The sequence below is a fragment of the Dermacentor andersoni genome, chromosome 1, assembly GCF_023375885.2.
Source record: "Dermacentor andersoni chromosome 1, qqDerAnde1_hic_scaffold, whole genome shotgun sequence".
Lineage (NCBI taxonomy): Eukaryota > Metazoa > Arthropoda > Arachnida > Ixodida > Ixodidae > Dermacentor > Dermacentor andersoni.
Genome location: NC_092814.1, coordinates 139,971,625 through 140,043,713, shown reverse-complemented (window position 1 = coordinate 140,043,713; position 72,089 = coordinate 139,971,625). Strand labels below are relative to the sequence as shown.

At 45.4% G+C, this 72,089-nt stretch overlaps 1 long non-coding RNA gene across 1 annotated transcript; it reads right to left on the bottom strand.

Moving 5' to 3' along the window:
• Positions 1-26,506: 26,506 nt before the first annotated feature.
• On the bottom strand, positions 26,507-46,562 carry LOC129388236 (uncharacterized). Its single transcript, XR_008615260.2, has 2 exons — positions 46,345-46,562; positions 26,507-26,811 (listed from the first exon to the last, which is right to left on the bottom strand). It is a non-coding gene; the product is annotated as an uncharacterized lncRNA (long non-coding RNA).
• Between the last annotated feature and the right edge of the window lie 25,527 nt (positions 46,563-72,089).

Here is a 72,089-nt window from a genome sequence, read left to right as displayed (position 1 = left end):
GACGATGCAGATCACGACTCCGCCCCTCGAGCGTCTGAGCCTGCTCGAGCTGCTGCCGCCGCACGATTCCATTCCTTGCCGCATCGCGATGCAATACGTTCCGAGTTTTGCACTAAGTGTGAAACAGACTGTACAGTGCTCACGGATTGAAATAGGACACGGAGCATTTAGTACAACCCTACATATGTGCAAAGTACGCGAGAGCACAATGTCATATCGCTAGGAATTTGCTCACCAAAGGTGACGAGGGCTCCGATGTAAGTGTACGCGCCAGAATTACGTCGATGTGACACGAACTGCAGCCGGTTGAAGCGAAAGTATGCGCATTACTTAGCCCTAAATTGACGCGTTTCATTCCGTGAGCACTGTACACGCTTCTATTTGCCTTTAAGAAGATCGGTACGCTTGACGATTATTTTTATCGCTGCAATGCCGCAAAAGGGTAGCTTCTGCTTAGCCATGTAAGTGACACTGCGCAGGTAATTGGAAAGGACATCGTATGTGCCGCCGGAAAAATCGTCGGCACATGCGATGCCTGTTAGCTAAAATAATTTTTGCAGTTTCCTGCAAAATGTTTGCTACAAATTCGTGTTGTCCCTGATGGCGACAACGGACTTCCATTGACACTGTGCGGAAATAAACAAAATATGTCGCCGCATAGCACAAGTACGACATCCACACACAACTTTAACTAGTACGTCCCCTACAATATAGAATGGATGCAGCAATGTAAATGCCTTGGCCATTTTTTAATAGTGCTCAACAGACGGAAGTTCAAAGTATAAGTAATCATTTATACTTCAGTAATGCCGGCGCGACCAAGACGCGGGTGTATATCGTCCAGTAATCGATCGATCGGTGCAGTGGTGATGCAGGAATGAACTCCGGTCATGTTCAATGCAGCGCGCACATATTCGATTTCTCGGCACGCGTGAACTTCGGCTACTCCTACCGCATACATCAGACATCGTTTCCATTCTTGGGCAGCGCACACACAAACGAAACACGAGAAAGAAGACGGGACAAGCGCTGGTCGAAAAACTGAAAGCTTTTATATGAATAAAAGGATTATATACCGAGTAATTATGAAATTCGTGTGGGTTACATATAAAAACCGTCATACACTCTCGAGTGATCAATGAACGAGCTCGCTTCGTTTGGCAGCTGTTTACTTCGCTCGGCGCACTGCAGTAATACATGTCTGTAGTCTGCTTTTTTCGTACCATTTTCTTGTAAATCGGCAGAATTTGACTGGTGGCATCAACCCTTTTGTGTTTACATTGCTGTCGTGACAGTTAACAACACCATACTAATTTCCGGTCATCCGAAGAGGGGCCGTCGCAAACAAGAGACGTTTCGCGCGCAGCTCGATCTGAAGGCGGGCGCGACCGTGAAGGGAAGCGTCGGCGGAAACCTACACCCATTGGAGGTGAAATCGTTCCGCCAGGGGAGAAAGGAGCGCTGGCGTCTAGGATGAAACTTGGCGTGCGGACGTCTATACGTTTACGAATAGACACGAGGAGCTAAAGACGAAGGTAGAATGTTTACAGAACGCGATGAAGAGCTATGTACACAACATCGATGCTAAAAACAAAAATATAATGACTCCCTTGTCGTCAGGCTCGTTTCTTTTTGTTTGTTTTTTTCACAGCAGTGACTAATGCTTTTCATGCATGACAGCGCTCTTAGGCTATACGCATGTCCATTGATTGCCGATAAAATTTTTTTTATCTTCAGTACGGCTTACCGATCTTATTCGTTTATCCGTAAAACAAAATTTCTGACAATATTGCTCACAAAATTATAGTTTGTGTTGAGTCATCTGATACATCATCATGATAATCGCGTCATCCATGAAGTCACGCATCATCCCATGACTCGTATAAGGACCTAAACATTGACTTAATACAGCTGCAGAAATTTTTGAGTGTGGCGCGCCTGGAATAGAGCCTATATAAAGGGAAATCTTGTGCCGGTGATAGCCACGGATGAAATTTTGTAAGAATATTAAGCTTAGTAAAAATATATTTCTGACGTTTTACACAACGAAACAGGCTGGTGTGGTAGTTCTTACAGCATGTGAATAGTATTTGAGACAGCTAATAGAGCCCGAAGAACTAGAAACAGATTCATATTTATACTTTTTGTGCGCAAACAAACAGGGACGAAGAATAGGGGCAACACAAGGACGAGCGCTCGTCCTTGTGTTGCCCCTATTCTTCGTCCCTGTTTGTTTGCGCACAAAAAGTATAAATATGAATATGTTCCAACTAGGCCGACTCGCAGTTATGCTAGAAACAGAGTTCAACAAAAGAGTTCAACAAAACACTCAAACAAAACGCGCTGTGTCCTGTGTGCCTTCTCTCGTGTCGTGCATTTCTTTGCGCTAAAAGGTATTAGGTTTTAGGCAACATCCAACTATAGGTATTTGTATTGCTTTCCTTGGCATGGCAAAAAGGACCGGACACTGGGTGCAGTACAGAAGCCTGCCGTAATATTCTCAATCCATTAGTGGCAGCGAAGGTGGATGGGGGAAATGGCGCACATCATTCTGTGTTGCTTTTTCTGGGCTATACTGAAGTGTCAGTTGTTGATGTCATTCAAGAAATGTTTGCGCGTCCTGTCTTGCGGAGATAAGTGCTTTAATCGAAGCAACATTGGGCAGCTTGGCCACAAATTCTGTTCGTCGGCTGGCTTCGCTTGCTCACGCCACTACGGTTGGCTTCACCGGCGTTCAGCGTATGTTTTTCCTTTGCCCCGTAAGTCGCAAAGTCAACAAATAAGCGTTCGCGCGGTCGCCGCAGTCTCCTAAAATCACGATAACAATATTTTTTCTTCAGTAAAGCTTACCTTTTCTTTTTGTCCGACCACGCAGCAGAAACATTGACGTTTTGCGCAATGACTTACAGCTACATAGAAGTAGATGTGGCGACACCTTGAAGGCGCCGGGTGCATTCGGGTTCGAAAATGGACTGGTGCAGAAGCAGCGCTACACACAAAAAGAGCACGACGAGTGTTGTGCTCCGTGTATGGCAAATACTCGCTCATGAGCAAATACCCCTTTAGTAATCTCGCACACTTTACGGTTGTACCGACACGTTTCTTTTCTTTTTCTAGAAAGCTACAGCAACGAAGCAATCCGCCGCTAATTTCCGTTATGCGACTTGCATTGTGAGGATTAGTAGTGACATTTCAGTTGCACCGCTGCATATTAGCCACTGGTAAACTGCGGCTCCATTCTTGTACGTACAGCAGTATTCGGGGAACTGTGAAACGAACGTCGTCGTTTTGCAGGACCCATAAAAGACTGGATATGCTTATTAATAATGACAAAGGAAATACGAGGGCAGTGTTGCTTTTCTGAGTGAAGCGTGACATTGAACGGGATGTGGCCCCACAGATTCTACGTTATCCTGAGTGTGGGAGCAATGAAAAAATTAAATTTTATCGCAGATAGCATGCACTCCCCCCAAGGGAAAATGTTTGTGTCGACTTCACAGCGTGCTCCCTCCCCTCCCTGCCCATTGCAGCGCATCTTTCCAAGTTCAGAGGTCAAGATGCAATAAAATTGAGCTTTGTCTCAACTTTCTTACTCTGAAAATATTTTTCGTCCGCTTTCTCACGCAAGTGTCACCGAAAAAATGAAAGGAAATAAATGTGGAGCACATGACTGCAACTCGGAACAGGGACGTCTTTAGCACATGCTTTAGAAAATTATACGCTGTGCTCGAACTTTCTTTCGTTGTTAACTGTTGTTGCGTTCCTGCTGGCAGGCCTCTGACGAGCCGCTAATATGCTTATTGGGCCTTTGCGAAAATCAGACAGCCCCCCCCCGTGCTACGAGCGAAACAAACAAACACAATCTTTCTTCATTACGCCATTGGCATAGCACTAACTGTTGCGACGATTAGAACTACATAGATGGGCGGGAATAGAAAATAAAAAAGCGCTTGCTATGCTTGTGGTAAAACACTCTCGATGAATTAATTAAAACTGTGTGTTAACGATGCAGGACATGCGACGAAACTGAGATTGATAACGCTTCACGAGTGCAGACGCAGTTGTGCGATCCACCGACTGCGGTGTGCACGTCGTAAATTGGCATTGTAGTTGGATATGTGCATAGCTACGGCTAATTAATATTTATTTAATCGCTGGATGACCAAAGGTGACACCAGTGAATAGTAGAAAACGCTGAGAAACACTAGAGGTGTATGCTTCCTGCAAGTGAACTTGTGTGGAGCCCTTCCTTTTAAGCTAGGAACGTACGCTACTGAAATCAAGGTAATTGAACACTGTGACCTGCTCTTCATTCAGTTTTTTGTTCTAGGATCGATAAACAAAGCGATCGATAAAAAAAGAGCTTTTCAGGAAAAAACAAATTACAAATTATTCTAATACGGCTAATCACTTTTAGTTTGCTGTAATAATTATGCCAGATTCCGGTACCAGATCAATCTTCAGGATCGACGCATCACCGGTGTCACTGGTACTACCGGTACCGATATTACCGGGGGCACCGTACCGCCGGTACCAGGGCCGGTATATTGTAGCGATGCCATTTCCCGGTGTTAATGGCATTCGGCGCTTTCCTCGTTCGAAATTGGTAAAGCGACGCGAAAAGCGCGAAAAGGCATTAGCATCGACAAACGTATCGCTACAAAATACCGACTCAGATCTATCTTCGGGATATGCGTATTGGTAGCCATATCACCAGTATTGATAGCGCCGGCAGCACCGTTCGACAGGTACCAAATGGAACTTCGGGATAGGAGTACCGGTACCGATAGCACCAGTACCAGATCTATTTTCAGGATCGGCGCACCAAGTGCCAATACGACCGCTACCAATATGTCATCGATACCATTGGTACGACCATCGGTACCGATACCATCAGCAGCGGACAGCCAGCGCGCTGCTGCAGCAAGAAGCCCGGAGCCGCAGCGCGTTGCCTGGCCGCTGCTGGTTGACGTCAGCAGAACGCCACTTAAGGACGCACATTTGCGCTCGCTGCAGCCTCCCAGTTTCAGTTTCGCGCGCTGTGAAAGCCGAAATTCTTTGTGCCGCAGTTCTGCAATTAATCGCGTTTTGCAAGATCCAAAAGTTCATATGGCTTGTACGGATAGCTCGCTTCAATTTCCGAAATATCATAAGCCTTCTGAAACTAAAAGGTTAAAAGTTAATGTGTTTTTGTTAATTAACAACTCATCACCCCGTATCACCCGTCAACCCGTGGTCACTAGCACTGACGGCATGCTACACACGAGGCTTGGAAAGTCGATTTTCTGTATTTTGTAATAGTTTTTAGCAAAAACGTATTATTGCTAGTCACTCGCTTGCTTTATGAACCGTCACAAGACGTTGAACATTGAACATTTTGTGCTGTCACTATATAGGCGTGGTCAGCCATGCTTCGGCGCATTCAAAAGACAATGAAAACACCGAACGAGCGTTAAGCGGTCACGTTTTCATGGAAGTAATCAAACCAACTAAAAAAATCTGCGATACCACGAACAGGAGAAACCACCGATGGCTTTTGTCTAACAAAAGTACCTAAAACTTAAACGTTGCAAAAAAATTATGTCGTCGAAGAAATCAAAGCTCATGAACGCAATCTACAAAACGTGTCTCCAAAAGTACTCCTGCCAGATATAACACGACTTGTTATGAACTCCCGCAAAACATAACGTATCCACTTGCGCAACTTGCGCGTGACCTTTCAAACTGTATGCAACCCTGACCCTCTTTGCCTAACAGTTCTACACGTGTCGTCACCTAAACGTTCCACTTCAAACGGGATCTAGACTGAATCGAAAATGCTAACAACCTAACAATAAAAAGCTTGTGGTATTCCTTACGCTTGTCAAATGTTCAGTGCGTCACTGATCTTCTATAAAATGGATACAAAAGAACAAAACAGTTCGCAATGCTTATTCCTGATTTCTCTTTCGGGCCATAAACAAATCCTTTCCGACGAGCTCGAGAGGGTCGTGCACTCCGGTTTCTCACAAAGTGCGGTCGCGAATATAGCAAAAGTCGCTAATTTGCCTGACGCACCTCGTAGCTGCAACTTTAGAACAAAAGCCTCCGCGCACTAGGAGAGGCGTACATTCACAGATCCGCGCGCGCACTGTTCCCTTAGGTGTCAGGCAATTGCCGTTCTTTGGCCCCCCGAGTGACCGGCTCTTGTAGCAGTGTACAGGACGCTTCCCTTCGTCCCTTCGCTTAAAATGAGACGCCCGCAGTGCGGTTAGGCGATGCTTGAATCTTCGCTTGAATCTTCGCGAAACTCTCCTTTTTGCAACGTGCGTCACGCCGACCCTGATCTCTGCAAACGCCTAAGCTTGCGATTTTCCCTACTTCGCTTTTTCGCAGTTTTTCGCTGGATCATGACCTTCGCGCCTTTGCCTCTGCCGGCTTGGCGCTTCGCACGTTTGATTTTAGACGCCTCGACCGCGTCCGCCTTTTTCCTCCTGTGCCTACACCTTCTCTTCACCATCTGTTCTAATCGATCTGTTCTAACCTATCCGAACAACCGTAGGTGACATTTTCCAGCAGGTCGGCCGAACTTGCCGCCTCCGTACAAGCTTGGCCTAACGGGCCCTCCGTTTCTTGTGCGGGAAAACCGCCGCTCTCTACTGCCTTCTCCACGCTTCCGGCTTCTAACACGTTTGACTCTTCACTGCGCGCAGCTGCTTCGGGAATCGTTCCATGGTCCTCTGACCGCTGCTTAATAAGGGACACGCCTATCAGTCTCTGAGTCTCCTCCGGTGTTTTTGCCCTGAAAGCTCCCATATTGGCGAAGGGCTCTCGTTCCGTCAGCGTTTGCTCCGACCTATTCGTAGAGCAATGGCTGACTTGTTCTGCTTGAGGTGCGTCACCCTCTTTCTCCCGATGCGTCCCTAGGGAACTTGAAGTCTCCAATTCAACATTCCTACGGAAAGACTTGTTACCCTTTTGCCTTCCAGCACCATATCGCGCTTTGTCGCTTCTCTCTGATCGTCGCGGCGTACTGCGGAAGCTTCTTCGCGTTCAGCAATCCTCGGCGAGTTCTGCCGCTCTCTCTTTTCGGCTTTCCAAGTCGGCGTGAAAAGTTAGACCAAAGTGTGTGAAAAAAGCCTCCTTAGCCCTAGCATAGCCTCGAGTTTTCTCCTCGGACAAGCAGTTCATGAACCACCTAGCGATATTTAACGGGATTAGCGCTGGTAATCTATCGGTCCACAAGTCCCGGGTGACAGCCTCTTTCTGACATACACTTTCATAACCGGCGAGGAAATTCCCTACATCCTCGTTTGCCTTGAAAGTCTGGAAATAGGCGTCGAGCTCTCTGCCATCTAATTATCGGACTTTTGTGCTCAAGCTATCCTAAGAGCGTGCCATTGCGCTGGCCACTGCTCGCGCCTTTCGTACTCCACTGCTTCTAGTTTGCGCCTTTCTTCCTCTTCACGTTTGCGGATTTCTGCTTCATGCTCGCGCCTCTCTCGCCTTTCTACTGCTTCGTGCTCGCGCCTCTCGCACTCCTCTGCCTTTTTTTTAATAATGGTTTCCCCAGCCTGGTCAGCTTCCTAGACCATCACTTATTCTGCCTTCATGACATCGAGAACTGCTGCTTTCGTTTTAGCGGAGCCAATTGAATTGCCCAATTCCTCGCAGATTAGAAGGAGGTCCCGCACTTCGAATTTGTCTGAATTGAAAATTCAGCTTTCCTTAAAACTGAAATTCCCTATTCAAAGAAGGTGAATTTCGAAAACAGTACCCACCAGAAAACACCCATACTCTCTTAGGAACTGTTTTCTTGTACTACTACAAGTTCCGGCGGCATAAAGAGCAAATATGAGGCACTGGCTAGCCCGTCCTTATCGCTACCATCAAGAGACTAGAATTTCTCAGCGCTCCTTTCTTGGAAAATAATTTTTCTGGCCTCACCGGCCTCCTCCCAACTCCTTTCCTCATTCTGCAAAATCTCTAATTGCTGCCTTTTGCCTTTGGCTTGGCCAACCAAACTGCTCATGACTTTCGAGGAGTTCTTGGATTTGTAACTTCTCCATGCTCATAGTGCACCTTGTGTTTCTTCACCGCTAGCAATTTAGCCCGCGAGGCACTCCATTCTTGTTCTACGAAACAAAATCAACAATAACAACGAACATCATTACTGACTACCTGCGCCAACGAGTCTGGCGAAAAGAGAAGCAAGGACGTAGCATTCACCACACCGATGTAGCTAACGCCAGCCGGTCCCACCGCTGCCACCATTGTTGTGAAGTCAACACGTTCTAAGTTCCGTGAGGTCAATCCCACCGCTGTCACCACTGTTGTGAAAGCCGGCACGTCCCAAGTTCGGTGAAGTTAATCTCACCGCTGCCTACCACTGTTGTGAAATCGGGGCCCGTGCGGCAAACGAAGTTTTCATGGATGGTGCTATGCCAGAGGCCGGGAGAAAGAAAGGTTCCGAGCTAAGTTGAAGAGGAAGCAAAATATTATTACATTCAAAAAAGTACATGGTTCAGTTTTACAACACAGCAATAATTATCGGAGCACACTATGGTAGCGTCTTTGCATGTCCCAGGGTCTCCCTTTTTCACAGCCCTCCGGATCCAATTTTCATGCCCTTTGCTTCACTCTTTCCGTCGTTGAGGGAATTCACTGGCCAATCACAAACGCCGAATCGTTCAGCACCTCTATCGCCCCTCATTCGTCTCCAACGTGGTGTTCATATCCTCAACGTGCTGCTCGTGGTGCTCCTGTCTTCAACGTGCTGATCGTAGTGCTCCTGTCATCAACGTGCTGCTCGGGTTTCAAACGTGCTGCACCTGTCTCCAACGATAGGAGGCATCCCCGGAAGTACGCTTTTCCCCGGAAGTTTTGGACGATGACCCTGTCATCAATGACTGGCACCTTCGTGATGGTCAGGAGAGGAGACGTTGCTGTCTTCAAGCGAGCTGCATTGAAGTGAAGTGAATGATGAGCCGGGAACATCAGCGGTGACAACTGCATGTCGCTTGTGGGGCATTCCCCGCTCTGAAGGACCGCTAGGCACAACTCCGCTTAGTTCGCGTTGAAGCGAGAGGCCGCACAAAGGCCAATTCGCTCGCTGCTCCTGCCGCGATTCCTCGCGCCAGCGTTTTCACAGCGAGCGTCCGCGGTCATCGAGTGAGCTGTCTTCATGTTTGCTTGTGCGCATGGGACAGCATGATTGCTAATTGCGTTACTAAGCGAATGTTTACAAGTTCATACCGCAGCTAAATCTACTATCCCTACTTCGGATAACTGTCTAATAATTTGCTATCGTAATCGATGCTTCGGCTTTCGGACGAAACTCCGACTCTTCTTTTTTTGTGTCCACTGCAGGATGAAGGCCTCACCCAGCGATCTCCAATTACCCCTGCCTTGCGCTAGATAATACCAACTTGCGCCTGCAAATTTCCTCATTTCATCACCTGACCTAACTTTATGCGGGCCTCGACTGCGCTTTCCTTCCCTTGGCACCGGTGATCTACCCTACGCATAAATTGCCTGCGCAGTTTCATTTTTTTCTTTTTGCCAACTAGAATATCGGCTATCCCCGTGTGCTCTGTGATCCACAACGCTATCTTCCAGTTTCTTAACGTTAGCCTACCATTTTTCATTCCATCGCGGTATGCGTAGCCCTTGTTGTCGAGCTTCTTTGTTACCCTCCAAGTTTCTGCCTCATATGCTAGCACTGGTACAATCTAATGAATGTACACTTTTCTTTTCAATGACAGTGGTAAGCTCCACATCAGGTTTTGATAATGACTGCCATATGCAGTCCAACCTATCGTCATTCTTCTGTAAATATCCCTCTCATGGTCAGGGTCCCCTGTGATTAATTGATCTAAGTAAACGTAATCCTGTACAGACTCTAGTGGCTGAATCGCGATCATGAATTCTTGTTTCATTGCCAGGCTATTGAACATTACCATTGTCTCCTGCCTATTATTATTCAACCCAACTCTGATGCTTTCTTGGTTAAGGTCCTGAATCATTTGTTGTAAATCATCTACAATGTTGCTGAAGAGGACAATGTCCTCTGCAAACCGACGGCTGCTGAGATATTCGCCGTTGATTCTCACTTCTAAGCCTTCCCAGTCTAATAACTTGAATAGTTCCTCTAAGTATGGAAAGAATAGCATTAGGGAGATTGTCTTCTTGCCTTACCCCTTTCCTGATAGGTAATATTCTGCTTTTCCTGTGGAGAGCCCAGGTAGCTCTGCATTCTTTGTAGATATTTGCCAAGAAGCCTCCCTAGAGACCTATGCCTCATGCACTCCTTGATTATGCAATGCCACCATGACTGCTGCTATTTCTGCTGAATCAAATGTATTTTCATAATCTATGAAAGCCAAACAGATAGGTTGATTGTAGTCACCAGATTTTTCAATTACCTGAGTGATGACATGGATGTGATCCCTTATAGAATATCCCTTCCTGAAACCAGCCTGATCGCTTGGTTGATTGAAATGAAGTGTTCCCTTATTCTGTTGGAAATTATGTAAATTAATATTTTATATAATACTCAGAGCCATCTGATGGGCCCATAAATCTTCAATTCTTTAACGTCTCCCTTCTTATGAATTCATTTAATGTCATTCTTCCAGCTCTCTCGTACACTTGAAGTCGTGAGGCATTGCGTGTGAAGGGTCGCAAGCCTTTCAAGCATAATATATCGTCCATCTTTTAGTAAATCGACCCTTCATGCCATTTTCTGCCGCTTTTTCCCGCGACCTGTTTTGCAATGCCATTCTAGCTTCATCGCTAGTTATACAGGCTATTTCAGCTAACTTTACCTAGAGTTAAAAATATGCCGATGGACTCTTAAGACGACGCCACCAAATGCATCTTGCTCGCTTTTGTATGTAGTGTGTCACGCATTTTTTTTTATTTTGCTTAACTGGATAATTTGTCAAGATTAATTAACCAACTTCTGAAGCAACGATGTCAGGCAAAAAATTGCAACTAGAAAGTTTTAGAGCGCTTAGCAGAACATCCGATTAGCTGGTTCTTTCTATCTAATAAGTATTAGTGTTTTTCAGCTTACTGCGGACCCTGCGAAATACATAAAAAAATACCCCGTGACATACTCGCTTCCACGCCGTTATTGCAGCGCTCCCAAACTGTCCGCGTAAAACGAACATAGCATCTAGCAGGGCGTCCTGCCGTTAAACAGGCGAGAGGGCAGGGACGAATGCGTTGGCTGGGCGATATACGCCAGTGATATGCTTCCCTCGCGGCGGTTCATGATAGCGATAAGCAGACGCAGCTGCAGCACACGCTGCTAAATGCTATGTTTGTGCGCGGAACGCTTGGGAAAGTTCAATCACGACGCACAAGCGGACACGTCACTTGCTGTTTTTTTTTTTTTTTTTTTTGTAGTTTGCGGGCATCCGCAGCTCTGGGAACGGTACAGATCAGTATAAAATTCGTCCGCTGCTTTTAGCATATAGTTGAAATTCCCGATGACATTACCCTGCTTATCTTTGACAGCATACATCTTGCCTTGTCCTATACAAGGTTTTGACTTAGTCATGCTACGGCCATCTTTTACTGCGTCCTCAGTCTTTTCCACGTTATAATTTCTAATCTTCCTTACTTTCTTCTAGTTTATCAGATTTGGCAGTTCAGCGAATTCTATCTGATCTCTTGAGTTGTAAAGTTTCATGTTTTGCCGTTTCTTTATTATATCATTTGTTACTTTGGAGAGCTTACCTGTTGGTTGCCTTGGTGCCTTATCTCCCACTTCAATTGCTGCTTTTCAAGTCAGCCTAGTTACGGTTTGCAATTTTTTTGCCTGTCTCAGGCGCCACTCCAACCTTGAAATTGTAGTGGACTGGACAGGGATTCGAATGTAAGGGACCATATAGTAGGATAAAATCGTGTTTTAAGGCGATAACGTTGAGGGCCCCGTGTAGCAGATATCCGGTGTCGACGTCGACAGAGTTGTCCGTGAGCGAAAATAGCGGTATATATTTAGGTATGTGTATATGCCACGCCTTGCTATATCAAATGTGGTATATGCGGGTTGCATTGTCACACCATTTTATCACTAAAGTTGCTCCTGCCTTGTTTTACATTCTTGACTAAGTTATTCTTTGGAATTTTGAGATGGACAACCCACAAGCAAATGTCGTGATACAAAACACCGACAGCGCATTCTTTTTATGGTAAATCTTCTGAAACATAAATATTGTAAGTGCGAAACAATCAGATACCTAAAAATGATGTAATTTCTTTTTCTTTTGGCGCGCCCGTGGTATACCTCTGGGATCGGGCCACGCAAGAGGCCGCGTTTCTACCGAAAGCTCGCCTTCGTGCATAGCGTTCGCCGCCAGCGTCTCCCAGCAAACATTGCGGTTACATAAACATCAGCTGCCGGGAAGCGCGAGAACCATCGCGGATCTTTGAATGCGGTCCACTCTTAAATGTACTCCAAGTTTTTTTATCCCCTCATCCAGCAACAGTACCGGAGCGCGCGTAAGCCACTTCGGTGCATGAAAAGCCCTCGGCTGCGGCGGCTACAGTGCAGAGAAGGAGCCGGCCACGCACACCACAGAAATTACGCTCTCTCCATGCGAATGCGACGGTGCAGCAAAACCTGCCAACGCACGCAAATGTCAGATGCCATGCAAAAAGGCTCTATACAACGTCTTTTTTTTTTAAACCGATAGCTTTATTTGCCGCTTTCGCCCATTCTCTTGTCGGCGGTGATCGGTTATTCATGGTCGATGGTAGGACTTGCAATACAGAGGTATCGAGGGAACACTCGCGCAACCGTGTTGCGACAGGGGCTGGAAGGAGGGTGAGAGAAACTGCCGTGCGTGAGCTCTCGCTCAACCGACTTTTGCTCTTCACAATCACTCTCTCTCGCAACTGAGTTGCAGGTAGTAGGAGGAAAGGTGCACTGCCATGTGTGAGGTTTTGATCCACTGCGTCATGCCACCTTGCCCCCTATTACCATATAATATAATAGAATGCTCCGGAGTAAGCCGGGGTGATTTTGACGTCACCGCTTTCGACGTGTCGGGGTTGGCAACGGAAGTTTCTGTCCATGTAGCCTGACGTCGAAAAGCAGAGTGCACATGCCTGCTTTGTGGCGTCTGAATATTTGCGCCTCGGACTGATACCCCTGACACACGGGCACTCTAAAGTCCTTTAGGTAAGGGGGCATCTACCGGAAAGGCGTTCAAGTGCAGTGACACACGGCAAAGGAGTATCTCCTTTACGGCAAAGTTCCTTTTCGGGAAAGGAGATCGCGCAACTACTTTTCGGGCGGAAAAGGAGTTACTCTCGCACACAGCGTGCACAACTCGTCAACAGAAGAAAACCTGCCACACAACTGCGGTGCCCATAGGTATTTTTTTACCTTGCGAAAATGTTTTATTGTTAGCGGTAATACAATTTGTAGAATAGTGAAGATTTCCTCTAGCTATACTCTCAAACGCTCGCATAACGTCGCTAGTGCCGCCATGTTGAATTCCAGCAGTGTCGTCGTTGTTTTCTGCGCGCATGTAGTGTGCTCACGTCGCGAGATGGAGACTGCGCAATCAGCGCCCGCAGGAAATACCCAGAAGAAACCACAGTTGTTGGAATAACATATTGAATAAAACGCGTTACGCCTGCGCGCACAAAGGAAGGGACGACAAAGACGTGAAAAAGGACGACAGAAACGTGGGCATCACTAGAATAAATAGCACGCACAGCAAAACACCGGCTGCACATAGTTGCTGGACCAAGTTAAATGGCTGCTAACAACGCAAAAACGCGAATAAAATAAACGGCTATAAGCATTATTAGCCATCAACAATGAAAAAAATATGTTTTTAGGTTCTACAGTAGCTAAGTGTAACTAAATACGCAGCTTTTTAAGATTGTTTTCTCTTGTGGCTTTAACAGCCAGCGCTATTTTTCTTGCGGCGTTCATCTGAGGAACTACCTAAAGAAGTTCAGCAAGGTAAATATACCTGGTAGCGAAGCTTCCATAGGAGCCCATACGTTCAAAACATGGCGGTCCATCGGCGGTCCATGGGGCTTAGCGCCATCTGTATCTGGTGGGAACACTTCTGGCTGAAGAAAAAATAATGTGACGCCATGTGACGTAATGTGACGCAGAAGTGACGTCATATTGTTTTCGAAGGTACAAAATTTGTTTTGTTGTTCTTCCTTTGGAGCTATATATTCAAATGCCCCGCCATTCGATTTGATGGGCGTTTCGAGCTTTCAGCGTGGAAAGCGATGCAGGAAAAGGCCAGCCGTACGGTTGTCGAAATCGCATCCCTGCATAGAACATACTTTCTTTGGAGGCCGACGAAAGCTTTAGGGGTAGAGTGCTGATCCTATTGTTGGATGCCAAGCCCGTCGGCCAGCGCAGGCGCACGAAAACAACTCCACAATTACCTGGCGGTCGTAACTCACTACTTTTGACTGAACAGATTAAAAAGCAATGAAGCTTTCCACGTCACCAAATTCAGACAAACTTCGACACGCAAGAAAGCACAAACTGTGAGGGGGGCGTATTTCAACACGTGATACGAGTGCGCCTTTCTGCCCATTTCAAGACGTGCATTTCATTGCGAGTGATAGTGGCGTCAACGCCCCCTGTAGCGATGGGCGCTGAAAAGAAATGCACTTATTAATAATAATAAAATTAAACTTGTATTTTCTTAACTCGTCACGAATGTACAAAATTGACTAGTAATATTATTTTTATTGAATGAATCTAACTGTGTCTCATTTGAATTAAAAAACGCGTTTTTCTTTCTGAATGTTTGTTCCCTCCAAACATAGTCGCGCTTCAATCGCTGCTCCCGTAACCCCCCATGCTGATGTCGGTGAGAATCTGTACTGAACCGCTTTTCGTCCGAAGCTTCGCGACCTATTTGAATCGACCTTGAGTTCAGTGCGGTGCCGTGTGTCATCGGCGCAACTCCGTTCTGCAAAGAGTCCTTCAGAGTAGCAAAAGGGGTTTACTGGAAGAGGACTTTAGTTTTGCCCGTGTGTCAGGGGTATCAGACAACCTTCCTCTGCTCCCACCGCCCTCCCTCCGTGGGGAAGCTGTGGTAGAGGGTTACAGCGGGAGAGGAGCATGGCGGTCGCGTTCCACGCCGGCACTCGCACCACTAGAGACCCTTCCGCTCGTTTAAAAGTGAAAGTCTTTCTTTGGCTATTTCGCCCGTTTTCGCGGTCGTAGGCCTGTGGTTGGAGGTCGGAGCGAAAACGCCTAAGCAAAGTGCGCGCGCGCTCGCGTTGCGGGGCGCGCTCTTCGTCGAATTCCAACTGTCACAGCTATTTGATACGCACATACTGTCCGTCTATACTACCATTTGCTGGTTAACGGCACTCTTCTCTGCGCATCTAGGCAACGAAAAACAAACGCTAGCTAAATATACTTACTGTACCGAATATACGTCATCAAGAGCACCATTCCTTTAATAAAGCGAATAGCTTTCACCCACTTTCCTGTCTGGCGGCGGTCGGTAGTTGCCGGTCGGTTCTCGGACTTGTGATAGGGCGCCGGTACGAAGGGTACGTGCTCTCGCGCATCGAAGTTACGGGGCCTGTTTGTCGCCGTAAACCAACTTTATAGCTATTTCATAAGCAGGTGCTGTTGATCGTGGGCTATGATGCGTGCCAAGGGGTATATGCGGTAGTAGAGCGCTCGACAAGGAGAACGTTCGTTCGTTCGTTCGTTCTCGTTCGTTCGTTCGTTCGTTCGTTCGTTCTATTCGCATACAACGGCATTCATCGTCCATGGGTTTCTGCTTTCTCTTTTTTTTTTTTTTCCTTCGGACACTTTAAAAACACTTTTTGAACACAATAAGAAAACATTGCCGATCAGTTAACAAGGCCTTTGTGAGCATGAGTGAGAAATATTATTGCGCTGCATGTCGCAGGGAATGTACAATCTCGTGTCGAAAGTAGTGAAAAATCGCATGCTCTCTCCTTCGCAGTGCCGTCATACAGCGTCGTCGCCAGTAGCAGTGCCCCACAGCAGCTACTGGCTGACTTCGCGAGCACGAGGACATTCTTAGTAATGATATCATTACTCATTTGAGTTACATAAATGAAAATTATATATGTTTGTGATCCCAAAAGGGCAGAAACACCATTTCGTTTTTCCACTGCGGGTCTTTACACGGCCTTTACGCGTAGCTGCGTCTGCTTCGCGTGGCCTGCGAAATCGAAAGCGCAGTGTTGATGCCGCAGCCGCCAGCCGCCACGAGCCGTCTCGCCGCCCAGACGGTGAACCTTTGGGCGGCGCTGTGTGTGTCCTATATTGTCTTCTTGTGTCCAATCTTATTCGCGCTAAAAAAACTCACATCAAAATGCGATTCCAACAAGCCCACATTGTTACTATAGGTTCTCAGGAGGGGGGTGTCCAGACTTCTCTGAGAGTTCTTGAGTTATCGGGACCTAAACTGCGATCGGTAATGTTTAGCAGACTCAAAATAAAATACGAAATTAAGTTCTTGAGTATTACGAGCCAAAATCACCATCAGGATAATAGGCACGTCATAGTCTGGGACTCCACAATGATGTTGACTACCTGGGAGTACCTGGGGTAATGGAGTAACGGGCGTTTTTGCATTTCGCCCCCCTCAAACTTCGGCCTCCACGGCTGGAATCCAGCCCGCGACTTCGAGTTTAGCAGCGCAGCGTCATCGCTACGAAGCTGCCGCAGTACGTGTTAAGGAGATTATTCAGGTCATCGTGTCGGGGGGGGGGGGGGGGGGGCGAGAGCGAGGATGGGGGAGGAGAAGGGGAAAGGGGAGGCGTGTCGGAAAATATCTAACAAGCTTCTGTTCCACGTCGCAGTCTCGTTCACCCTCTCATGCTGCGCATCTGAATGATGACGAAATGAACGACATACGTCTCTTAATCTTTCCTAGAAGGAGGTACTTGGGCCGGCTTGTGTTGCGGCAAGTTTGCAAGGCTAGACCCGCCCGCAGTTGGCAATATATTTCTCCTTTTTTTCCTGCTCTGGATTGAAAGACCAGCGCCCCAATAAATTTCACTACCATAGTGTTAAGTGACTTTTGTGCCATCAGATATAACATGTTGCGCTTCATCGCTACATATTGAGAGATGCTGATGACTTTAGAATCATAGCAGCGCGGGCAGTATTGTAAGAAGGAGGCAGCTGCGTGAGAGAGAGCATACAAAACACACACAGATCTCGCCTGTAATACTTACTACGTAAGTTATTTTTACTCACAATCTTACGGGAGAAATTGGACCAATGTTGGCGGTGTCTCTGGGCTTTTTCCAGAACAGTGGAATTATCTCTATGGCACACTATATCGCGACTTCACTTACTAGGTGCTACGGGCATGTTGAAGGAATTTTATTACGGTAGAAAAAAGCAGGCTTTCAATGATATTTTGCTGTGAATAAACATTGAAGAGGATGCCAATAAGTTAAAACGGTGTCAATATGCGCCCTTCATGTGGTTCGCAGTCTCGCAACCATCATTTGTTATATCGGAAACAACAGCTTACATCTCGCAATAACTAACATGGTATTTTTGTTGTGCAGTTACAGCCCTCCATCTTGCATTTTTAATATCTGCAGACGAGAAATCAGAAGCAATGAGTAATGCGCGAGCCAATCCTCAAGGCGCAAGGGCTGCTGAAGTTGTACGCCCTGTCAGCTGGGTCCTGGGTGAAAGATTCATGGTGCCTATGTCTAGCATAAACGTGTGTGATTTTTACAGAGCCCCAAGCCTCTACGCCTCACTAGTTCATTATTGCCGTAGCTACATACAGACGCCTTACGTAACCGAGAGGAATAGATAGGTAGGAGTCAAGGCAGTCTAACCATGGTTATTTCTACACCCACCTCAGCAGCGCTGTCATAGCTGAAACCGTCGGTCCCATAGAGAAAAAACTTCTAGCCTCTGATTAATGGTGCCATGAATGAGCTTCAAGGCTATGGGCTAACGAATACAGTCCCACGTCAAGCTTTCGCAAGTAAGAAACCAAAAACGAAAGAAGATCGTACCCTCAAAAAAAAAAAAATACAAGAACATGACTTAGTCGCTCTTTTGGTGCGGCTCACTTGAGAGGCCAAAGAAATATGAGAAGCATATGTCGTCCATGGTGATTGTTAAGTTTGTATATATGACGGAACGGCTCATGTCGCGCGTTGATTAATGGTGCCTAAATATAGGGTCACACGGCTTTTGTCAAGAGATGCAAAGGTTGCTGTCAAGGAGGTCTGATGTCGGATTAATGCCAAGTACTTGTCATTCCTCTGCAAATGAAATGTTATTTTTCTTTTTCTTTCATCGCATACGTTCCTGTGGGTTTGCATAGAGCGTTATTTCTTCAAATGGGTCACTGCGTCAGTCATTACGAGAGCGTTCCTTTCTTTATGAAAAGGGAAAAAAAGCGACTGGCATCTTTGTTGTATCCTTGGTATGGGCGTTGAGGCATCAACAAGGCCGTCCACGAAGCTTTTTTTCTTGCGTTAAAGTGAAAGAGAGACAAATATGCCACATAGCTCTAAAAGTGCGAGTAAACGTCCGTAATTTTATACGTGTAAGTATCTATTTTAGACACGGAAAGAAAGTATTTTGAGGACGTGACCAATGGCATGTGAATAATATAGCGAATAGAGACAGTTTATAGGTTGCTGTGCGGTTATGTCATTGAAAAATGCAAGCCCTTCTACTATAGCCGAAGGAAATGGTGTGTTTCGCATTTTTGAAGTGTATTGCAAGTAAAAATCAAAATGTCCTGCGGAGTCGCTGTTGCTCCACACTTTTATTTTCTACGTGTAGCTGTTTCGCCGAGATATTTTCTTCTCCTGAAGCAACAACACCTGATTTTTATTTAATACCTTAATGCACTATTCGGCCAGCCACATGTTGCACGACTACATTTCAAGCCATATTTAGGCTTTACTATTTGCAACGAGCGAAGACGTGAGCCTTTGTTTTGTGATATTTTTTCTAAAACCACCAAACATAATTTTGTAACCGCGCCGAGGACAAGAGGGAAAGTTTATGACTAAAACTCTACATATACTTCTTTCACTTCAATGCCACATACTTTTCGTTGCTTTCACTTTTTATTTGTTGCTGGTGCTCAAAAAGCCACGATTTGATGGCTTTCACGATATGTTTAATAATTACGTGCACGAAGGCACTAAAAGACGCAAGCTTACAGACTCCTTTCGGAACATTTGAAGCTTTGTCGGTTTTGGAATTCGTCCACTTGAAAAAAAAAGTGGAATCGGAGACATGGCCTTATTCAAAAGAGAAACAATATCCGCTACATACAGCGCTTTTTTTTTTTTAAATCCTGGACAGTAAACTCTCACTTGTACGAACATCGCTTTAATGAATATTTCAGACTAACGAACCTTTGGTAAATCCCCGGCAGTTTTCCTATGCATTCAGTCCAAAAATCTTTCAGTTAAACGCATTTCTGAATTGCGAATATTTCAGTTGAGCGAACTTGATCAGTGGACGCCAGCTCATTTGTGAAATCAGTTAAACGAAGCTTTGCGCTCTGCAGCGCTGGCGTAGCCAATGCCCGCCGCCTGCACATCGCCTCTCCAGCGGCAGCTATGCGCAGTGTGACAGTGAGCTGGTGACCTCTGCTAAACTATCAGATCTGGAAATTGCTTCCAGTGTTTGTCCCGAAGAGGAAAAGTGTGGCGAGGAAGATGCAATGGCAGAGGCAGATTCAAATCCTGTAATTCTAGCCGTGGCTGTAGGATGCCTTGGAAAGTTGCGAGACTTCGCGTCTCAGCAACAAGCTGTTCCAGAAGAAGTGCACAAAACATAGACGCTCTGGACAGCTTTGTTATTTCTTGCGATTTAAGAGCACAAGTGCAAATGAAAATTACAGATGTTTTCCAAAATGAGACGGGCAGCAACGTAAATGTTACGCACTTCGTATATATTGATGTACAGTCACGGACAGAATAAAATGGACCACGGGATTTCCGAAAACGTTCAATTCCCGAGCAGCCTGTAGCAGTAACCAGTAAAACTGCCCACGACAACGTTGTTAGCATATTCTAGTCGAGGTCCAAAATGCAAATACCAGATTGCGTTGTGAGGTTGCGGAGATATTCAGCTTTTTCTTAGATTTCATGGTCCATAATATTCTGTCCGCGACTGTACATAACTCCATAAATTGCATTTCACACTTTTGACTCGATGTCTGATGTGCCCTATGTTCCACATTCTAGAGAATACTCAGTGAACTTTCAGTTAAGTGAACTATTTCCTTGGGTCCCTTGAATTTCACTCAAGTGACGTTTGACTGTATAGACTACACAAAATGAAAGTAAAGATCGGACTATTCTCACCACCTTTGTTACGGCATATATTCACAGTTTCATCCTTCCCCCTTGAACCCCAGTCCCTACATTACCGCATAAAAAAATTTACGCTGGCTGAATGAGAAATATCGGCACGTCAATTCCTCATCGCAAATTTTATATTTGAAAAAAAAGTTGCGGTTTCACCAGAAAGGCGAAACAATGTTTGCGATAGCAACTTATTAGTTATACGAAGTAAGGATAGTGTTTTTATTGGCCGTAAACACTTGTAAACATTCGCTTATTAACTAAATAAGAAAGCACGGTGTCACGCACGCACAAGCAAACATGAATACATCTCATTCGGTGACCGCGGATCCTCGCTGCCAAAAGGCTGGCTCGTGAGCAAGTGCGGCAGCAGCGGCGAGCGAATTTATTTTCGTGCTGCCTCTCGCTTCAACGCAAACTAAGCGCCGAGAACATGCGTGCACGAAGCTATCTGCACTCGGAACAATCGATCCACAGAGCAGGACGCTTTCAAGATAGCGCCCGCGCGGACGTGTTCGGCCGCACCATACGCAGCCGCCGTCGAAGTAGAACGCCTCCTCCGCCCCCCCTCCCTCCATTGGTTCCTTGTGTGCTATGCAAAACGGCGCGCTTCATCTCCGCCTTTCACCCTTGCGCGCGCGAGATACAGCCACCATCGTCGGCTCACCGTCGCACGCTTTCACTCGCACAAACAGCATACGGCGCACGGCCACGATGTTATCACCCTTGGACTTTATACGGTACCTCATGGCGACGCCGACGGCGGAAATGCGCCTGAAGTGTCCATATAGTGGATATCGCAATAGAATTATTGATCACACTTTGTAGCACTCGTTTTGTGGCATTCTCACATGAGTTGTTCTCGAGGATGTTTTTGACCACTTTATATTGACCTAGCATTCCGTTCTCTCGCTTCTGCATCCCGATGAGAAAGTGTCATGGGCGCACCGAGTTACGCATGCGAATAATAAAATAAAGACGCTGGGACCAGCTCCAGGTAAGCCAAAACAGGCGGTGCTGCTTCCGGCCATTATCGACGCATTGGAAATGAACGGCGCTTGGGCTTATCAGAGAGCGCGCAACTACCACTGCTATGTGGCGTCGGAGGACATTGGCTCGCACCGTCTGCGGGACGTTTTGCTCCGAGCAAATATGCGCGTGTCGTTTTCTTTCCTTCCTAACAGGAACCACCGAAATTAGGAAGCAGACCGGAAGCAGGACGTCGTACGGTTGCACTGCTCTTGCGATTCTGGGCTGGAGGCAGTGCATTACTTGTACTGCTCTGTTTGCTAATCGAATAAGCTGCTACTGTAACGCTCTGCCTCATACGCAAACTATAATGACGAGGAACACTCGGGTAGAAAAGGGTCACAAGTTCGATTAGCTCGTTCTTCGGTTCAAAAAATGCCTGCGCCTTGGTGAAATCAAGTCATTGCATGCGCGGATTATCACTGATTCGCAGGTGTGAGTCCGCAAGTGTGAGTCCGAAATTGCCATCTTTTTGAAACAGGATTCTGTGGCTAATGTGCATAGGCACACGGATTATGTCTGTGGCCTGAATTTGGCACAACAGAAATATATCGCGATAAATAGAGCTTGCACGTGTTGAAAACAAACAAAAGATGCAACGTATTATTTGCCCAGGTGGCATTAAAAATTTGAAGACAACCGTTGAAATGCGCAGACGAGATTATAAAATGTTTGGTGCTGGGGCCGTCATTGATGGACTAAAAAACACGCACCACACTTGTATCACTTCGCTTCAGTGTATAAAGCCTTTTCTTTTTCTCGTACAATGCAGATAGTTTATTGACAGAGAGAGAATATTTCAAGCTATAGGGGAAACTGTTGCTAAAGCTAGCAAAAGGGAATTGGATTTCTGCTTTAGCTGAAAGGTGTCATATAAGATAACGTGGCGCGGATATACAGGGTCGTTCTATGAAAACTAAGTTATATTTAAAAATAGTCGTTTTGAAATAAAAGGACGGCTCCTTCAGAGATATGCCGTCAGTGGTGGCCACCACGGGGTGACTGGTGATACGAAGCACTTAGTCGCTAATTAACAAACATTTGGAATTGTCTCAAACTTTTAGTTCCAACGGGTTCGTCGTAATTGCGAATTGAAGCAAGTTTCCGTACAAGCCATATCAACTTTTGGACCTGGAAAAGTGCGATTACCCGCGCCGCTGTGGCACGACGCACTTCGGCTCTCAGAGCGCGCGAAATCGAAACTGGACTACTACAGCGAGCGCCAAGCCACACCCCTCGACGTTCTGCTTACGTCGCCCAGCAACCGGCAGCAAGCCCGCTGGGCGCCGTGCTCCTCGCTGTCGCAGCGCACTAGCTGCCCGCTTCTGGGTGACGTAAGCAGAACGTCGAAGGGTGCGGCTTGGAGCTCGCTGTAGTAGTCCAGTTTCGATTTCGCGCGCTCTGAGAGCCGAAGTGCGTCGTGCCACAGCGGCGCGGGTAATCGCATTTTTCCGGATCGAAAAGTTGATACGACTTTAACGGATAGCTCGCTTCTGTTTACCCATTACGATGAGCCCGCTGAAACGAAACGTTTACATGTTAATGAACGTGTCGGTCGTTATCCCATGGTTGCCACCACTGACGACATGTCTCCGAAGGAACCGACGTGTTATTTTCAAAACGGCTGTTTTTAAGAATTACTTAAGCTCTACGTAGAAATATCCTGTATATGTGATATAGATGCAGCATATAGAACAGTCCACAAATCAAAGGTCAACATTTTATGATATTTGTGTTTTCTTACAGGCATAAAATATGCCTTGTTTTCGTAATGACTTACGTCATCGTCCTGGCGGTTGGCTTTTTATGGCATCGTGAAGTACGAAAGCGGATATCCCTGAATCAGAAAACCGCAACGGCGGGAAGGGTCAAGAGGTCCTCGAAATATCTGAGTTTGCAGCGGTCAAAACCCTCCCTAGCACTCTGCCCATTGAGGTCACAATCGTTATTCCCGTTATCAATGCCAACGGTACAAGTGCCTTGTTATTATCAGCACTCTTGCTACAACTAGTCGTCGTTTCTTTTTTTTTTTTTTTGGCCTTCGAGGCCATGAAATCATTTTTTCTCACTTGCCAGCAATGGCGCACAGAAAATAACAAAATAGGTGGTAAGTGTCAAATAGTGATGACGTCCTGAAGGCCTTGTTATCAAATGAGAGTTTAGTAAAGCTTGTGGTTTTATTGAGCTCGAGGCGTTTTTCCCCTAAGTGGTGCAGTGAAAACGTGAAGCTTTTCCAAAGCTAATAAACATTTGCACCAAGGCTAACCTCCGAACCTTTCAGCAGGAAGTAGAAACCACCTCCGAAAACAGTATGAAGGGGGCATAAGGAAACTTCGCACAACTTTTTGTGTTCGTGCGTGTGTAATTTAGCCGTACAGCGGAAATAAACCGAAGGTTGACCAAGTAGTCCACATACCTTTAATACATGTTGCACACATGCATAAAGTTAGCTCTCTCGCTATAGCCATGCGCCGGTAGCCAGCTCCTATGTAGAGAAAATGTAGTGGCTCTTGAAGTGGAACACAGCTTTATTGAAAGGGCGTCTAGATACTCGTACTCGAAATGTTCCCGTCACATCTAGGAATGTAAGAAGCGAGCCTAGAACGCAGATTCTTCGATAATACCAGTCTCTGTCAAGCGCAAGAACGCAGTTGCGTGTGTACTAAATACTAACGTAAACAGGAGCACATATCTGGCTACTGCACAGACTAGCATAGTAGACTGGCCTGACTGACAAACTTTGCGGGGGAAGACGGTACGTACCCTATTAAACATTGTAACTTGTTTATAGTGTAACTTTGTATTTGATAACAATCGTTATCAACATTGTGTTCACTTCCATTCTTTAATGCTATGCCCTGTTATTGTCAGGGACAACAAAGCAAAAAAATTCATACACAAAACCTAAAAGGACAAGTGGCACTGCGGTGCTGTTGTGCGCAAGTGAACGCTGATACGTTGGGCTTTCTTATTGAAATTATTTTTTAGAGCCAGGACATCTTGCAGGCACATAGTCATAAGGGATTTTCCGTCTGTGAAAAAAAGGCGTGAAGCATCGATAGAGATCGCAAATTATTAGCTATACGAAGTAAGGATAGTAGTTTTATCGGCCGCATAAACTTGTAAACATTCGTTTACTAATTAAATTACCAAGCATGGTGTCATGCGCGCACAAGCAAACATGAACACACCTCACCCGACATCTGCGGATCCTCGATGTCAAAACGCTGGCCTGAGGAAGCCCGGAAGCAGCAGCGACTGAACTTCGTGCTGCCTCTCCCTTCAACGCGAACTAAGCGACGAGAACACAGCGCACAGGAAGTTATCAGCACTCGGCTCACTCTTGACCCATCGTAGATCGCCTTCAATATAGGGCACGCGCGGCCGTGTTCGGTCGCGTCATATGCAGCCACCGCCGCTGTCGGACGCATCCGCCCCCCCCCCCCCCCCCCCCCCCTTCTCCTGGGTGTCTTACGTGCAATAGATGACGGCGCGCTTCCTCCCCGCCTTCTGCCCTGCACGCGCGCGTCTAGCCACCATCGTCGGTCATCATCGCACGTTTTCACTCGCACAAACAGTATACAGCGCACGGCCACGATGTTATCGCACTTGGACTTTATACGGAACCTCACAGCGACGCCGACGGTGGCGACAACGGCGGAAATGGCCCTGGAGTGTCTATATAATTGCTATCGCAATAATAACTTCGTCTCTACTAATGGAAAACATGAATAGCTGTGTCTCGTGTTTATTTTCACGCAGCCACTTTTCACACCATAAGAATTCGTGCTAAAGTATACAGTTATGTGAAATGTGAACAGTACGATTAATATTTTGGACGAAATGGAAGGATGAACTACGCAGTTCTCCCTCAGAGTTAGCCTGTTTCTATTGTAAATGTTTGCTTTATTCGTTTACTTGTCGAAACATGTGAAACCAGCGCTGAAGCTATGCGTGTTCACAGCAGTGAGTTAACAAACAGCCCAGCGTTCGGAGAAAACAGGTCTCTGTAGCACATGCTGCCGAATTCGCGTCAGAAAACTCAGTGCTCATCTTGAGGCTGATTTTTGCATTGATAACGCGCCGGCGTGCTAGAATCTGGGAGTGCATGCGCTCCTCCAAACACGCATGGCCACGGACAGACCTCTTGGCCGAACGCGTATGGCTAAAGCTAACGTTGATTCCGGATCGCGTCCGTTATCGTTCAATATGTCGTGCCGTTTTCGTGACTGGCCGATACCGTAAATGTCAGCACATTTTAGTTGCACGTTCACACTGCCGTAGCCTCGCTTGACCAGCGCTGGTTCGCTATAAGTCAGTAACTATTGTTGCAGTGATAATTACAGGAGAACACAGGTTTTTTATCGCAATTTCATTTCAAAAAAGCTTCATTTGAGCAACCATGATCATGTCTTAAACCAAGCTACATTCAAGGCAAGCCCAACCAATCATATTCTGGTATTTCCACCGTTTCACAGCGCCATTTAACAAAATACAATAGACCTTGGCTCCAAATATTTCGTAAGATTTGTATATATTATAAGCAACTGTGTGCGAGGTGGGACACTCAGGCCTGCTTGGCGTCCCCGACAGTAATCACCAGGCGCGCCGTGTCAGGGAAGTGCATACAATTATGGTGAAGATCATAAAACAATTTTAGCTGAGCGCCCCCGAAAGAGGCTAGAAACACATGCAGTGGACTCCAGGTGTTATATGGTCATGTTTATTCTACGTGACATGAATTTTGTTCCACCCGGCTGGTTTCTGCTGCACATCCATTGTTTTTTATCGCAGCCAGGTTGGCGTTTGTTCACATATTCGTGTCTTTTTCGAATAAATGTTTAGTTGAGAGTCAACGCTTGTGTTGCGAGCCTCTTTTCTTCATCGTCGTCTAGTTAGCGCTGCTGTTTGCCAAATATAAAGCGAAAGTCCAGAACCACATGCACAACCATACTTATAGCATTTGAACAATAGAGTTCACCAATAAACGTCCCAGCAGCGTATCCCAGTAGACCTACCGTGAAGCCATCACACGACTTTGACAATCCTACCATGGTTTTTCTGGTTTTTTTTTCATGTTTTTTTTTCTGTCACTGCTGTTTGATGTTTTACTTGCATAACACGTATAAACTTGTAATCAGAATGAGAATGAGAATTATCACGATTTATTGAACACGACATGTTAGGAAATAATATTACAAAAAGAGAACTAGCAGCATGAAATGGCATTAGGTGATGCAACTCTTCCATTATGAATGAAGCCGTTGAAGTTCACGCACGTAAGATTTTGAGATTCTTGACGTACTTATAAGAAGCCCCACGATGAATCCCTGACATTTTCGTTAATGGGAGCAGGAGGCTTCTCTGCCTCGAAGTACAGAATTCTCGTGATTAAATTTGTAGACGGCGTGGGTGTCCAACCAGGATTTCATTCCATCGTAGTAAATCCTGCAAGAAGACGGTCGGCATACCGGTTTGAGATTGTTCTTCCGAAGAACAAAGAAGCCTGAACTTGAGCGCAATAAGCGAATTTTTTTTTTCCCACGCGACAAACAAATTAGAAAAGCGGACCTAAAATGAATCTCCAGCCGTGTTGGACCTGAAGGGATGGCGGCGATAAATGTACGCCTCGTGATTTCTGTATCACACAAACGCTTTGTAAGCACATATAATTGACGGTGATGCTGGGCGCTGCTCGGGGCCATCACATCCAAAAGGGGCGCAAGGCAATTACAATGAATTATGCGGTTTCGCACCTTGTGCTTGGGACTCTCAGGCTTGCAGTTTCTGTGTTACATACTCGACTTTCTATGGCCTGTTGTGTCACAGCAGTCGTTCATGACATTCCCATATAAGCGCTGGCGGCTTAAAAGCTGGATTTGTTGCGTCATAGCTGGCGTGAACAGCAATGGGGGGGGGGAGCGAAGCTTTGTGTCCATGAAATGGTTATAAAAGTTTCTTCGCCGCAGCAGTAGTCTGAGATATATAACCACCTGCCATTTTTGATGCAGCATGTTACAATGTGTGAGACCTGGAAATGTTCATGCTGTGCGAGGGCGAATCAGAAAGTCTTTGCCCCTATTTTTTATTAGCCAAAGTGAGGTACGTACAGGCACTTGCGAATATACGTACTATTCCACCTACCTTACACTATTTTTCCACATGGTCCTCACACCGGTTCAGACATTTCTTCCATCACAGCATTAAATTTGAGATGCCTCTGTGGTAGAATTCGTCTGGCTGACTGTGGAACCACCGTCTGACTGCTGTCTTGTCATGCAAGTCTTCACGGCTTTCAAAGCGAGACCCCTTTCCCCCCATACGTAGGCTGCATTTCCCCGTGGATTTCCATGGCCAATCGTCTCTCGCTATATACCAAGCTAATCTCACTTCGTTGCTCGTACGCCGTGGATGTGTGAAGCACAACCGCCGTCTTCTACAACTGACAGCAGCGCCGCGGCTCGGAGCTACCGGCAGATAAGGCCGGGCCGCTCCAAGAAAGGTCCACCGCTGGAAATGGATAAGTTCCCATTTAGATCCGTAATTTGACAAAAAACGATAGGGACTAAGACTTTCTGATACGCCTCCATATATTATAGCCAGAATTAATTTTAGGTATTAAAACTCCGTTTTTAGTGGGCTTTTCCCTAACCTTGATTTATGTGCTTGGGACAGCACGTCCATGTCAGGTACCTTGGATAATGTGGAGGAGCTTGCGATTCCACAGAAGGTAACGTGATGAAGTGAGAGCACGCGAATGCCTGAAGAAAGCTTGGCAATATGTTCTGAAAGGTGGATGTTGCTTAGCTTCAGACGCACCATTGGCACTAGCTACCTGCCGCGGTTTTATACACCATTGGAAAAGTATGTTATACTGGATAACTAAACTAGGTACAAGCTCTGCTAACTATGAAGCGAAGCCCGGGTGCTGAAATCTCACAACTGCGAACACAAGCACAGTAATTTTTGGCAAACACATTTAATGCAAATAAAACAGCTGTGTAGTTAATTGTAATTACGGTAATGCATTTAATTCAGGTGATGAAACATAAAGTCTGAAAACAAACTTAGTGCTTCTGAAAGCGGTTGTTAGCACGTCGGCAAACTGCGTCAATTCCTTCACACTTTTCTCTTGTGCGTCAATCGTGGCGCCAAAAGCCTTTTGGTACGGTATAGGAACGCGCAAGCGACAAGCGAGGAAATACTTAGCCTATGTTGACTCATTTCTCGACAGAAACGCGATGATATCATCAGCGCTAAGCATTCAAGCGCCAGAAGCGCTCACTTATGCACCGGCTGGGGCATATGGTATAGGCGATGTTGAATGTTTAATGGGCACGCACCTCGCATTTGGAAAGTGCTTATGAAGATTCCAACTGTACCTTCGGTTTGGACCATCATCATCATCATCATCAGCAGCAGCAGCAGCAGCCTGGTTCCGCCCACTGCAGGGCAAAGGCCTCTCCCATACTTCTCCAACAACCCCAGTCATGTACTAATTGTGGCCATGTCGTCCCTGCAAACTTCTTAATCTCATCCGCCCACCTAACTTTCTGCCGCCCCCTGCTACGTTTCCCTTCCCTTGGAATCCAGTCCGTAACCCTTAATGACCATCGGTTATCTTTCCTCCTCATTACATGTCCTGCCCATGCCCATTTCTTTTTCTTGATTTCGACTAAGATGTAATTAACTCGCGTTTGTTCCCTCACCCAAGCTGCTCTTTTCTTATCCCTTAACGTTACACCTATCATTCTTCTTTCCATAGCTCGTTGCGTCGTCCTCAATTTGAGTAGAACCCTTTTCGTAAGCCTTCAGGTTTCTGCCCCGTAGGTGAGTTTGGACCATAAGCATCTGTAAATGGGAGTGGGGCAACGCAGGATCGTGCCGGCGAGAGGAAGCATGTGTAGACACCTGCCGTGAAGCTACCGCAGTATATATGTATATCATTGCCAACCGCAGATATTCTATACCTGCGCGCGCGCGCGAGACAGAGAGAGAGAGAGAGAACTTTATTTGGTCCATTAAGGGTTTAGCGTTCGGTCTGCGTCTTCATTGCTGCAGACGCTTGACCTTCTTAGCAGGATTGGACTCCTAGTCCAGGGCTCCACTGAGCCGCGCTGCTTCGCTTGCGTGCTGCACCATTGCCCTTTGGGCGGTGAGCTCGCAGCTGGTGAGCCGGCTCTCCCACTGCTCCGCACTCGGGGTTTTGTGTTGGTGGAATGTGTAGTTACGTTTACACTCCCACGTGCGCGAAAATGCCTCTCACACCTGTTCGCGCGATATTGAAGCTAAAGTTCAGCGTGCTTTATGCCATGTTGTCGTCCTCATAGAAGTTTCGTTCTACTACACGCAACCGGATGACCAACCTGTAACAGTTATCCATCCCACGAGCAATCGCTAATGATTTTGCTTTGACGACTAGTGAAACCGTGGCTGCTGCATAATATTGTATTAACAGTAGGCGCTCAATTTTCAAAGCATTACTACTCACGTTGCACTTTCCTCTTTTCCCGCACCCCTTTACGCAAACAGCAAGTTTCTATAGAACGTGTACGTGGTTTTAATGATTTAAGATCTTTTTACAGCTACTAAAGCTATAACGATGACGGCGACGACAGCTACAGCTACAGCAACAGAAAGCGTAATAAATCAATCATGAGAGCTGTGTCCCTGCGTTTCTATGTCTGATAAGTTTTTTTTTTCAATTAGGCTTTGTCCTATACATGGTAAGGTTTGTAACAGCGCACCCAAGACAACGCTAACAGAAGGAATAAAACGAGGACATAATTTTCCCACTTTAATTAGGAAGCATTCTTTCGCTCGTCAAAGGCGCCTTGCGGTAGGTAAGAGGTAGGTTCGTATCTCTACTCGTTTCTGGAAAACAAAAATTCGTGTCCAATGCTCCGAAGCCTGCAACCTGATGCTCCAATGATTAGGCCACGATGCACGAATGCGTCTCTTGTGCCAACGCCAGCGAGCTCTTTGAGACAACTGGCGCGTGCGTCAGGTCACCTGACGCAGGCGCTAGAGCACGTGCACGCGCGCTAGTTTCGACTCGGCCACAGAAAATTACGGCTGTAGGAGAGAAAGTGTCAGTTCCTCCTACCTCGGCTTCATGGCAGCAAACGCTTTGAAAAGCTGTGTTGGACTGAAGCGCCTTCGGGATCGGCACACGCGCGTACTCTGTTCTTCGTAGTCGGTAACGCTACGAAGACGCTGTGCCATACAGTACTGCCTTCGGAATCAACCCAGATCGTAAATAAAGAGGTCGTATAAAGTTTCTTCCCAGGAATAACAAAATAAATGTAAGGCTGTCGCCGTCATGCTATCGTCGTCACTTGGTTCTGTCATCACATACAGTGTCACGTCAAGCTTGCAACTGTTTGCTTTACACAAACCCATCGGTCCATCTGGCAACTCGTCGATTGCCAGATTGTATGGGGTATGCATAAATATGTGTATTTTAAATCCCTATCTGTCAGACGTTCGTGTATAGTATACTGACATCTTTAGCTGAAGAGAGCAGAATTGTTCGTCATTGTTCTGGCTACAACATTTTATTTATAGGCACACTTCTACAGTCGTGGTCGCCGTGATGTTCCGTATAAAGTACAAGGGCGATAACATCGTCGCCGCGCGCCCTATGCTGTATGTGCAAGTTCAAGCATGCGAGGGTAAGCCGACAATAGCGGGGCAATCTCGCGCGCGCAAGGCAGGAAAACAGGGAGGAAGCGCACCGTCTCCCATCGCGCGAATGGTACCAGGGGGGAGGAGGGCGGTGTTCTACTCCGGCAATTGCTGCCTACGGCGCGGCCGCACGCGGGTTCAAGGGCCCTATCTTGAAAACGATCTGCGATGGGGACAGAGGGCGCCGAGTGCTCATAGCTTCGGGTGCGCTGTGTTTTCGCCGCTTAGTTAGCGTTGAAGCGAATGACAGCACGAAGGTCAATTTGCTCGCTGCTGCTTCCGCATTTACTCTCTCCAGACAGCGAGCTTCTCTGGTCGTCGAGCGAGATGTGTTCAGGTCTGTTGTGCACGCGTGGCATCAAGATTGTTAATTTAGTTAGTAAGCGAATGCTTACAAGTTTATACGGCCGATGAACTACTATCCTGACTTCGTATAGCTGTCTACTAATTTGCTGTCGCAATCGATGCTTCGCCTTTCGTGTTAAACTGCGCCTTTTTAAATAGGAACGTGCCTCTTCAATTCAGTTCTTCCGAACTACGCTACTTTTTCTCCCTACTCCGAACATCAATCTTGATAACCCCTCTTCAGCAGTTTGAATCTTTTGTATGCGGCACTTGATCCTCAAAACTATATCGACTCCATTCAGGCTTGTGGGTGGCCGTATTTTCTGTCATAACATCCATCACCGTGTTTTAAAAAGGGACCTTGGTATTTAGCTTTAGTTGAGTCCCATTATCACATGGAAGCTTCCGATTTCCTGGACGCACCTGCTGTCGTTTGCATTTGCTTCTGTGCACTTTGCCTTGATTAGCGGGAAACGATAGCATATGCGTGTGTGTCAGGAGAAATGGGTGTGAGCGGTTTTCCTGCGGCTCTGCCTTCTCTGCACTCAACTACAAAGCAGGCCGATGAATAAGAACAGGCCAACATCGAGCCAAATAAAACATTATACAAAAATTGCGGATTGCTCCTGAACCATTTTTTTTTCGGCATGTAACAGAGGAGTGCGCCTGTTGTAAGCATCTAAGGTAAAATATTAAAGGGACCCTGAACCACTTTTTATCGAAGTGGAGAAAGGTATTTGAAGTGACCATAGGCAATTTCAGAAACTCTCTGCCACAAGAAGTACTTCAGTGCGCTCAGCAGAAGCGGAGTTAATTCATAATGAAACATGGCCTCCGCTGTGCTCCCCTCCCTTCTTCAATGCCTTGCACTGTGAAAGGTACGGCGCATTGGGGCGTGCCCACAACGCTCCGCCTTCTAATTGTCACTGTAGCGCGCAGTTTAAATTTAATTTTGGATGTTAACATAGACGCCACGACTTCCGATTTTGGTGCCTACGACGCGCTAAACATCAGCCAAACACGGTTGTCCTAAGCATGCCGCAGTGCACTTAGCCAGTGGAGCCGTGGCGGCACCTCGCGGCGGCCGCGGTGTCTATGCATTGTAACCGACCGCAGCTACCAATAGCAGTCGCGTATGGGAATGCGCTTTATTACGAAATAAAGCGAAAGCCTGCTTCCTTAAGAGAGTAAGGAGGCAGGCTTCTGTTGAAAAGAGAGCGCTTGAGAGAAAGGTGATTTCACAATCCACTTGCAAGCTCCGCGCACGACAGCAAAACTTGGCCGAGATGTTCACAGCAAGGTGTACTACCCCCGGACTATGTTTCACCAAGCCCCATGGATGGTTCATGGCCCCTTTAACTATTACGGTCTGATATCACTTTTCCTAGCATCCTCTCCGGGATTGCTGCCAAAACTTTTTTTCGTGTATGACGCCTTGATCCAACCACAGTTTAATTTTCAACGTCGCTTTTTAAATGCATTCTTGAAGATATTTTCTCCCCATTCTTTTGAGATATTCTCTGGCTTGTCACTGTTCATTACAATAGGTTGCGATCTTCTGCCAGGCTCTCACTGAGAGTTGATCTGTTCTAGGAACTTTATCGTTTGTCGTGTTCACTTCTGCCACCCATCACAACGCCCATATGTTTCACATATTTTCATTATCTTGAATAATGTACCAACTTCCTCCCACGTGAACATATGCAGGAGTCCCATACGTTAGGAAACGCCTTTTTTATTTTTTACGTATTCTTGAATTATCCACATTGGGTAGTTCTTCAAAAACACCCTTCAATACTTTTGTATTCTCTTTCAGTTCGTAAGCACTTTTCCGTCGGCTGTATTGACCATTGTAGGAGTTATGCCCATTGTCGAATTCCTCCTAATTTTGGTACTTTGGCGATCCCAAACAGCTCTCCTTTTATGAGCTTCATGCATTTTTTCATGTGTTGGCTTTCCCCTCGATAACATTCCTCTTTTATCCCTTTTGCAGAGTTTTAGGTCATCAGGCGTCCTCATGACAGCTTAATTTTCACCACTTGTGCTTGCAGTGTTGCTTGAGCTGCATCCTACTACGAAAGTTCAATTTTCTTATCCTTGGAATTGGAATTCTTTGCCGAGACTGCCTTCTCTGGGCTTTCAATAGTTCCTGCATCTTTCTGATACCATTATTTTATGCGTTTCCGAGACACATATACAAGGCAGAACAAATATATTTCTCATTTGGTTATCCTTAATCTTAGTCATTTCATTCTCCTTATCTTGCCCTGTGCTACGTCATTCTTGTATTTTCTTTACGTTTAATAGCTTCCGCATGTGGAGACCTGTAATCAGTGGTCGGAGTAGTGGCGCAAGTGTGCGCTTGGGGTAGCAATTACATGCAGTTCAGCTATTTAGGATGCTTGGTTTTTTCTTACATTAAATAGTCACTCTTGAGTCCTTTCCTGTTACTGGGGACGAGGTCTTCTGCTATCTTTGAGAACGGGATGTTATATTGTTCTTTCCTCAGTTTTTGCATAACCGTATGTCCCAAAACATTGCGCGCCTATAATGTCGATCCTAATTATCTTCTAACTTAGCGTTCGATTCTGTGTTCATGCTACTCGACAGGGCTCTTTCCACTTGCAGCAAGTTCCAAATTGTCGTGTATAAGCACCTATGCAATACCTGACTGTGCGTGCATATCGCTGCTGCTTTCATCCGATGCAGTTTACGTTTAACACCTACTGAATCATCTTTCATAAAGTATTTCTCGCAGCCAGCGCGCACACTTCGCTGCGCGCGTCACTCACGGGTTACACTCTAACAATCAGCAGAGCAGAAAGGTTCTACGTTTCGTTATCATGAGCAAGCACACGTATACACACCTACCTAATTGATAAACTAATTGAGCTCCAGACCGATGGTGTTAACGAAATTAAGTTCAATGAGAATGCGAAGAGAATAATCAAACGAGAATTTCAAAATGTGCGAATGCCACGTAGCTGGACAGAACCAAGGTAATGTTGTTTGGCGTCGCTTGGAGATGCTCAAATTATTTTTCTCATTTTGCGTAATTAAGTAATTAGTCTTAATTAATCAATCAACTTCTCAAATATTATAATTGGATGAAAAGTGTCAATGAGAAAAAACATTGTAGAGCACCATGAATAACTGCCGATGCAGTTTACTGCTCAATACGTGCTGCATAAGAGTGTTTTGCCGAGCATGAAAGAAGCCCGCAAATGCACGCCAAATTGCGGCGCGACTGGCCCCTCGAGGCACTCTACGTGTATTCGTGGGCTACTTTCACGCTCGGAAAAACACTTTTATGTTGCACGTAAAGAGCAACAGAAAGCTGTATCGGAAGTTTTTTGTGTCGCTCTACAATTTTCTCATTGACACCATCATCTAATTAAAATATTGGAGAGCTTCATTGATTAATTAAGACATTATCTAATTAGGCGGAATGAAAAAAGTAATTTGAGCATTCCCAAGCCACGGAAATAACATTTCCTTGGTTCTATCCAGCTACGTGGCGTTCGCATATTTTAAAACTATGGCTAAAATTAACTAGGTCACCCTTTATATGCGTCGGTCGTCTGAAATGGCATTTTTAAATCCAACCGTTACAGTTCCTGCATCGTTACCAACTAAATTAAAAGCGAAAATTGTCAGGCCGCTATTAAAAGCTCGAAAACAAGCCAATGGAGAAAGCTGGAGGCTAATTGCTATATTGCTAATCTTGTCTCAAACACAGAAACATGCCTATTAGAGTGCCTGACTTGCTTCTCAGAAAAATTTTCAGTTATTTCAAATCACCAGTTTGGTTTTGTCTCGAATCAGGGCACCACTGACCTTCTTCAGGATTTCCGTGATGAGTTGCATTCACCTTTTGAGCAAACCATGTTTGCATGTGCCTTGTTATTAGATTTGGCTAAGGCATTCCACACGGTGGGCCACGAGAATTTAGCAAAAAAATTGTACTTGGCCGGTTTCAGCAGAATATTCTTTAATTTATTAACTGCTCATCTAAGCAGAAACTCACAAATAGGATACTTAGCAAGCCAACCATCATTTAGCACTGCATTCTAGTCGCGGTTATGTTTATAGAAGTGCACGTTTCACACTTAAAGGTAATGGCCATACTCTTAGGTTTGAATAGAGGTAACATTCTAATGGTTGTGATGTTTTCGATGTTTCTTTCTTATGTCTAGAGGCAACACAACAGAAATCAACGTTGCACGAGCAATATACCATAAATAACATCGGTGCCCGGTCCACTCTTACTTTTACGCAGTAACTTTAATTCGGTATTATAGCGGCTTGTTTCATTTGCGTGACAAAGTGGAAACAGTTGTGTAACTTACAGCCGTCGAACGAGGTCGAGGTGCATGCCGGGAAGGCTTGCAGATGGCAGCATGTCGCTGTTATAGGAGCGGTGCCATTTTGCGATGTTCACGCTCTACATCGTCTATTTTCTGGTGTATTACGCATTTTTTCCTGTGCACACACGCAAGCAACAGATTCACGTGCGCTTCTCTTCGCGGTTACCGAAAGGAGCCGTATTTCGGCTGCGACAATTATACAGCTGTGTGCCAGTAAAACATGGATGCGAGGATGAACCGTAAATGATTCGCGAATGCTGAAGCCATCACTCAAGTGTTCAAGGCTGGACATGTAACTTCGATAAGTCACTCTAACGGGTGAAACTTCGGTATTATTAGTGCAGTAACAGTGCCTACACTTGTACTTTCTCGATCTAGAGTTGAGAAAGCAAATTCCATTCTTGGTTTTGTGTGTCTAAATTTGGAATGATCTAATATGCTCCCAACACCGGAGTACCCTGTTCGTTCTTGCCGCCAGTTAGGCTTTGTCACGGGAACATAGAACGTTAACAGAGGTGTAGTTAGTGCGAACGTGTTAGGGTGAATATATTGGCGCCGCATTGAGCCCGATTCACGCAGCCGACATTCTCCCTGTCTCGGAATCGTCATGGCACTGGCGTCCGTATCTGTATCGAGACAACAATATTTTTGTACATCGCCATATTGAAATTAAAGCTTCACAGAATGACACTCTCGAAAACCCCGAGTCACGTTAGCCCACATCGGCTTAGCTAGCGGCCTAGCTCACGCGATTTAGTGGGTGACACCTTTCCTTCCTACTTCCCTTCTCCCCACCAGTGACTTTCTGTACTCCCTTTTCTAATAAAATAATTCATTTATTCGTTTATTCATTCATTTATTGATCCAATCATTCATTCTTCCCCCGTTTCTCTTCAGAAAGGGTTTTGGAGTCACGCAGGCCTCTTTCTTGGCTTTGACTGGCCCCATACGTTATGTACCGCAGTGCAAGACGGGGCAGTAAATTGTTGTTATTGTTGTTGTTGTTGTTGTTGTTTTACAGGAATACTCAGGCAGGCCGACCGCATAACGCCACCTAGGCTGAAATATAAGTTTATAAACCAGCTTCTGCAGACACCAAATAGCCACCAATTCCGCTTCCGACCTTACTGCGTCCAAAGTTAAAGACACTTCTTGACGTGCAAGGTATGAAATAAAAAGAAATCTTCCCACAACCTTTTCCCAGATATGCTTTCTTCAAATTAAGGCGCTCAAACTGCATTCACTCGTAAGAGCAGAATTATGCAGATGAGCATGACGTGGACTGGTGTCGCCGAATCGCACCGTCACAGAAGGATGCCGCACACCAGCTGCTAGTGGCGCGATTCCTTGCAGCTGAGCCACACACGCTTCTCTTCGGATTAAATCAGCTTAAGCGCAAAATGCCTGAATGCATTCAGCTCCGGAACAACACCGCAAATAATTTATAAGGCCCTCCATTGCGCACTCTGAGGCGCTTTACGCTAGCGCAGGAATACTGAATGCTGGGCGTTTCTGTGCTTTTGAGTTACTCGAGTTACTTTTGTGCTTCAATGCATAAAACGACGTTTTGTTCAGAAAGTAACTGGAATGGCAATGCATTTCTCGGGAAAAATCGGGAATTAAAATATCGAAACTGGTGTCATCCAGAGAACTCGTTCCAAGTGGATCCGCCTTGTGAACTCCACGGCTTGAATTTGTAAATTGCAATATGGACCATAAGGTAATCAGTTAAAACCCAATTAGTGAATTTTGTTAATTCGTCGATTCTGCATTTCAGTTTTTGCGCAAGCAATGCCCGCTTTTTCGAGTACACCAACTCATAAACTAGAATTGTGTTATCTGCCACCGGCAACCTTTCAAAATTTTTGAACGTGTTAGCTGAAACACCCTGTCTGTTATTTCTCGCAGATATACGTACATAGGGGTGGGATCTTTTGGTATTTTGCTTTATATGTAAAGAAATCGGGCGTCATGCTGTTTGCTCAGCGCGACTGCTCAGCTGGTCACAATAAAGGAGAATGAAACACCAAGAGTAGTTCAGTACAAATACATCCGAATATGAATCAAAGAAGGAACTAGCTACACTGCAAAACATGTGAACTAATCAAGGAGAAAGGTGAAAGAAACGCGACGCACGGTGTGGGTTTGGCTCCGACTGGCGGCAAGTTGTTTTTTCGCGCATTTTCATTTTCCTTTACTTTACCATTTCTGCATTTTAATTAAAAACAACAAATAATTTATCCTATACTTTCCGTTTAATCTGTTAGCTTCATATGGTTTGGACTAACAAAAATTTGGCCCCTCGGTTCTCCTTTTTCTCATTTGCGGCCTTAATGAAAAGTAAAGCGCCAGCAGGTTTCAGGAAATATGAAGTACGAGGTGCATGGAGAAGTGCACTCGTTACTGCACTCATGTTTGCCAACTCGGCGCTGTTCTTAAACTTTGTGCAGGTGGGAGCGCAGATTAATCAGAGGCCTGTCGACACGTTAGCACTTGGGGCGCATGTAAGAAAGGCAAATGAAACATTTCAAGGAGATCATGCGCTGGGCGTTCTTTGAAGTGCAGGAGCCTCCGAGCAAAATATGTTTCTTAAGGTGACTGCAGAACATGATGCAAGATCGGTGGGCGGCTGGGTTAAGGCATGCGAAAAGTGTCGACACACCATGCAGAAGAAGAACCAGGAATCTAAACAGTAATCGTTACGTTAATGGAAATCGGATAGCGGCATGAAAGCGAAGATTAAAGAGGATGAAGTTAGAGATGCGCAAACACTAATACTGGATAAAAGAAAGGGAGAGAAAACCAGCCATGGAACAATATTGAACAGCAAAAAACTAAATAATAATAAATTATTTAATTTAATCACAAAGGAATGTTTTATGGTAATTCAAAGGGCAATGCTTTACTGTCCGAAGCCAGATTAGGATGTCTGGGAACGTGCCATCATAGGAGAAATCTTTTCAAGCTAAAATGAATATGGTACAGCATGCGTGTGAAGATTGGCTCAAGAACAATCGAAAATATTCTTGTATTCATTCAACGAGAAACGTGGCAGCAGTTGACTTGACCGAGGCATTAGGTTGCGAGGACAGTAGGAGAGACGTTAATGAAACAGGCTGTGGAGACTAGTAGAAGATGCCTGTAAGATAGGTAGCGCAAACAAAGTGAGCAAATGTAATAAAGCGAAAGTTCGACAGTAAATAAAAAGGCGTAGAGTAGAAAAAAAAATATTTCGCTATATTAACGCGGCAGAAAGATTTAAAGAAAGTTTCATCGCTCCGATCCAAAGCGAATAATCAAGAACCCACCCACATCTTCGTCGAAGAGCTATGCAACCTTTTCCAGACAACGTATAAATATCACCAGTGCCATCCGCAAAGAGGTGCAGCAGGCCCTCACGACACCAGTGCCGTATGAAACCACTTTACTTCTGAACCAACGTCACACACATAACAACTTTCTGGAAGCCCACTAGCGGGAGCGTTCAATCATCATCAGCAGCAGTAGCAGCTGTAGTAGCAATAGCAGCAATCTATTTTTATGTCCACTGCAAGACGAAGGCTTCTCCGAACAATCTCCAATTGCACCTGTCTTGAGGTAGCTGATTCCGACTTGCGCCTGCAAATTTCCTAATTTCATCAACCCACCTAATTTCCTGCCATGCTCGACTGCGTTTCCCTTCCCATGGCACCCATGATGAAACAGTAATGGCGCACCGGTTATCTATCTTACACATTACATGGCCTGCCCAGCTCGATTTTATTCCTTAATGTCAACTAGAATAACAGCTGTGCACTTCAACCCATTTTTATGCTTTTGTACATTTCCTTCTCATGACCAGTGTCCTCTCGGAGTTCGTGACCTAGATAAACTTGCTCCTGCGCCGACTCTAGAGACTGAATCGCGATCATCAATTCTTGTTTCCTCGCCAGGCTATTGAACATTAACATTGTCTGCTGCATATTAATATTCAACCCATCTTCTGTACTTTCTTGGTTAAGGTCCTGAATCGTTTCTTACAAATCATCTCCAGTGTTGCTGAAGAGGACAATGTCATCTGAAAACCGAATGCTGCTGGGATATTCGCCGATGATGCCCACTTCTAATCCTTCCCAGTCTAATAGCTTGAATAGTTCCTTTAGCATTAGGGAGATTGCGCCTTCTTGTCTGACCCCTTTCCTGATAGTTAATTTCCTTATTTTTCTGTGGAGAACCAAGGTAGCTCTGGATCCTTTGTAGATATTTCCCAATACATTCAGGTATGTCTCCTGTGCTCTTTGACTACGCAATGACTTCATGATTGATGGTATCTCTACTGAATCAAATACCTTTTCGTAATCTATGAAAGCCATGTAAAGAGGTTGACTGTACTCTGCAGATTTCTCAATTACCTGGTTGATGACATGGATGTGATCCATTGTAGAATCTCTATTCATGAAACCAGCCTGTTCTCTTGGTTGAGTGAATCGAAGTGTTGCCCTGATTTTACTGCAAATTATCTTGGTAAATATTTTATATACTGCTGAAAGCAAGCAAATTGGCCTATATTTGTTGAATTCTTTAACGTCTCCATTCTTATGTATTAGTATAATGTTCGCATTTTCGCAGCTCACTGGTACATTAGAACTCGTGAGGCACTATGTATTAAGGGCCGCAAGCTTTTCAAGGAGAATATCTCCTCCATCTTTAATTAAATCGACTGCTATTCAATCTTCTCATGCCGCTTTTCCCCGGGACATATGTTACAAGACCCATCTCACTTCATTTCCTAGTTATATAAGAAGCCTCTGTATCCTATTTTATGTTCCTCTTCCTGTGCTTGTTCTGTGTCCTGTAACAATTGCTTGTTCACCAGCCTGCTTTTTCGCCACGTTTGCATTGAAGGCGCCCACGACTACAGTATACTGAGTTTGCACCTATCTCAAAGCTAATTCAACGTCTTCTTCATCATGACTGGAGGTTGACCTTCAATCAATGCCGCGCAAATGTGGTGGCAACAAAATTAAGTTCATCCAATACAGGCGTCATAATCCAGTGCCCGCAAACTATCTTATTGGAGCCAATAAAAAATACAGAACTTTGCCACTCATTATAGTATAGCACTGTGATCAATACTGACGGGATTCAAGTCAGCCCAGTGAAATGTGTGATTGATGTTATTGCATTCCCCCTTACATATATTTCAACCTGGTCTTAGAATATGGGTCCTTCCCTGCCACAAGATTGAAAAAAAGCGACACTGTCAGTCATACTTCACAGCGGAGACACAAAGGACTTAACCAACTACAGGCTTATCTCAATATTTCCCATATTCTCCAAGGGCCTGGGAAAAAGAATTTTCTCTCGTCTAAAGGTTTGTTTTTAAACGTAATATTCTCAATTACTCCCAGCACGGATTCTGGCAAGGATGGTTGACTGAAACTGAACTGCTTATTAAGGAGTAAATTATCAAAGATCTAGAAGCAGAAAAGTTAGTATTCGGCATATTCATTTAATATAGCAAGGCTTTTGATCGACTACAAATATTGTGCAAGTAAATTGACAACTTATGGTGTAGGTTGAAACAACGTTCATTGCAGATGAGTTGCGGTCTGGGTCAGTTGGTACATATTTTTGAGATATAAACCAGTCATAAAATCCAGTCGTTGTGTGTGCCACGTCTCTCCTCTGTTCCTCGTCCATTGACTGGTTTATATCGCAAACAGCACGTTGTCAACGGAAATAGTATCTCTTCCAACAGGACGATTCCGTCAGGAATCGCACAGGGTAGCATTTTGGACCCACTTCTATTCCACATCTACGTTAACGACATAATCGATATGCAAAGCGAGGCAACAACTGTTCTCTATGCGAATGTTACCAGGCTGCTTGTCCCTGGTCTGAAAGTTTGCGAGATCATTCGAAAGGTGAACGCAATAGCTCTTATTCCACAAAACGACAATTAACATAATAATATTTGATCGTTTATGGAATCGAGCTTTTTTAATCTAGGAAAAATCGAAGTGTAATAAACTTATTTTCAATATTACTAATAACTTTGCCTACGGCAAGATAAAAGAATATGGTTATACTTACGTATTTTTATTATGAAACATTCTACAACCAATGCGAGCACCACCAACTTCAATGGAATACGCTGAGACACGTGTATATGAAAGATTAGTTGGGTGGTGTGATTCGATTCGCCCAACCGCAGCTATGGTTCTCATATAAGCCATAACCATATGAAGCATAAGTGTTGTTTTTCTTCCTGAATTATCTGAACTAACGGATCCATTATTTGCGTATATCATTTCGGCTAGTGCTGTCAGCCTGTTCCCTTCACTGTCCCCTGACACTATCTGGAAGGCAATAACGCCAGACCAATATTTAGTGAAATTTAGAAGCTTGTCGCCCCTATATAAGCTTTACCATAGAGAACTTTGCTTCTTTTAACGGTTAATTATGTTTGTACGTCACTGCACAGACGTAAGATAACGTATATTCATCGGCTAAACCTCATTTGAAAGTTTGCCTAGGGTTTGTCGTGACACGTCTTTCTCTTTAGCTATGTGCGGAAAATCTAGAGACGGGATGAACATGGCAGATCAGACGAGTAATTTATTATTCATATCCAACGGCGGCACTTGAACTACCGTCAGAAAATAAAAGAGCGTCACTAAAAAACTAATTTCAGTTGAAGAGGGTAGGGAATGGCAAAAAAAAAAAAAAAAAATCGACTGCCTCTTCCTTAACGGAAATTATTCTCAAAATGTACACTGAAGTTGTCGACCTTTTCAATTTTCTCAACAAAAATATGAAGAGCTGGTAGCCATTAAATAAAGGAAAAATTGTTTTGTGCACGTATATCAGGTAGATAATTGCGTTCTTTATCAAAATCGTTAACAACCTAGCCGAATTCAGAGGGAGTAGGGTTGAAAGGGGGGATGGAAGTCGGAATACATATGCGAACCAGAGTGCAGATAGCGAGAAAAGAAAACGTTTTTGTTATTCCAAGAGGTATATAGAATGACACGCTGTAACGGCTGTAACAGAGAAACCTAGGCCATTGTATATGTGCTTATCCCTCTGCAGCATATTATATTATAAGAAAAGGAAAAAAAAAAGAAATGCAGGTTATTGTTTCACAGTCCGACGCATAAACGATAGATTCATATGCTTGTAAGGAAACTAGAAAAAGAGGACGTACCGAGCACGGTTTGTTTTTATTTGTTACGGATGAAGAAATTTCAATCGAAATCCAATCAGGTTGGCTTGAACCGATAGGCGCTGCCTCGTAGCGCTTCCCTTGGCACCACGAATAAGACAACGACGCCCATTCCCGTGCAAGACGATCTGGGGAGCGGTGCCTGAGAGGGAGTGATGCTTTCCAATACTTTGTCGCAGCCGGGAGGCAGGCCAGAGAGAAAATGAAAGAGTACCGAGAAGAAGAGGAGAAGTTCATCGCCAAAGCGCGTATCTGAGATGAGATCACGCAGTGCGCATTGATCAAGGCTGATTAGTGGGGCGTCCTACGCGTTGCGCCTGCAGCGGGCCTGGTCGATGCTCCCACCCGTGTCATCCTTTATAAAACCGCGGGGAGGAATTAGCGCAAGGCCGCGTTGGAGTCGCAAACCTCGGGTGCCATTTGAGGTCGGGCAGCGCCCCGGCTGTTCGCGGGAGGCTCGTGTACATGTGGCCTCCCGTTGGCGCTGGGCTGGTCACGTAGTGGGGCGTAGGAGCACTAAACCTCGTGTGTGGAACTGACCACGGCGCGATTTTTCGTCTGGCATAAGACGACACTTCTACTGAGGAAGAAATTTGATTCTCGTGCCACTGTGCTGTTGCAGAAACACGCAAATAAGTTGGAAAAGCTGCGAATAGCAATTTCGTACATAGGGCATAATATTGTTGGCAGTACTGGACCGTCTAGGTGACACCTGGAGCGAGCAGAGATAGAGCCGAGCAAAGTGCAACCAGGATCGAAACAGGGAGCTGAGTGATGCAAGTGCGCGAACGATCTGTGGAAATGCTTCTCGTAGCAGCTCCTTCTATTTGTGAATGTGATTCATCGCTATGACACTCTAATACACCTGAAGCACGGGCACTCTTAAGGCCTTTGGACTAGGAGACATATACTGGAAAGGCGTCAATGCGGGGCTACACACGACTAAGGAGTATCTTGTGTTTGGTAAGGTACACTATAGTAAAGATATAAATATCCCAGATACTTATAATGCGCCTGCAGCCGTAACCTTGTGCGTAGCTCTTCGAACAAAACTTGAAAAAACGCAATAATGCCTTATTAATATATTTAGTTCTTGTAAAAACGATCTTACTTCGCAGTAATGCAACTTGTCGGACAAAGAACCTTTACTGCAGCGGTACTCTCAAACCATCATAGCCTTTGCCACAATATACAGGGTCTTTTTTTTCTTTTTTACAATCAGTTAAGTTACAAAATGATCGCAAACCATGACAATCGAAACAAACGCGAACGACACCAAAGCAAGCAAACCAAACAAGCGCGAGCGAGAGCTCACGTGAGCAGATGACAGTATGAAACGAGCGGTCCAGCTGAGGTCAATTACGAGTACGCATCGAGTGGTTGGGCGGGTCTGCATGACACCAGTTTCCCGCGCGCACGTTTCGCGGCTGGTGCCTTTCATATCGCGCTCCGCGTTCACTCCCCCCCCCCCCCCCCCCCCCATTCATCTTTCCCTGGTCTCGTCCGCTCAGTTACGCCGCCGACGCCGCTAACGCCGACGCTCCCCGCAGGAATGGGCGCTAAGAGCTGCGCTCTAAAACACCCTGTATGTACGCGACCGTCGCGTCATACTGGCCTTTGGCCGCTTCGTCACTGTTTGGCTTCCTCCGCCCCCGGCTTGCACAGTGACGCCATTCGGAGGACTTCTACAGCCGTTTTATGCGAGAGTAGCGAGCGGTGGCATGCTCGGTATTTATGAAACAAGAGACAGCACCGCAGCCTGTATCGGAGCGCCGAATTTGATTTGAAACGCAATTATGAAGATTTATACGCTATGAAACTTACTTTGCATGTGCCTCACAGGAATAGACAACTTCACTGTGTGTTTGTTAGTCCACCCGCTCCAATATTAATGTCAGCTAGGATGGGTCCTCATCGACAAACATTTTGTGTATAACGCGTCCGCGTCATTTGGCTAAGGTTAATTTTTGTGGGCGGCATACTATATCACCTTGATGTTCGCGTTCTCGCGCGATCGGCGTCACATCAGCGTCTCATCGGTGTCTTGTCGGCGTTGGCGTTCACGGACCTGCCGGGCATCGATAACCCTGCTGCTAATCAAGGGGCCGTCAGCCCATTGTACCGGCTCCATCAGCATTCCCGCGATTGCTGCGAGAATGCCCCGCCCCCCCCTCCTCCCACCAGAATCACTGTTTTACATTCGAACGGTGTGAGAACTCCTACATACAACTTCGCTGTCTTTGATGTACGAGTTGCTCAGATTGGCATACACCTGCGAAGGTTTTCCTTCTTTGCTTTCCTCTTAAGCTCGACCTTTATTGACCGTTCAGACCAGCCTATAACGGAAACGGTAGTGTGCGTTCGCGCAGTGCTCATCGCGGGCCCTTAGGTCTGAACCAGCTGGTGAGAACGCTGTCCTCGCTCCTCTGCCAAGCTCACTGAGCCTTTGCAGCCAAGCTGATTGCATGCCGTTGACCTCTGACGGACGCACTTAAAGTAATACCAAATATAGATAATACGTAATACGACATACGTCGCAAAGCCTGGACAACTTATATGTGAGCAGAGAGGACCATTAGCGACGCTCATTTTGAAGCTATCCAGTGCATCGACACGACTAAAATTACTTCACTCATTTATATGTTTCGTTTGCACCGACGAGATGCACTATATATTAATGTTTTGTCAGCTTCATTATAAAGAAACAGGGCCATGTATTTTGCTGTTTTGTTCTGTAAAACACATAGTGGAGAGGCCGCTGTACTATGTATCAGCGGCGAACTCCTTTTGGTAACCGCAGTCGTGGCCTAGTGTACAGGGCGTCCGCCATGGCTGCGATAGGTGGGCAGTTCGAAACCCGCCGCCGGCACCCACTGTAAATGGGAAAAAAAAATTACGGGTACAGGTGCTCCCGAACCCGGCGCCCGGTAGTGATCGGGGTGTACCGTCTGGAGAGTACACCCGAGTGCCCTAGTATCGACATGTAACCCGGAAGGGTGGTTATGTTCACTGGCCGTAACGTGGACAAGGCTGCATTAATCACTCCTTTTGGTAAGGGTCGTTCAGGGTAACAGAACTTCAAAGTACTTTAGCTCGCGCGTGAGTGAGGAGTTATGATTTGTTCACCAGGAGCGTGAACAATACCGCGGAGTTGTGTTCTCTAGAGCGCACATGCTTTAACACATTAGGCATTTTAACTAAAACACGCTCTTAACGGGCGCAGTCTTATCTCGGTAATTTCACTGCAGTACTCAAAACGGCTCTACGAAGGAGACCTTCATGTGGATACATGACTGGAAAGAAAAGATGGAGCCCCTATAGGGCGGAATTTATTTAGCGCAGTCTGCGAGGCGCTGAAAGTGTTAAACAGCGTACCAGAAGCTGTAGGCTGCGAATCCCAACCAGGTCGATGTCTGGAAGATTAGGTAAGGGGTGAGAACCAAGGCGACGGCCCAGTTCACGTGTGGAGCTACGTGAAAGAAGGCGTACGCCCAAGCCATGTACAGCACAGGCAGCATGGTGACCGACAACACCACGGCCAGCGCGAGCTCCAATTGGTGCCGCCGGGTGCTCGTGTGCCGGAACCACGCCCAGATCGACTGCACGACAGGCATCGGCGTGCTTTGCGAAGCTCCTCTATTGCCTATATACACAAATCACTAGTTTTTGTATTACCACAATGCACAAATCGTATATGAGAGTCGCTAAGTTACATGAAACCGACTACTTTTCTCCAATAGTGCAAGAACGTAGCTGTCGAACATCGCTATTCGATAATGCACCTTAGCTTTCGATCAACTCTTGGCGCCAATGATACGATACTCACTACCGCTTCGCTCTCTCACCCATACTTCTGACTTTGTCGAGAAGCGTTCAGCGTCAGGAGCCCGGAACATACTTCAAACGCCTTTTCAGTGAGGTGGTGTCAGAAGTTGATGCTTTGATTTCACGCGGCATGATCACCGCCCTTTAATATTCGATGAAATTTCACGCACTGAAAAGTAGGTGTGCAAACAGGAGCACAAGTAAAACGACAAGGATGTCTTGTCCTTTTCGGTTTGCTGAGGTCCGTGTTTGCGCGCCTGTCTTTCAGTACATAAATTCTTACCACTTATTCAACTTTAATTCGTTCTCGGACGAAATTTAGTGCATGTACTTTCCTATTCAAGTGGACGCGCCATGATTTAGAGTAGGGTGCTCATGGCGAGATTTAATATGTACGCACGAAAAATGGCCGGAAACGAGATTCATGTAATTACGGCTGTAAGTCCTGTTAGCGTGTGCCCTCTTCCTTCTGGTCACTGGCGTAGTCGACTCGCTCCCATTAAGAAAGAAATAAAACCTCTTCAGAATCACCCGAGGTCTCTAATTTATTCAATTTATAATTTATTTCTTATGATACATAACGTTGTCATCGAAACATAATGATGTTTTACGCTGCGTGCCTGCTTCGCGACAGTGCCTTCAGCTTGCCGTTCTCCGGCATTCGCTGTTAAGAGGGAATTTACTCAGGAGCTCCTATCTAAACATATCAAAACTGAAAAGTCGTTTTACAGCGAAGTTGTTAGCCTTTAGTTGATCGGCATTTTTCGCGGCGTGTCCTCACGGAAAAAAAAAAACAACCTTCATCGATTAAAAGAAAAAAGAAAGAACCTTCAATGACTGAAGCGAAAAGAGCATACATTCTTTGGTGTTTTCGCATACAATAAAACAACAAGCACGAAACAAACACACAAACCGTATCATTGATGACAAGGCACTCCTGATAACAGTGCGCAGCACGTAGCTCTCACCCCGTACGTTTCCCAGTCAATTACTCTTGCGTAAGCCGCTGCGTTGACGGCAGCATGTAACATGGGGAGTGACGTCACTAGCGTTTCATATATAAAAAAAGCCAGCATAACAAGTCATTTCATTATCGTTGCAGCCCCGCTATGGATAGGGAACGCATAGTTTGGTCATACGAGGAGCACCACCATTACGAGGAGCGGCAGAGAGAAAATAAATGGCAATACGGTCAGCGGCGGGGTGCGGCCCAAATCACCGTTAATCCTATTATTACTAATACTTTAAATTATCATATACCATTACTCTAAAACAATAAAACATTGCATACCCCTCTCAGCAATTCCAGCGGTGATTTTCAACAGCCTCGCTGGACATCCACTTTCGTAGGGCCAAAATGGCGAGGCCATTTTTCTATCAGAACGCATTGCAACAGAATTTTATGTGGTTTGTTGCACTTGACGCGGAAAGTAAAATAAATCTGCAGAGCGTAGGAAGCACATTGTCTAATTGGGTGACTAATCCTTTCAGAAATATTAGTATAAGTAACTGCAGTGAAAATAGTAGAACTTAAAAGAAAAAGTTAGTGACGAAGATGTTTTTCACTTTTTATAAAGTGTAAAGTGGCGTTAGGAAATATGTAAGGCAGTGTAAGAAAATACACTATTATTTCAAGCAATTTGGCAATGTACTGTTCAGACTATTCATTTTCTTCATCTTCCTCTTCTGGAGCCTCCTGGCCATGCGAAGCCCGAGCCTCTTGTCGGACTTGTTCAAGTCGTGCCCGACGCTTGGCGACGACTTCGGAGTTGGTCGATTCGCGCTCGGCCTTGCCGTCGCTTGAGTCGCTGCTCCGTCCTTCTCACTCGGTGATCGGCCTCTCCATCACGAGACGAACCCAGTACGTCCATAGAGCACATAGAACCCATAGCAACTGCCAGAGGAGGTCAACACAGCGAGCCTCCCCCTACCCTCCTCCTCCAAAACACTTTGCCTCCTTTCTCCTTCCCCACTTCGCTCAACGCCACCTAGACCTTTCTCTGGGTGGCGTTGCTTTGCCGAGCGCTCAGAGTGTTCCTCCGTACTTTGCCCGGCGCGCCTTTCTCTTCGCCATCTTAAGGGGCCTTCGTCCTCCGGCGCTCGCTTCCCTCGCGGCGACACAGACGCGTCACCCCTGCTCTCGGAAGCCTGTGTTACCTGCGCTTTCCTTGGCCACGCAAGCTTTCTCGCCTGCGTTCTAACTTCACCTCGGAAATCGCTATAAAGAAAGGTATGTATAAAAACAGAATAAATTCGAAAGGAATAACGTAGCGGGAGTGAGTTGCGAACCTACGATCCCAAGTTCAGAAGTCAAGTGTCTTACACACTGGGCTAAAGCAGCACCTCCTAAATGACAGGCCAGCGCTCTATGCTTTGTGACATCATGCTACGTGGGCCGAAATTCACATTACCGAGCCCGGCATGACGAAAGCGGTGGTGTCAAAATCATCGCGGCTTACTCGGGAGCGTCGCCATTAGATTGTATGGCAGTCGGGCAAGGAAGCACGGCATCACAGATTTAAGTGCGCCGGCCTTGTGCTATCTAGGAGGCGGTGGCCAAGCGGCTCGACGCGCTCGCTTGCCCGCGAGGAGTCAATTGGACATTAATGCTTGCGCATTCACAAGTCGCAAGTGTTTCGGTTTCCTCAGACTTTTTTTTTCTTTTTGCAGCCATATCTTACAAAATTCGTTATCAGAAACATCTCCACGAAAGCAATCTGAGTGGAAAAAAGCTTTGAAGGAGGAAAGCGTGGCACTGAACTCATGGTGATAGAGGCACCATTGATTTAAATTTGATCCAACTCAGACCGCAACCAAACGAAGTCACTGTATTAAGCCAATCTTGACAACTTTGTGAGCATTTTATGTTTTGTAATGTTGCTTCAAGAAAGATCTATAGTGTCCTTTACTCTGCTGAAAATTCTAAAAGTTTGGTGGAAATGGTAAGTAAGTCTCGAAGTCGACAAGGCCAAATGTAGTAATATCTGAATTAACAGGCCTTTTGCTGTATTGTTAGCGCCTGTAATCCAACTACATATCTGGACATAAGCAAACAATATTTTCTGTGTTGATTCCGTTAAGCTGCAGTAAAGTTTACATTGGCCAAACGGGCCGATGTACAAAAGACCGACTAAGGCAGCACTAATTGTCTTTCAAGGCTTTCGCGGGTGGTATGCACCTACCTGCGCTCATCAAAGACTCATGATGCAGCCTGCTCCTCAACAGTGCAACGATTATGGCGAAGTCTAATGAGAGACTGGTGAGGAAAATTATTGAGGCTGGCCAGATGTGCCCCTAATCAGCCACGTGTATTCGTGTCGCTTCAGTAGCACTGACGGATAAGAAGTAAGTTATCTCAGTAGGTGTTAGGTTTTTTGAAACTTTTGCATGTAAATATGTTTGAGCTTTGTATCTGCCTTCTGACTGTGCATGCGCGCCCCCTCTGCTTCCTTGGAAACTTTTCATTAAACTTCAATTGTATTTGAGCATCTGTCTAATCCACACAGTTTCTTCCCGCCCTTATTTCGCTCAACGACACAACATTTCTGTGTTATTTTTGCAAGGCATCATGCTAATGTTGTCGGGTTTTGTCTACCTTTTCACCATGCGTATATTTAACAGCAGTGAAACACGATTGCCTTCTTTAGGAGATATCTCGCATTTCAAAATAAAAGAAACAGCTGGTAAGATTGACAGAAGACAAAGTACTTGACCTTAATAATGTTTTCGACACAACAGTTTGTGATCTATCAGTGATGTATCAGTAAAACATACAATGAGCACCTCTCAGTGAGGCATTGAGCTAGGAAATGAATGTATTTATAACATTTACGCCTAAATTGTTCTAAGACATCAGCAAACTTGCTGATATCGTAGAACTGTACAACAACTAGAAGGCGCACTGTACAATGAAAACTACATTTAACGATTACAGCTTGGAGCTCACTTGCAAGACAAAAGCGCGTGAAGATATATTGAAAAATATGTGTAATATGAAATATTAAAGAAAGGAAATTGCATTACCGGATATTAGGGACTGTGACAGGACTGCTTTGTCAGAAACAAGTATACTAGAACAATATAGAACGCGGGCCGCATGACTGTCCCATGCGCCCCAGTAAGGTTGTTGCTAGAAGCCTTCCGGGCGCGCATCGACCGTTGGTCATGGACAGTAGCTGCCATCTTAGGGATGTGGTCAGAACTATGACGTACTTGAAGTGTTGATGGTCGTCGTGTGCTTTTACGTGACCGTGGTTTGGACGTCCGGACAACTAATACCTTCTTCTATTTATGTTCTTATGACAAAGAAGTACCTTCCGTCTTATCGCCGCAATAACCCTTTTCCAATCTCTGCTTTCTTCGCCGTGCTTTCTTTGATGGAAAATCTCCCAGACCCACTTCAAATCAATACATCGTGCGAGGAGTGGCTCCGGCATGCATACTCAGAGGCGCTATAACGTAAACCTATTCCAAACTTTTCTATTAAAATCTGGAACCAGCGCTCCGCGATTCGTCAAAACGTTTGTGGACCTTTTGTGCACCACTTCGCCTGTCTGTCATGCGACGTCTCGAAAAGCGCGATACCTCCCAATCTGACATGACGTGTACACGCTGATTATGCATGATTCAACCGAATAAATGAAAAATAATTATTTCAAATTGGACGCCTTTCTGCGCTGAATAACTGTTTAGTCGTAAAGGGCATAGCACCCAGTGCCACCCACATCCCTAGCAGCGTTTAGCAATAAACCCATTGGGTGGCATTTTCTTAACCTTTCCGCTATGCTCCTTTAGCCGTTAAATTATGCAACACATTCAAAATCGTCATATTAAACGATTTGCAACTGGCTACATTTTACCCAGTTATTTTTCTGCCGTTTCAATGTTGACGCGAAATCGTGAAAAAAATGTGAAGGCGCGCCCTCACATTTCGCATGCTCGACAGCATCACTTTCAAAAGGGGTTTAAACGAATCAGCACTACTCAGTGACTGACTTGGTAACCGCGAAAATGAGGCAAGGCGACGGCATAGCTGTTCGTCGCTGCTACGAGCAAGCAGCTGCACCATGCTGTTTGTTATAGCATTACCACCGGCTTGGGGCGGCAATAAAAAATACGACTAAAACGAAGCGAAAAACAAAAGCAAGCCGCTGTATAAATGCATTCGGGCCTGTCAAGTCTTTCCGTGAAGTGAATGTCTCTATTGACTGTTTATTTCTTGCTTTTTTTTAATATAGGTTAGTGTTTTCTTATCCTCGGCGTTCATTCAAAGGAAGAACATTCCTTTTTTGCGAAACAAGAGTGTGTGCAAAGGCTGCTGCGTGACCCCGATCTTAAGCGATTTGTTTTTAGCTGACATTGGCCGGCGATTGTCCCAGTGCCTAGAGAAACGAAATAACTGTATAAAAATGTTCAGCCATGTATGTTTTATTATTGTGTCCATGAACCTTTCAGTGTTCCCATTGTGAGTGTGATGATGCATCGATGATACGCAATTATTAGGTTTCTCGATGTGAAGTTTTCGTTCATGGATCACCTTACATGTTGCTGTTGTGAACCCAGGGCGAATAAAGCACTGCTCGCCTTAATTCCGGCTATTCTTAACTAGTTAAGAGGGGCGCATAAACAAAGCTGTGCTTTCACAACGCGCTTATGAAGCCCTGCGCATATTTGTTAGACGTAAATTACAAGCAGCAAGCTTCACGGCTCCTAAAAATAAACCTATGGAACTCACGTGATGGTTTCTGTAGCAAAAGGGTTCATATGCAGCGATACATGTGAGACATGGTGTGTTTAACAGCGCAATTTGCCCCATTATTGAGAACAAAAATGTAGCGGTGCTTACCCCATATACGCTAGGTGTTACACAACTTAAAGAACGTAGCGGGACGAAGGCACGTACGAGGATCTTTTTCAGCACCCAGTAAACTGGGTAACTTTAGTAAAAAAAAACAGATCCTGAAAAAAATGTCAAACGGTAATGTAAAAAAATCAAAGGAAAAGATTCATTGAGTGAAAAAGTGTGTGTAATCTACCGCATTCTGTTTTTTGTCTTGGGGCTGATATTGCACCCAACAAATAGCTAGGTCGTCGCATACTTGAATGACTAAGAGAACATAGCGGCAAGGTTTCTTCACATGTCGTGAATTTCTTCTGAATTCCTCTGGATTTTCTGTCTGGTTTCACTGAATTTTTTTAACGCGATAGTGTTAAGGTTCTCGTTCAGCGGAAAAGGCGGCGGCGTCCACGGCGTGTCGATAAATCAACGTCACAGTCACGTTATGGCTCACACTCGCCTAAATTTGTAACGTAAACGATATTAGCTTTAAAGAAAACATGTTCACATTCTAGGATTCAAACTGGGTCCGTTGGGCCGGTTGGGAGCCAGACTCGCGATTCGAACACCCTAACGCTTCGCCCCACAGGCAAGCTTGCAAGGTGCGAATATAAGCGGGTTTATATGTATGCCGTGCTGTCTTTCAAATGAATCAATACTTGACGATTGTTGGCTCAGAAAGTTGGCATGTTGTCGGTCGCCATAAAAAAAAAAAAAAAAAAACAGCGATGTGTTGTTCTCCAACATAAAGCTGTATTCGACAGCTGTTGCGTGCCACCATGCAGCTGCTGCTGCCCCCCCCCCCCCCTACCCCCCGCTTTAATTACCCCGCTCTCCAACAGATGGAGCGAGCTCATGCAAGCTTCCTTCCTCATTTCAGTGACCGTGCAAAAATAAAAACCACTGAAGAGAAGAATTAAGCTATCACGTCATACCCTTAAAGACGCAGCTTAAGTGTCCCCATATCTTTTATTGATGGTAAGGTGTTTTACGCGATCTGTGACGTGGTGTACTGAAGAGATTTTAGTTTGGCTCGGTGAAGAAATTAAAGACCATTCTTTATCGTAGCCCGTGAGTGTACACTGAGATTTCTTTTGTCATCATGTTCCGCCGTGTTTAACTTCCTTTCGTTAGGATACACCAACCAGTCCACATTGCTACCTTTGGCAACACTGAAGCTATGAGAGAAGACATAGTGGTGGGCTTCCTGTTAATTTTGTGAACGTGGCGAGGCTTTTGCATTGCGCCTCTGTGGAAATGCGGCCGTCGCGAGCGGTGGTTGAATGCATGAGCTTGCGTTCAGGAGTAGAACGCCGTAGCGAATGAACCACCGCGGCAGATACTGCGCAGGTCAAAGAGTGAAAGAAATTCCTAACTATATTGTCGTTTTACAGTTACAGGGCAACCTGTAACTCGTTACTACTTTAGCTGCTTTCTTTCGTGGCAGGTGTATTCATGAGGCAGCGTTTTATATTATTTTCAACGTCCAAAGGTAAAGAATTCCGCAAAATAGATCATAAATGGTACACTACACTTTGTTATGATGTTATGCAATATTTTTAAAGGTGGTGCAGTGGAAATGTTTTATTTTTCTAAGCGCATTATTCGTGGCGGCTGACAAAAGTAAATATTTCACAAAACATAATGGTGAAGATCTCGGAACGCAAGTGCTCCAGAAGTATCACACAACGTATAGATGCCTTCGAGTGCGATAGTCTTATGTGATATAACATGCTGTAATTACGAAATTGAGAAAGTGAAATAAAATATTGGTTACTTAAGTATTCAGTAACTCGTTCGCGAGAATAACGCATAAATCAACTGTGCATGTAGCATTTGCGTAGCTAGCGTATCATTTTCGTTAATATTACTGATCGTTTAATTTTGAAGGCCCTGTATATACCAGACACGCCTTTTGCCACGGTAAAGACACGTCGAACACGGTAACATCCTTTGTTAACGAATTCGCTGTGCTTGATTGCACCATTCAGAAACTGCATTCGGCGCCGCCTCGACACTCTTGCAACAACCGCTCGTTGCTATCACGCTGAGAAAGTAGTTCTCGCCTCTCTAGCCTCAACTCTGGTCTAACAAATCGCACACCGTGTATCCAGTTATTTCGCACAGGTCGCAGCAGAGTGGTGTTAGTTCCGTACTTCAGTCGGTTTCTGTTAGAAAAGAAGCTCGATATATTTCAAGCAAATTGCTGAGCAGCTTTCAAATTGTAAGTTTGTGAAACCAATTTACAGTGTACTCATTTATCGCTTATTGCGACCACTCAAGTTTACAAATTATATTTTTTCCCTGAACATGTATGCCCTCTTTTGAGCAGCAGCGAAATGAAATAACTATTTTGTAAAATGCATCACTGTTTTTCTTTTATTTCTATTTGCTAAACGAGATTGGGCATGTGCTGATCAATCTAAGTCCGGTGTTTGCCACGTGGAATATGTGCTTTTAAGCTGTATTCACATGACTGGGCGCATCACGCCATTCAAAGATGCTGCGGACGAGATGCTAGTGGCGTGATTCGTTGCAGTTCAGCCACGTTACGGTCTTCTGCGGATTGATCAGCTTGTGATAAGGCGGGGGCTGCGCTATAGACACACAAACAACAGAAGTAGAAGTGGAGAGGACACGCGCTATTCTGTCCCCTTCTACTTCTGGTTTTAGTTCTGGTTCTACTTCTGTTTCTGGTTTCCTTCAGGAGCAGCGCGCCGAACTGGAGCTTGTAGATCCGCTCTTGGTGCCCAATTCCACAACAGTGATACCGTATTCACAGGATAATAAACCCAGGCGGATGCAACGCGTTCAGCATCGATGTTGAGAATTTGTTTTATGCAATACTCCAACCAAACGTATGATTGCTCAAAAGGAGTGCATTACGAACATAATGACGAGCAGAAGTTTATTTTCCAGCGTGGTATCTCTGCGGAAGTGTTTTTGGAGCTGTTGTCTATGTACTTGTCGTCCCCCTACGTTTCTTGGCGCGGACAGCTTTTCATTCAGAAGAATGGTGTTTGTATCTTGGCTCCAGTGTAGCACCCGCGCTTAGCGGCATCTCTTTGCCAAAAGTTGATAGGGCCATCAGTGACGACTTGGGTAGGATAGCTGTTTGCGTTTTTCGCTGTGTGGACGACTACCCGATGTTTGTCAACAGAGGAGGGCCGGAGTACCGGGTTCTTGAGGCTAAGAAGGTTTTAAAAAATACTGGCTAGAACTTCACGGTATAACAGCCTCATGAGAATGAGCTACAGTATTTGGATATTCGTCTGCGCTTTGAAGTGGCCCCCACCTGCTGGTTCTTTCATCCCAAATCCATGAAAGCGTCCTTAAGTTTTTCTTCAGGTCACTCAAGAACAGTAAAAAACGGCATTGTTGTGTCCAGCATTTGGTGCTGTCCTACTGAAGCCTTGCGCCCACACAGTAGCGGAGGGTGTTGAACATCAAGTACTTATATTGAATACAGCTGGTTATCCGAGCTCTTTTGGTTGCAGCACCTTGCGAAAAATTAAGAAGGTTAAGTGTAACGTTACAACTTCATCTGGAGCATATAAGCCTACTACCAGGAACCAGAAAGCAGCAGCAACCAGGAGACATGCTGTGATTCTTTACCAACATAAGTTGTCACGCAATTTTAAGAACGTGGCACAACGTTATGGGGTGAACGTGGTGGTTTCTGCTCCTTTAAAGATGACCTGTTTGTGCGTACAGGTCCTGAGAAAGATTGAAAAGATGCCTAACCATAGCCCTTTTGTTTACCATGTAAACCACAGGTCACAGTTTTTTCCCTGCACGTGCTGTGGTTTATGAATTCCCTTTCTCCTGCGGCTGTGTTTGTGTTGGTCAGACCGGACACTGTATTAATATCCGTTTAAAGGAACATTTTAAGGATAGGTCATCTGAGGAGTATTCACGTAGCAAAACATTGCAGGGCTTGTGAAAAAGAGGCAAAGAAGGTGTCTTCCGCTTCTAGAAAAAACAAACTAAAATTTTATACCATCGTAAACGGGAGCTGTTCCAGGCATATGTTATAAAGAACACGTGTAGTGTTGGTGATCCTTCCGTTGTACTTACTGATTGTGAGGTGAAATTACTAGGCGCAAGATTATGACGGCCGCGCTTTTGGATGGCCTATGGGCATGATGAAGTCTTTTTGATTATTGTATATGTATGTCATCTTTCAACCAATAAAATTCAATCGTGAGTTGCGCGCGTCCTGTCCACTTCTGCTTGTAATCAGTTATGGGGTTTTACGTGCCAAAACCACGATCTGATAATTGCGCACGCCGTAGTGGGACGGGGGGACTCCGGAATCGTTTGGATCACCTGGTGTTCTTTAACGTGCATCTAAATCTAAGTACACAGGTGCTTTCGCATTTCGCCCCCATCGAATTGCAGCCGCCTTATCCTGGATTCGATCCCGTGACCTCGTGTTTAGCAACCCAACTTCTCCTTCTGTTGTCCGTGTGTTTACAGCGCAGTACCTCCCTTATTACAAGATGAACTTCCACCAACTAGCCCAACTTGCCGCGCTATTGGACTGACCAGAACCATCCCGTCATGTGAATGCAGCTTAAGTACAATAATGAGAAACACTAAATGTTTTTTGACTGCAGCAATATTATTTCAAATTTACTTTCCTTAATTTCACGGTAAGAGGTTGAATACATATAGAAGAGAAACTAGAGGCCAAACTTCAATTTCTTTCATTTCGTGCAGAAACTCCAGCGCCGCTACGTCATTGTGACGTAACGGATTTCAAAGCGCTTCCTTTAACTGAGCCTCTTGTGGCACAGCAAAAGTTTTGAAAACTTCCTGAGTTCAGTCTTTGGCTTCTTTTGAATACAGTGTAGTCCATCTTTAACCTATAAACGTTAACTAGGCCCTCTCAGAGGACGTCAAAATCCATGACATCATGGCACGTCTTTTGCTTGCGTTTGTATTTCGCTTGTGTCTTTTTACAGTGAAGTTGTATATGGCTAGCCGATTCGTCCATCCGTCTGTTGCCTGTACGACGAAAACTCCTCCGTCGCAACCCCATGCGCATGCGCTAAAAAAAAAGAAGGGAAAGAGAGGCGCCCGATTGGCTGCGCTGGTAGTGACGTCGTTGCTCTCCGTCGCAGCCGAGCGCACGCTCAGCAGTTTCTCTCGGGCTCCAAAATGGGTAGGCCACACGTCACACGTACTCCTGAGGAGCAATCAGCTTTCGATCAGCAACGCCGCGAGCAGAACCGGCAACGAGTTCGCTGATGCCATGCCGATGCTGCAGCCCGGGCAGAAGAACAGGCTCGTGCAGCCGAGCCTGATCCTCGGTACGCAGCTACTGCGTACCGAGGATCCGGTAGCTTACCAAGCCGTCGTTTAATGAACCGTCGGGATTAACCCAGTGACAAACACCGGGGCGGCACGTTTCAGCTTCGCTGGTTAAGGATCTGTACGGAATGCTTGGGCGGTGATTTTTTTTTTACTTATCAAGCCTACTCCGATGGTAAGAGTGGCTTTTCTGGTATTGTAGAAAGATAATTGATTAATACAACTCAACTATATTTTTCTGTAGTGTTCCTTTAAGGCAGTGTATGGAATTGACAACCACTGCTCGTATTCATAACACTAGCGAAAGAAATTTGATTTATTTGCGCTCTACGAACGCCATATATATGTTAATACTGCACAATGTCAATTTCTGCTCCTGCACTATCATTTTTTAAGGCTGATTTGCCGCGGTTACTAAGTTATGATGGAATTCTGCTTCTGAACACGATGTCACGGGCGTGATTCACGGGCATTTCGTTGGGGGGATAATATAAAGGCAATCATATATATGTATATTTTAGGCGCACATTACCCAGGTGGTAAAAATCAATCAAAAGCCCTTCATTGTACGGCCCAGTTCAGTATACGGCAGGTTCAGGACATTGAACCCCTCAATTTTTTTTAGGTCTATTAGTGAAACCTCCATATGAGCAAATCATGCACCTGCTAACCATGTCCACGGAAGCTTCAACATGATGTAGAGAGCTGTGTACTTGCATGTTCTTCTTATCCTCCTTGTATTTGATCAATCAAATACCCTAATCTTTTGAAATAACGAGCTATGTCAATATTGATTTTCAATATTCTTTTCAATATTTACAAATTCGCATCTTTTATCCAGCTGGATCTAGCTTTAGCTGTGGAGGTGAACGTAGTGTAACCTGAGCTGATATAAACATGGGAGGCAATCCTAATTTACCTCATCGCAAATTGCGACGGCGAAGCGATGAAGCTGCATTTTTGCCGTTAATTTGCCCAAACCTGCGTGTGAAGACAGTTTCCCCGCATACGGGCACGTGCATGTGTTATTTATAGGTACGTGACCATCTCTCTGTACGCTCTTGATGGATCTTCTCCTTCTTCCTACGTCTTTAAATTCCGCGGTTGTCAGTGGCACTTCGTACACTCTTAGGCAAAGTTACACCCTTTGGCTTGCCCCTTCTGCCACACAACAATAATCGTTATCTGCCTTGATGCGTTTCCTTTCTTTAACGCTGCGAGCCCGGAACTTTCCAGTAACGAACGGCACGCGCGTTATCAGAAGGGGCACTCCAAAGGGTGTAAACTGTTCTATGCTGATAACGCGCGTGCCGTTCGTTACTGGAAAGTACCGGGCTCGCAGCGTTAAAGAAAGGAAACGCATCAAGGCAGATAACGATTATTGTTGTGTGGCAGAAGGGGCAAGCCAAAGGGTGTAACTTTGCCTAAGAGTGTAATTTCTTTTTTTGAAATCAAAGGTCACAACATGGGATGCTGATGTGACAAACACACTTGCATCGCCTATAGGCACCTTGTGCCAAAGCTTTCCACTGTGATAGCAAAGCCAGAACACAAAGTCTAGCATGCGGACGAAAGAAAATGGGAGGGACACGATGCACATTTGCGCGGAATCCTCCGATTGGTCATCACAAGAGCGCCAAATATCTGAAAATGGCGAAGTGCGCATTGTTTGCTGACTGCTGGGTGTGGTCGCGCGCGGGATGAGTAGCAAAACCATTCACAAGCTTGAGCTTGTTGCTTCACTTCGGACGCGGTGAAGCATGGGTGGCCTGTATTGTCCTTTGGAGTGACGTTTCATTTTCCACGCAGCCCTAACGGCTAGTGGTGGTGACGCTGGGGTGATAAATTCGCAGAACCTTCTGGACGGTGCAAGATGCTTAGACAAAGTGTCGGTGTAAGCCGCCTGTTTATTCTGAGAACCAAGAATGTGTTGCTTATAAACCTGTTCTTGCCAAGAGCCACACGCACGAGTGCTGGCGAAGCAGTTTTCAGGCGCTTGCAAACGTAGAAGTCACACATGCAGCAGGACAGAGGCGGTGCTATACGGTTGCTCTAGCTGTAAATTTTCGCTACAGTGTCAAACATCAGAGACGCATGCACGTGCACGCGTAGACACCCACACCAGCACACGCCCCCTCCTCCCTTACGCACACACACGCGCACACACACAGACACACACACACAAACTTCGATCGTTGCGTGAATTTAATCGAGAGTTTCATTTATGCCATAATTACGACACGGAAAAGCGCCAGACCTAAGGTATATCTTCACGCCCGGACAAGCACTGCAGGTACAAAGAGGATTACCGTATTACCCGAGATGCAGCATAATTAAAGCTCTCTAATATCTACCGCGTTTTTACGTATTCAAATTTTGCTGCACAGAGACGTAATACTATCATGACCTGTCCTGGATTCTAAGCTGCGAAAAACGCTTGCCTACCCTAATAAAGATAATGTTCTATTTTTTTTTTTTGCCGTTCTCTTTATTACTTGGAAAAAGCCTCCCTGCGCTCCCTGTATGGTCACCTTTCCAGCTTGACCTGGATTTACGCAGCACGTGCCGAGCGGATGAATTTTCCCTACAGTGATACACTGTACAGCACTACCTGCGGTTTCTTTTTAAATGCGAAACATTTTAAAAGAATTTAAAAGGACGGGACAAAACTATATTGATTCTGCGAGCGCGTGCCGAACTGGATTCTTGCGCCCTTTAACGAAGCAAGTGCCTTATATCGAAAATGGCACGGTGCGTGAGCACCCTTTAATGCTTGTGTGCCTGCCCCAACCCCTGCTCTTGCGAGCCTGCTGTAGGAATGAGATGATTGCAGAAAATTGCGCTAGGAAAGTGGTCTTTATTTTGGCCGTTGTTACCTGTGACATTGCATTGCACACTCCGCCAGCCGAAACAGGCCGCGTTTTCTTAGCGTAAACTTCTGCAATCATTGCGATTCATACAGCACGCTGGCAGAAAATGGGCATAGGGACAGGCACATGGGCATTAAATGTCACGCATGCGCAATCTCACGTATCATCAGAAGGCACTTGCTTCGTTAAAGGGCGCAAGAATTTGGTTTCGCCCGCGCTCGCTGATCCCGTATTATTTTGTAGCCGCCTGTACATGGCACAAGATTGCCCACAACCTGACAAAGGTTGCAAACAAGCACGATATACCAGTGTCCTTTACGGTACCGAATAAGCTACAGAGGCTTTGTGAACTCATTTATTCGCGAAATGCTAAACTTCCGTTCGAAACGAATCGCAATGCCCTTCTTCATTGCTTCGTGGGCGTTATCCACGAGACTCTTTTGAGCTGTGGCGAAGTTTAGAGGGCTCAACTTAGAGGTGCTACCGATGATCACTGGGAGGCCCAATGCAGCCACAACGAATCACAAAGACTCGATTTCATGTGACACAAAAATGCATCAGCTCGGGGTCCGCAGCGCACAGCGGTGGCGCGAAAGATGGCAGCAGCCACGCTATCACGGGCCATTGCTGAGCACTGTACATTGGCCTAACCGGGTGCTGTGTTAACGACCGCATAGGTGAACATACGTATTTTATCATATGAAGAATGGAGCTAGATCCCACCTGCCCATTGTCAGAGTTGGGGTCGGGCATGTCAAAAGTGGTAGCTGGCCCATGCCGTCGTCCGACTCATCCACGCTAAGGACGTTGCTGAAGGGAGGAGCGCGTTCTCATCGAGAACGAGGAGTACAGGATTTGTTTGCGATAACTACGTGTAGAGACGAGAACGTTATATTTTATCAGTCTAGCATGACTGAAGTGAAGCACACCGAGGAGCCGAAAACGGCTGCTTAAAGCACCCTCTGTCCTCCCTAGATCCCTAGGCCAGGGAAACTGCCGTCGAACCTTCGTCCAGTCGGAGCGTCCAAAGTTGTCCAAGCACCCGCTCTGAGGGCTGGGTTCACACAGTCACTCCCGCACTTCTGTTTCACTGAACACACAGAAAGGAGGGTGGCTTTGTAGGCAGGGGTTGTCACGCTTGACTCATGCTGACGCAACAGTTAGCTGCAGCGTCTGTCAAACGACCGTGGCGATTTCCGGTATCCGTGAGAAAACGCCTGAGAGCCCGCTTTTCCAGGAGTTTTATTGTTCCCATTGGTCCGTGAAGGCGACAACGAACCAGCTAACAATACTCGGTCCGCCAAACATGCCTCGCCTTGGTGGCGCCGCAAGTCTGTCCACGGGGCGCGCATTGCTGGATTCACAAAGCGATTCGTCGCAGTGGGCTAGGAGAGGTTAGAACTCTCAGAAGGTGCGCTGGCGGCTCGTAACACCATCCACTGTGCCTTGTGCGGCTGCGTAACGCTGCTTGGGGTCACGCGCTTTATAGGAAGAAGCCGGGATATATTGGCACAATAGTTGCTAGAAGCCCATTACATAAGGAAAAAGGTTTTCTTGCGTTAGTCTTGCTTGTATTGCTTTTCATAAAAGTGAATATCGGTTTCTAGATACTGCGCTTTGACAGTTTGCCTGCGCGTGGCGCGCTTGCAATGTTGTTCTGTGCATCTTCTCTGAGCCTGTACATACTGATGGGTATTACCTCCTGAAGTAAATTTAGTTTCAAGTTCGCGCAGGTTGGGGTGCTTTTCTGCCTCCTTCTTCCTTGTGTTGTTTTACCTTGCGCCAGAGTACCTGAGATGGCTTGCACCAACTCGCCCAAGAAGCGTTCACTAAGTCACAGAAAATGCTTGCAAATTTTCATTCTCAGGGCACTAAAAAAGTACAGGGCTTATTGAGTGATCAGTGGGCGGAATTCTTCTCACAAGTTTAACAATAAGTTCTCGAATTAATTAATGTTGATTTTGAAGAATCGCAAAAATCATTTTCCATTTTTTTCTACTCTAACACTCCCATCGAGCCACTTCGTGCCTGAAGCTCTGAGCCTTGCGTGACGAGCTTGGATATTAGCCTCACAATTCGCTCAGTTACGAACCAATTGTCCAGCTGAACTCGTTTTCATATCTTGGCTACAGAACAGAGTGTGACGTAAAGTAAGCTCCTGTTTCAGGTTTTTTTGTGAACCTCAAATTTTACTTCATCTTCGAAATTGTAAGCACGAAGTGTGATTCTAATTCGTCATTCTTCCTTTTCTTTTCTTCTCACAAATATCGACTTTTTCTTTTTGGCAAATCGTCAAGACATATCAAGCCATGCACATACGCATACGTTGAAATCAAGAGCAACATTGCTTGTTCCTGTATCGTTAATTTCTACTTATAGAACTACAAGAAGGTCCACTTTTTCAAAAGAAACCACAAGGCGCAAGTGCCGGCTGCTAAACATCGCTTGAACATGGCGCTGCTCTGGAAGTGACGTCATTCACGCAAATATTCTGCGGCGTTACTCGTCCGCTCTTTAGTTTGAAGGGGGAAATCCTTTCGTCGCCGTATAATAGTCTTCGAAAGCGCGTTTCGGGATGTTCGTAAAAATCTTGAATTTTTCTTACATAAGCTAGCCCTTCCCCCTTCCGCCACCAGGAAAATGTCCACACTTTCTGTGTATCTCGGCGCAAGCACGCGCAACCATGTATGCGAGTGCGTTCCAGGCTTTCTCAAACATCTATCCCTACGTTGGTGTCTGGTGTAGAAGGCGCACGTGGCTGTAGCTGCCACCGCTGAAGGCACTCGCTCGAAATGATCGCCGCAGCCAGCGGGCCGCCTTCTGAAGTATTGCCACCCCTCTTTGTTTGTTTTATTTATTTTTTACACTCACGCGAGCAGCTTGAAGGAGGCGCCACAGAGTCGCTAGGCTGAAGTCGCAACCCCAGCGTCAACGCCACGGGCCCTCCGAAATAGAATGCCAACGGCGCCGTATTGCAGTATTAGCATTTCGTATTTTTGAACGCGACTTACCATAAATTCTGCAAAATGACCGTAAAGTGCTCTTATGTGGGCCATTGGGGTGCATTGCATCAGCAGTGAAAAATTGGCGTCACGCCGCTGCCGTCATCGGTTTCGGGGAGCGGGTTACGAAGGGAAGAGCTGGTTGAGCGTGCTGTTTGGCTGTTTCTGCGATTTGCAGTTCTCGTCCAAGGCTTAGATAGGCGTCTGTCTGTATTGAGGGCACTCAATACCTCGATAAGCTGCATGCTCAGAATGCTAGTCACCACCTCGGTTTCAACGGCCTGCGTAGCGAGATGCTATATGCCGGAAAGTTGCGCGTTTGCCAGTGCGCCTTTTCGCAAATATTCGGTGTACGTAAAGTGAAGCTGAGTTGGCCCACTTCACATGTGCACGTTATAATTTATATTGATTTAATGTTCAGACGAGCGACTAGAAATACATGACTAATAACGCAGCACATCAATCATGCCGCACTACTACTTCAGCTCTCTATCGCTCTTAAGCCTTTTTTTTTTGCGTATTTGCTTGTCATGCACGCCCTATTGCAAAAGAAGTAAACGCTTATCGCTCACAATAGCCAAGTGGTCCTTATTTTTTTGTGATAAGATTTATGTAATAAATGTTGTAATAGCTGCAATTGCAGCTCAAAGGTTCTGTTTCTATAGTGTTGCTAAATGACTAGACTGATCAATTCAGTTATGTTTTTTAGGTTTTATCGTATAGCTACGCGTCTTAGCTACTAGCACAAGGTGATTGCCATGCTCTGGTGGGAATACATTCGGAATACATTAGATTTATCGAACTGTTGCATCCAATAATGTAGTACATTATCGAGTTACTGTAACTCGATTTAAAATTTATCGTCAAACGAAGACTTGGCCACTGTGGCCTTAATCGCTCACCTTCTGCCGAATGATAGCAGCCATGCGCTTCTTGCAGAGGTTGCACCTGTTGCTGTGAACACGGTTCATGTACTCCTCGAGGCAGCGTACATGAGTCCAACGTACTGTGCCTGCGATCAAAATACACGCTGGTTGCACCCACTACTAAAATTTTAACGCGCAAGCACGTATCACACGGCTTGACCAGAAACAACGTTCGAAGCAACTTTCTCTGCGCGTTATTTTGGCACCCTAAAGTTATCAATAAAATCTAACGTGAAGAAATAGGCCAAGTCACATAATTAAGTTGAGCTATACGTGTGCACCTTTGTCTTTTCTTTCTCCAAAGATTTTGAGTATTGTAGAACGAGCCTAATGAAAACTTGTCATTTGCTTGCGTAATGCTATAGTAATGCGCAACATTACTAGCGTTACTTTCTTCTGAAATTACTGTTGAAACAAAATAAATATTATGTTAAAATCAAACTAACTAAGAATACCATCACAAGCTACTAAATAAGCTAGGGGGCAGGTGTGTTCCACACATTAAAGGCAATCATCTCTAATAAATACTATTTTTCACAGAACTACGTCACATTAAAAGCAATCATCTTTAACAAATGTTATTTGTCACAGAACTAATTGAAATACTCAGTTCTAGAAATACTGTCTTGCCTGTTTAAGACCATCAACGATATTAATATATTCATATTTATCACGTAAAATTACCCTGTGCACTTCTTTCCCATAAAAAAGATAGTTCACAAATACTTGGAAGACTAATCTTTTTCTTCCTTAGAGGAGAGGCAATTATCGTGGTGACAGATACAGAAACCATCGAAACGCAAAAGGACAGCGAAAGCAAACCAGAACGAAGAATACGGCACTAATTTCAGCTTGAAAAGGGATATGCATCCCCATAATGCCACTGTTTAACTGCAGCGAAAGAGCTTCTTAAAGGTTTTGATGCGAGAACTTCTAGGACCATTGTAGAAGTTTTAGTCCGTTCAATATTTTGGAAAATGTTTAATCTCGGCATGTGGCATTAAAATCATATATGATGTTTTATTGTTCCTGTTTCATTGAATGCTGCGATATGTCCGTGCATGCACTCTGCTGTGTCCGCGAAATATACTTTTGACGAATGTTGGCTTCAATGTCCTTAACTTGGTAAAGACAAAGAGAAGAATAAACTTGTTTCTAAATGCATCTAGATCATTCTTTGCCAGTAGAATCTCTCACCCAGTCATCGGGGGCTCAATGTGGGTGCTTGTAATAGTTGGCACTATTTTCTATACGAACTGTAATCCGAATAGCGCAGAAGCTAGTTAGTCGCACACTTTATAGCCGTACCTCTTGGTGAGAGACAGTTTGGGTTGATTGATTTCTCCGTTAAAATTTTAAAAAAGCAGCCTTATCCTCATTGATACTACCAAGTTTCAGTTTCAATCAGCGCAGAATACGGCTATACAACAACACGGATATGGGGACTTTGCAAGGAGTGGCTGCTGCGGGGCGCCCTGTTGGAACTGAAATTTGTCTGGTATTTTACATATCGTATCTATGGCGTGTAAAACAATGCTACTACAGCAAATGTGAATCCGATTGCTCAGTTATTATTACGCGAATGCTGCCAACAGTGGGCAACGCCTGCTCTGGCTCCTACCAAACTCAGATTCGTTGATTTCACGAAGGTGTTTGGGCGCAACATTCACCACCTCTATTTCCACCGCTTCTCAACAAAGCACGTCGGCCCAATAGGATCGCAAACCTAGGGTACAACGTGACAAAAGCCATATTTTTATTATTTGAAGTAGTTTTGCTGCGTAATATGACAGCTCATCTATGTACACATAACGAAAAAAATTGCATTATCGCACCCCGTTCGCACCGCCTACTCAAACGCGCTACGCCAGCCAAGCGTCGCGATCGGCACAGATAGTTGGGCCCCGACGCGCCATGAAGGCGGACGCGATCATGGCTCTATGATCATGGGGCGAGTGGCGCGCCACGTCTCGGGGCAGCGCCGTACATTGCGAGGAGGGGGTCTTCTGTGTTTGCCGCAAGATGGCTCTGCGTGTGCGCAGAGCGCAGAAGAAATGTAGCGGAAACGTACTTCGCTACTCGTGAAACTGCGACGTCTGTAAGTTACATGGTCATAATTACCGATATACACGGCAGTATAACTTTCTACGGCACGTTTCTAAGGCAACACCGCATTCACTAGAAGTGATCTTGTGCAGTTTCGAAGGAACGAACTCGTGGCTGAGTGGTAGCGTCTCCGTCTCACACTCCGGAGACCCTGGTTCGGTTCCCACCAGCCCATCTTGCAAGATGTTTTTTTATTTAGGAGGTGCCTTCTGAGATTTATCGCTCACGGCCAACGCCGCTGACGCCGACACCGACGCCGACGACACCGGCTTTTCTGCGACTCGAGCTCCTTAACGCTGTCGCGTTAAAAACACATAGCCGTTGCTGGAGCGCAATGAAACGACCACTTCGGAATGAAACCATGGCAGGTGTTCAGAGGAAGATGGAGGCTAGAACTGTCGTTGAACAGGGAATGCCGCTGGAGCCACGTTTCGAGAACGGGACTTGTGTTCATGAGGCTAGTAATAATTATTTTCCGTAGCAACGTCTTCATATGCGCGTACGCATACCTCACACTAAGCCAGCCTCAATGGTGTGGAAGGAGTAGAACAGCTGGTGAACACGGTTGGGAGAGGGAAGTCGGAGAGTTCAAAGAAAACACAAGGCAAAACAAAAAGTGCGGAGGGCAGGGGTTTAGTTGTGACAGAGAGGGAAAAAGTACAGATAAGGCACAACTTTTGTTTCTTCCTAGAAGCCGGGATTACAAAAACGAAAAAAATAAAGGTTTATATGTGAAGGCAGACGTTGCCAATCTGGTGGGCCTTGTTTTCTCAGCAAAAAAGAAAAAGGTAGATGGTTGCAACTTTTGAAAAACAACCCCCCTCCCCCCAAAAAAGGGGGGTAATAGAAACTGCGTTGTATTGAGACGTGTTCGGTAAAGACTAAACATGGGATTTTTGTTCGTGTTTCCTCTTTCGCAATTTTATGCACTATGCAAACAATATTTTTGTTTCTTTTTTCTCCGTTCTTATTTCTTTGTTTAGCTACTTCTAAAAGTAGCATGCTCTCTGCCACTTCGATTGTTCATTATATTTATTATTTATTGCAGTATAACATTTTTGATTATTCTTTTTAGCAATTGCTTTTGTTATGCTCTATATTAATTAGTTAATTCTGCAGCTGTTCTGCCGACCTTTCGCGATACTACATCTTGTTCTAATTTCTAAAGTTCTAAATTATAACACAGTTTTCTGAGTTACTATTCTGGGACCCTCGTCTGTATACACTCATCTTGTAACTTTTGTTTTTTGTGAATAAACTGAAGTGAAACGTAACGTACAAATACATATTTGGAAAGATTAAGTCGAGAGAAAAGATGCTGGCCAAGTAATAAATAAATGAAGACCAAGCAATGGACTATAACTGGGTCTAATAATAAATTATCAAAGGAAATTGTGACATAAACAAAAATAAACAAAATGATTTCTGGGAACGAAAATAACATAATAAATTTATGAAATCGGGACGGAGGTTGGGATCAGCTCTAGTCAAATCAGGTGTAATATAGGAAAGGTTAGTGGCTACTAGTAATATTTGTGCTATTGACATAACAAATCTATTCAAAAACTCCCTTTTAAGCATTTATACATGTACGTTACAGTGTATTGAGCTTGTGGATGAGATTTGACAAGCTATGACTAAATATTCTCCTCTCTTGGCGAAAGAAAGCGTGTGTGTAAACATGAAATTTAAGTTCTCTGTAACTTTGACCTTGCAGGTTACAATTTTGTGTGAGTACCTTGGGAAGTTTCTGGCCGTTTGCATATATGTCCGTTTAATCCAGAATTCATTGGCTGTCCTATTTTGTCGCCGATGTATTGTTTTGTGGCAAAACCAACATTCTAGCACCATAAATGATACAGTTTTTCAATACCAACAGCTTGACACTCAAGTCTAGCCAGGTCTCTGTCAAGCGACTTTAAATCGTCCATGGTCTCTGTCAAGAATGGTACAAGGCTCAAACACATCTTTGCTAAAGACGTAGCATCCTAGGGCGCTGTAACGTAAAACGATTCCAAACTTTCCTATTGCAATTCCGCAATCAGCCATCTACGATTGGTCAAACACTATTTTGGACCACCCCCACTCCGCCTGTCTGTCACGCGACGTCACGAATGCCGCGATAGCACTCCATCTGATATGACGTGTACACAATTATTATGCATGATTGGACCGAACAAAAGAAAAAAAGAGATATTTCTTTTTCGACGCCTTTTCGCCCTTAGCCCTCGGCTATTGGGGAAAAGTTTTCGGGCTGCACGCACTTCACCTGCCTGTCGCGCGATGTCACAAAACCATGAATACTCACTGCGTCAAGGTGACGCGTATGCTTACAGATGCATTAATATGCCGAAGAAAACTGAATATTTTTCTGAATAGCCGCAGGTTGCCCCGTTCCGAAAGGAATAAAATATGGCTGCCGCCGATCGCTCAGGCACTGGCTACTCGCACCTGTTGGAGAGCATGGGTTTATTTACATATAATAAAGCTTTCTGCGTGGCCCTGTCACGTTTTGGAGCACTTTCAGCACGTTTACGACCTTGCTCTACCAACTATTTTTTGCTGAGAATTCGTTTTAGCGGCATTCTTAACCTTCCGTTGCCTTTCGGCCAGCCATTGCAAGCTAAGTAAGTTAAAGCGGGCCAATTACAGGGGCCGGCACCACCCTCTTCATCCGGCTATTTATTTTTAGCGCGCTGGCCCTGCCCCACCAAAATCCTCTCCACGTGAGCGTGCTTTTCGCCTCCCGGCAGCCAATTACAAACGAAAAACTACTCAATGTAGGCAATGTTATTTGTTTTTAAAGCAAAGTGACCCCCTCAAAACTTAAAACGTGTTTGATTGGGCTGTTGAGGTAACGCTTCGGGTTACCGCCCGATGCTTGCGTCGGCGATTACGCAAATTTGACGTCAGGAGATTGAAATAAAAAGATATTTGAATAGTTCTACGTTATAGGGGCCCTATCTTTTGCCTTGCGCCTTTTTTTATTTCACTTGTGTATCTTAGGGCACGCTGCGTTTATCCAAACTTTGCTTCTTTGCATATCATAGAATTTGCTGCTGCATCGCATTACTCAGTGCTTTTTCTTCATGGTATTTTGGTATAATATATTTTGGTATGGTGGTTTTTCTGCATGGTATAAAAATTCGCATTTGAGAGCGCCATTTTTTGCGCTCTAATGAATCGTGGGCCTGTTTTATTTCTTGCCTTTGTGCCCAGCCATGTCTTTATTCCTGCAATCTCGTGACTTTTTAAACAATACGTTCATTTCTTTACGACTACAGCTACAGAAGCTCTCACTGCTGTTGCTTCACGCACTCAATTATATATTTGTTCTTTTCTGTCGCCAGTAGTTCTATTGACCGTGCAATGGTATAGTATATGCTGCTGTTAGCGTGCTTGTATGTCTGTTCATAAACGTCCGCCTGCGAGTGCTCTAATTTTCACTTTGGCAGCACAGTGATTGTCGCATAACCTCCACATGTTCTTATCAGTGGTGATTATCAGTGGAGACTTTGGTGATTCACGAGCCTCGCTGCAGATTCAGTCCGTCAATATTCTCCCCTTTGTGATATTCTGCTCATACACTCTGGTACTGAGAATCACCGACGCTTAAATGACACACATCAAACGGTCCGTATAGTCGGCCTTTTATAGTGGCCATGTGCAACGCCGTTCGAATATAGCAGAGCTCGGGTGAGCACATCTCTTCAAAAGCTTACGAAGTGATAATCGCAAGGGCAGCGGATGGGGACAAGGATGACTTGGCAGACACAACATCGTCCAGACCTGAGTGCTCACGGGTGGCAGACAGGCAGAATTGAGGGGGCGGAAGCAACGGCGCCCGAACATTTACCCTCCAGCTCCACTTTCTAAGCCAATGCCTGGGATAAGCGATACGGGACAAGGGAAATTCCAAAATCTACTCAAAGTTCGGTACAGTGTGCCGTGATTACTTTGGGTACGGTGCGCTCGGATGAATGCCTTCAAAGAGAAGCTATACTGAAAGCAGAGTCGTCCCATTGGTGATACGCTTGCGCTTTCAAGAAACCGCTTTTGAGTTACAGGCTACTGTACCAGTCTCATAAGCGAGGCGTAAACTATTTATACCGGGGTCCACCTCGCAGTACAGCGCTAACATACCACAACCAGACACACGTACTCCTTTTTATGCAGCGACATGGTGCCACCATCTCTTCGGGGTGGTCGTCCCTGAAGCAGTACCGGCACACCAGGTGATCTGTCAGAGAGCTGCGGCTCTTCTGGCTCTGCACTGAACGCTGCGACGAGCACTTGCGCAGGTGACTTGGTGACGTCTCCGACGGGCTGACCGCTACAATTGCCACCTGTTCGTGCACGAAATAGTTGCGAAAGGAATTATCATGCGACGCTAGCAGCTCGCAGTAATCAACTCACCATCTTTCAGCGCTCGTTCAAAAAGCTGCATTGTTAGACGTTGTTGCAGAATTCACCAGTCAAAAATACCTGAGTCTGAGTTTGTGCGTACACATGTGGATCTACAATCCACATGAGCCATGTGTTTTTCGAATGCTGGGTGTGTTTGCTGAGCAAACCAGGTGAGTACTGAGCACGGGATTAGACCTTACGTTACTGGAGTCAAAGAAAATCTTCATGCATTATGAATCCTTACCAACTAGCTCAGCTTTCTGTCGTTCTAATGTTCAATAACTGTTTAGTCGCCAGAGGCTAGATTCCCAAGGTTCGAGCGTATTACGTGAGTAGGTTTTCTGATTGGCTGTAATGGTGTCGAGAGACGACGAAGTGCGGCGATGGGTCGGATGGGCTCCACATCTCCTCCGCACAGAAGCCCTATTTTAAACGAAATCATCTTGGCCACCAGATTCAATGTGACCATCATGTGTCTGAAGTCACGCAGAGCACATCGACAACGAATTTGAGGTTGTAAGTGCTACATATTGCATTTTACGGTCACATAAGCTTCACAGCGGGAACGCCCCGTTAAACCAACTACGCTAGAGGCGAGGCCTAGCAGGGGCTCCGGCCGCCACGCCGCTGCAGAAGGCGAACGCGCTGCTCAATGCCACCGCCAATGAAGCCCACCTATAGTCCACCGGGGCCCCGGAGGACGAGGACATGGACATCCGCGAATCTCAACCACTTGCTGTTGCCTCAAAACATGGCTCGTGCCCACAGGGGGGATTGGCTAGACTAGGTTGATTGAAAATGCATCGAATAATATACCAAAAGGGAGCAGAGG